The sequence below is a fragment of the Cetorhinus maximus genome, chromosome 25 (assembly GCF_964194155.1).
Source record: "Cetorhinus maximus chromosome 25, sCetMax3.hap1.1, whole genome shotgun sequence".
In the NCBI taxonomy this organism is placed as follows: Eukaryota; Metazoa; Chordata; class Chondrichthyes; order Lamniformes; family Cetorhinidae; genus Cetorhinus; species Cetorhinus maximus.
Window position 1 is genome coordinate 19,888,368 of NC_135903.1, and position 67,473 is coordinate 19,955,840.

The following is a 67,473-nucleotide window of genomic DNA, read 5'->3' on the forward strand; positions in this document are numbered from 1 at the left end:
CAATAGCCTGCTCCCGCTTTCTTCCCATACCCTTTGATCCCTTTCACCCCAAGAGCTATATCTATCTCCTTCTTGAAAGCATACAGTGTTTTGGTCTCAACTACTTTCTGTGGTAGCGAATTCCACACCTCACCACTCTCTGGGTGAAGAAATTTCTCCTCATCTCAGTCCTAAATTGTCTATCCCGTATCCTCAGGCTGTGACCGCTGGTTCTGGACTCCCCCACCATCGGGAACATGTACTCTGTCTAGCCCTGTTAGAACTTTATAGGTTTCTATGAGATGCCCCCTCATTCTTCTGAACTCCAGTGAATATAATCCTAATCGACTCAATCTCTCCTCATATGTCAGTCCTGCCATCCCAGGAATCAGTCGGGTAAACCTTCGCTGCACTCTCTCTATAGCAAGTACATCCTTCCTCAGATAAGGAGACCAAAACTGCATACAGTATTCCAGGTGTGGTCTCACCAAGGCCCTGTACAATTGCAGCAAGACATCCCTGTTCCTGTACTCGAATCCTCTGGCCATGAAGGCCACCATACCATTTGCCTTCTTTAGCGCCTGGTGCACCTGCATGCTTACCTTCAGCGACTGGTGTACATGGACACCCAGGTCTCGTTGTACATTCCCCTCTCTCAATTTATAACCATTCAGATAATAATCTGCCTTCCTGTTTTTGCTATCAAAATGGATAACCTCACATTTACCCACATTATACTGCATCTGCCATGCATTTGCCCACTCACTTAGCTTGTCCAAATCACACTGAAGTCATCTGAGACTAATTTTAATGTCCATAACCACTCCATCAGCTAAGATCAACTAACTCAGCACATTGATCATTGATCCAGCCTGGGAACTCAACAACTCACCATGTTAACTTACTGAGCCATCAAAAGACCCTCCATGGAAGTATTCCAGAAACAGTTACAGGAGCATGTGCAGCCACAATATGTGAAGGTCACTTTGACCTATGAGTCAAGTTCGAAAGTATACCTGGAGCAAGAAGAGACCATTGGAGACATAAAACGCACCACTAGAAAAAAAGCGAATATTTGAAAAAAGAATTGAAAAGTAAAAGATGATTAAATGTCATTCTCTCCAGCATAATCTGAAGTGCTTTGTTCAATTGGATGGTGTTATGTACAAGCCAGTAAGTATATCTCACACAATGTCCGCTAGTGCAACTTAATGCAGTGTAAAAAATATGTGCAAAAGATAAACAGTGCTAATCAAACGATGATATCTTCGTATTGGTGTTTTGCATAAATCTGCATAATGACATAACTGTAAAAATGATTCCAAAAGTTAAAACAAAGCAGAATCTGGGAAGGTTTTTCTGTCCAAGGATGTTCCACAGGGTGGTATCCTGAAAGAGGGGAAGCAAAATCATCTCAGTCACAGGATGAGTGGTTACTGGGCCCAAAAATGTCCTTTAAAAATTTCAGCTGGCTCAAGGCTCAGAACAGCTAACTCCTGCTGCAATGTGGAGGCAGATTGTTGCTTTCACACCAACATGGTGAGGAGACAGACAAGAGCCTGTCTGCTTTGGCAACTGGTAACATTCTATATTATGCAGGCAAATTATTGATGTTTCCTGATTGAGCAGTGGCATGGACATTGCCCATAGCTTACGTCAGTATGCATTGTCCACCTTAGCAAGGTTTCATGATGTTGAAGAGAGTGGGGAGGAGGCAAACGCTTTGTGTGGCTGATGTGTCCACTCAGGTCTGGCAGAAAATCTGTCACAAGCGACAGATCTTCCCACTACTTCGCAACAGATTTTGGTTCCTCTCTTTCCTGGCCAATATCTTCAATTTGCTTCAATCACATGTCCATGCTTCCACAATCATCCCTCCACTTAAAACCAAGCCATTAAATATCACAACAGTGTACGATGAAAAATCTTTTCGTTGCACGAGAATTGCGTAACAGACCCGCCGTCCTTTACAACTTCCCAAACCCATGATGCAACATCACACAAAACTAAAATTTCCAACCACTGGGCAGATCCTGTTCAGTGGCCAGGTACAACTGTTTTTCATTAATGGATTGTTTGGCCTCTCGTACATCAGCAGTATCCTCATAGTTGATTACAGCTACTCAAAAGGATAGAGTGGGGGCAGATGAAGCCAACTGCTCTGTGCAAATATAAAGGATGAAAAGCAAAATATTACATGTGAACACACATGCGCTGGAACATGGGCACTGCTACTTAGCTCATTACTGGTACAACTGCATCTTTAAATTGACATACTGTTTAATTAAAATTGGCTTCAGAGAACTATGGTTGTCTCTTCTGCACTTTACTGCCCATACAATAAGGTGCCGTATCTGTTCACATTCATTAATACATATAAACTGAATTGTTGAGGTAGTAGATCAACAGAATGAGAGCTAGTTTCTGATTGTTTAAAACAAATTTCTGCTTGGACAGCAGCTGAAGATATTTAGAGCCCTACATAACTCTGTAAAGGGCCTTAACTTTGCCAAATTGAAAAAAAAACTCCTATAATTCTGGGGAAATTTGCAGCCACCTTTGACCGCTGAGGCTGGAAATGGATTATGATGTTGACATGACCAGTAAGTTAGATTATGAACACAGCAGGATAGCGTTGGCTGCATCACAAGTAATAAGCTATCAATTTGGACAATGGTCCTGTGGATGCTCTGTCAATTTAGTAACCACAAGAAGAAAAGACTACTGGTGTGACAATGCACTGAAATACTAACATTTCTTTATCTGCACTGACTGTTGTTTGGGGGCTGTGAACTGCCTGATAGGATGTCAGATGTTTGCTGAAACAAAGATAGTGAGAGAAACAATTCAATATCCTGATACAAGATGAATTCAATCTTGCACATTCCAGGCAGTATTATAAAAATATAGCTGTACATTTAGGCAGTAGGAAATGTTCATAATCATTAATCAATAGAAAGTATTTATAATCTCTTGTACAAGAGATTGATAATCCAATAAAGTAAAGTCAGTTGTACAAATTTCCTCGTGCTTTTGTTTCCACATAAGCAAATCCTAGGGTATTGCCCCTTAGGCGATTAATGTAAGAGTGTGGCCTTTACAAAACTCTTGCTGGGTGATGCATTGTAATATGCCTTTAAAGGATAGCAGCATGCCATCACTAGAAGGGAAGTGTGTCATGTGATCCAGTCTCAGTTTCACTTCAGCCTGTGAGAAAAACACGGCGCACACAGCCCTGCTGCTGATGTCTTCTAGCTTTCTATCCATGTATATATGTTCTGATGTGCCTAGTCTTAATAAGTGAGCCAACAACGTGTTTACACCATTCCTTATGAGTGACAGGTGCCTTTAAGTCATTGTAAGAACAGGACAGGCTGGTTCATGCACTCCAGATAGCTTCTTGCACCTTGCTGAAATAGCCATTTCTCTAATATGAACTTAGGCAGTTAGAGTTGAATCTTCATCCTAAGGCAGAGGTGGGTAAGGCAAGGCATGCCTGGAAGGTCAGGGTGCCGAGCCACATGCCACTTTGCCGGCATCATTCCACCTCCCAGCGATTTTGGAGGAGGCACTTTGTCGGTGGCCACGGCACTCGGCCGAAAATGGTGGGCCATCGGTTGAGGCAGTTAACAAACCACTTAAGAGCTCAAAGCAAGGCTGATTTAGATTTTCAATGTGAAACGCAGGAAACACGTTGGGTCTGCAGCACGTCCAAGGAGAGGAGGTGGCTGCACTGAGGGGACTCAGTCAGAGAAGCGGGAGACGTTCTTGAATGCTACATAAATGATAGAAGGAGCAGAGATGAGCTCATGCATCGCCACACAGTGATCATCATAAGCAGAGCTGGCAACGTGCTTCAGGTGGAAACACTCAGGCAATTGCAGGGAGGTGCACCTGCTGGGATCAGTGGGGCTCAGGGGGAGGATGCAATTTCTGTGTAGCTGGTGGTATCAAGTAAGCCTATCCCTGGATGTGGGACTCAACTGCCCTGAGTTGGCAATGAGTAATGATGAGGAGCAGTTGTGCCTTAGAACCCCTTAGGAGGTGATGCCCGAGGGACAGAGAGGGCAAGAAAGTGCTTTGTCAGGCTGGCTAGCCTCCCCTTGCCACCGTCCAGACACAGAACCATCCTCTGGGCTTCTACAACCTCCAACAGCACCGCCAGGGAAAACCATGGGACTACCGTTCCATGGGTCCCTGCCACGCTTCTGCTCCACTGCATTCCAACCTCTGCCATCATCCAGGATGCTGGCATCCACAATCATGGCTGCTGGGTGCCCTTTAAATCTGCCACGTCATGTCTACATCCTGCTTCCTTAACATGCCCACCGCACCTAATTGGACACACCAGCAGACCAGTGATTAGCTGCCTCCTTCAAAATACCATCGGACTTCCGATAGTAACAGCAAGTGGGGTTCAGGCCAGGAAATAGTCCCAAGATCAGGGTCCTGGCCTGGGAATGAAAATTCAGCCCTTGGAGTCAACAGGCTAGTCCTCCATAGGGTTTTTACATGTGATGATTCAATGGAGCAGACAAGTTTCGTAAAGAAACAGTGAAACTTTATTATGGAAACATCTAGGAGTGCTTGCACCTAGACCCAGTCTCTCATCCAAAAGACTCTGTACCACCTCCCCCGCCGACCCCCACCAATTGCGCACAATAAGAGCTCACTAGTCGAAGCCTCTGCAATATATCACATGACCCACAACTGACAGGAGGGAGGGACAATGCATCCAGTTACCATATTTCCTCCCCCTTTAATTTTTTACAATTAGTCCTTACAAAACACATTTGAACATCCAACAAACATATAAACAACTTCAGGTGATTATAAATCAAGTATTTGAGGCGCTCTTCTTATACGGCTAGAGCGGCATAGCTTTACGATTGGAAGATACTGAACAGGATCGACAGGATCTAGAGCTGCATTGAGACATCATCGGAACTGGGCAGTTCAGGATTTGTCAACTCCTTTGAAACATCTGGAATGTCTGTTCTAGGTCGATCACACACCCCAGAAGTCAACAGTTCAAAGTTAATCACAGGTTGATCAGTTAATTGTTGGAATGTTTCTCTGGCATGGATGTGTTCTACATGCTTATGGATGATTCTATCTTCCACTTGTACTTGGAAAGATAATGGACCAGTCCCTGAAACAATGGGTCCCAGAGCCCAACAGGGTCCACTGCTGAAAATTTGCATGTATATCGTGTCACCTACACTGAATGTGTATGTCATGGTTAAATTTCTGATTACCCTGGTTCTGTGCTACCTTCCCCTCTAAATTCGGAAACACCAAGTGTAAACATGTACATAGGTGACGTTTCATTAATAACTCCAATGGTGTTGAACCCATGGTTGACTGCGGTGTTGCGCGATAACAAGAGAAACCGGGAAAGTCAAGATTCCAGAGTGCCTTCCAACAACATTTTCATACTAGACTTATAGGTTTGTACAGCCCTCTCGACTAGACCATTCATTGAGGGATGCCAAGGAGCTCTTTATATGGTGGATTCCATTCATTTCCATAAATTTCTGAAACTCGGTGCTGGTAAGTCTGTACCAAACAACAGTTTCAGGTAGGCCATGAATGCTGAAACAATGATGTAGCTTCTCGATAGTTGCGTTCGACATTGGTGATTTGACTTCGTGAACATCCATCCATTTTGAATGTGCATCTATAATTAACAAGAACATGGTACCTAAGAATGGTCCTACATAATCGATATATAGTTGAAACCAGAGTCGACCAGGCATTCCCAAAGATGCAGGGGAGCTGAACAACTTCTGTTGTTGTTGACAGTGGAGACAGTGCTTGACCATGCTTTCAATGTCACTGTCAATGCCTGGCCACTATACATAGCTTCGCACAAGCTCTTTCATCTTCAAAATGCCTGGGTGTGCACTGTGAGCTCTGTCAAGAGTGGGGTTCTCTTCCTTGAGATGGGACCACAACTCTTGAACCCCACAACACAATTCCGTCTTGACAGCTTAATTCCATGTTTCTGACATGGAATGGCCTCAATTCTTCAGATACAGCCGAGTTTGGCCATCCTTGCAAAACAAAGTCTCTGACTTGTAACAATATTGGATCTCTATTTGTCCAGTTTCTAATTTGATTTGCACACACAGGCGAAGAATCTAAGAAATTCAGTAATAGCACTAGTTCTTGTGGAACGGGAGTATTTACAATACTATCTGGTAACGGGAGATGACTGAGTGCATCTGCATTTGCAATGTATAAGCCAGGACGGTACATAAAAGTATACTCATACACAGATAATATCAGAGCCCAGCATTGTATTCTTGCTGATGCTATTGGCGGAATGGTCTTGTCCTCGTTGAATAAACCCATTAATGGTTCACGGTCCGACATAATGGTAAAATGTCACGCATGTAGATACTGGTGAAACTTTTTTACACTGAATACTGCTGATAATCCTCCTTTTTCTAACTGAGAATAGCTCTTTTCAGCTTGGGAAAGGATTCTCAAGACATAGCCAATGGGCCTTTCTGATCCATTTTCCATTTTATGTGATAAAACGGCTTCTACACCATAAGGAGAAGCATCACATGCTAACACCAGCTCTTTCAATGGGTTGTAACGTACCAGTAAACACAACGAATGTAGCAATTTCTTTGCTGTCACAAAGGCTTCTTCCTGTTGTGGACCCTATGACCAATGGTGGTTCTTTTTTAGCAGCAATTTTAATGGTGCCAAAACAGTTGATAGGTTAGGTAGGAAGTGGCTATAGTAGTTGATCATACCCAGGAAGGGCTTGAGTTCTGTTACATTGGATGGTGATGGTGCATCTTTTATTGCCTGAACTTTATGTTCCATAGGATGCAAACCCCTTTTGTCCACTCTGTGACCTAGATAAGTTACTTCTGATACTTGAAATGTGCATTTTGCCCTCTTTAACCTTATGCCGGCTTCCATGAACCTTCTCAGTGTCTCCTCCAGGTTGGCTAAGTGTTCAGCCTCAGTTAACCCAGTAATGAGAACATCACCCAAATATACAATCACTCATGGAAGGCCTTGCAGTAGACTCTCCATTGTTCTCTGAAAAATAGTGCATGCTGACGAGACTCCAAAATGTAGATGAGTGTACTGATAGGGACCCTTGTGTGCGTTAATAGTCACATATTCTCTCGACATGCTATCTAATTCTAATTGTTGATAGGCGTGGCTCATATCTAATTTCAAATATGACTGGCCTGCTGCCAGCTTGGCATATAAGTCATCTATCCTCGGAACGGGGTACTTCAACCCAATCAAGCGAGCTGCTTTGTCCTGGACATTGTCAAGCTTCTTGAGTGTTGTGGGAACTGCTCTTATCCAGACAAGTGGGGAATATTCCATCACACTCCTGACTTGTGCCTTGTAGATGGTAGACAGACTTTGGGGAGTCAGGAGGTGACTTACTTATCGCAAGACCCCTAGCCTGTGACCTGCTCTTATCCACAGTATTTATATGGCTAGTCCAGTTCAGTTTCTGGTCAATGGTAACCCCCAGGATGTTGATAGTGGGGGATTCAGTGATGGTAATGCCATTCAATGTCAAGGGGCGATGGTTAGATTCTCTCTTGGTGAAGATGGTCATTGCCTGGCACTTATGTGGCGCGAATGTTACTTGCCACTTGTCAGCCCAAGTCTGGATATTGTCCAGGTCTTGCTGCAGTTGGAAGTGGACTGCTCCAGTATCTGAGGAGTTGCAAATGATGCTGAGCATTGTGCACTCATCAGTGAACAACCCCAATTCTGGCCTTATGATGGAAGGAAGGTCATTGGTGAAGCAGCTGAAGATGGTTGGGCCTAGGTCACTACCCTGAGGGACTCCTGCAGTGATGTCCTGGAGCTGAGATCACTGACCTCCAATAACCATAACGATCTTCCTTTGTGCTAGGTACGACTCCAACCAGAGGAGATGTTTCCCCCTGATTCCCATTGACTCCGGTTTTGCTAGGGCTCCTTGATGCAACACTTGGTCAAATGCAGCCTTGATGTCACTCTCACCTCACCTTGGGAGTTCAGCTCTATTGTCCATGTTTGACCCAAGGCTGTAATGAGGTCAGGAGCTGAGTGACCCTGGCGGAACCCAAACTGGGCGTCAGTGAGCAGACACCTAGGAGTGCTTGCACCTAGACCCAATCTCTCATCCAAAAGATTCTGCCTCCCAGATTGCCCATGCTAAGAGCTCACTGGTCAAAGCCCCCTCAATACATCACATGACCCATGATTGACAGGAGGGAGGGACATTTCATGCAGTTAGCACATTACAGATAATTGTGAACAAGTTCTCATCCACACTCATGCATTTTCCAGCAGAGGTTAATACACACTGATGACAAATTGGATCCCTGCCAGGTATTGTTCCCCTTCTAAGCCCAGGAGGTATGGAAGGCCATTGTCACAGCCTCACTGCTCCCCAGCCTGAGATCAGCCAACCCACAAACCCACAGACAAGGAATTGAACTGCAACACTGCACTCCTTAGCCAGCTTATTCCTGCTTAGCTCTTGCACAATGAAACCAAACTGTTAGTCAAATCTCAGGAAGAAGCTCAAAAATAAAATATTTCATGCAATATGCAACAACCAGCATTCCAGTCAGCAAAGTTCCTAATCCAAACAATTAAACTCTAATTTACTTGAATCAGTGTTTACATGTTCAAGTCCCACCCAGGTCTTGAGCGCAATGATCAAGGCTGACACTCCAATGCAGTACTGAGGGAGCGCTGCACTGTCCGAGGTGCCAATTTTTAAGATGAGACGTTAAACTGAGATGTCTGGCCTCTCAAGAGGCTGTAAAAGATCCCACTGAACTATTTTGAAGAACAAGAGGGGAATTAGCCCCATGGAAACATAGGAGCAGGAGTAGCCTATTCAGCCCATGAAGGCTGTTCCACCATTCAATACGATCGTGGCTGACCATCCACTTCAATGCCTTTTTTCCACACTATCCCCATATTCCTTTAAGTCATTGGAATTTAGAAATCTGTCAATCTCTGCATTAAACATACTCAATGACTGATCATCCACAGCCCCTCTGGAGTAGAGAAATTCCAAAGATTCACAATCCATTGTCCTGGCCAATATTTGTCCCTCAGGTTATCTGGTCATTATCACATTGCCATTTGTAGGAGTTTGCTGTGTGCAAATCGGCTGAAATGTTTCCTATATTACAACAGTGACTATGCTTCAAAGAAGTGCTTCACTGGCTGTAAAGCTCTTAGAGACGTCCAGTGGTTGTGGAAGGTGCTATACGTAAATCTTTGTTTTACTTTGCAACTATTAGTCTTTGTCAACTTGAAGATCCACCTTAGGAGAATGATACATTTTCCATTACATAATTTAATACTCTACATTTTATAAAACAACATATCATCCAATTGACCATATACAGCCAATTTATTTTTTTTTTAAGTATATTTACTGTTATGATGTAGTCAAATGTGTTGGCAGTTTTTTGCACAGCAAGATCCCAGAATTAACAATAAGATAGATGACCAACTAATAGTGTCATGATATCTTTAGAGTCCACATACAGCAGACATAGCTTCAGCTTAATATTTCATCCGAAACTCAGCACACCCAATAATGTAGCATTCCCTCAGCATTGCAGTAAAATATTGGTCTAGGAAGTGCCAAGCAAAACATATACAACATCACTTAAACAGCATTTTTAGATTACCTCAACAGCAATAGATTGCTTTTGCTGATACAGTATTTTATAGAATGGACACATGGGAGGGAATTGCAAGATTTTTTTGGGGAGGTTTCTAGCATGGTGGATAGGGGATTACCTATGGATGTTATCTATACAGACTTACAGAAGGCATTTGATAAGGTTCTGCACAAGTGATTATTAACAAAAATTAGAGCACACAGTATTGGAGTTAACCTTGTGATACAGATCAGTAATTGGTTGGGAGAGAGAAGACAGGAGAAGTAGGATAAAGGGAATGTTGTCTGATGAGCAGGATGTGGTGAGTGGTGATCCTCAGTGATCTGAACTGGGGCCTCAGCTATTCACTATACTGTACATTTTAATGACTTAGATGAGGGAGTATAGATTTATATATCCAAGTTTGCAGATGACACTAAGCTAGAAGGCACAATAAATCAATAGGAGCAGAAAGCCATAAAGAGTCATAGATAGTGGGCAAAATCCTGGAAGATGAAGTTCAATGTGGAGAAGTGTGATGTCATCCACTTTGGATTGGCGAAACACGAATCAGAATATTTTCTTAATGGTGACAGATTAGGAGCTATGGAGGAGCAAAGATTACACAGCACAGTGACGGACCATTTGGCCCAATCAGTCCATGCTGATGTTTATGCCCAACTTGAGCCTAAGGTGCAAACCCCTAAACGTTGGTGCACATGTACGAAACATAGGGCAGAATTTTACAGCCCTGTTTCGGTGGGGACGGGGCCATAAAATGCGGCAAAACATTCTAAACCTCATTGGCTTCGGTGGGAACTTAAAATCCCACTGCCGTAAAATTTTGCCCATAATCTGGATGGCTAATGAAATGTTGGATGGAATATAAAAGAAAATAAGTCCTTAAATTAAACTGAGCCTTGGTCAGGTTGCATAAACTTTGATTGTAGTGCTTTGTCTGCACTGGAGTGCTGCTTTGGGCTGCAATAGAGTGTTTAAGTTGGAGTTAGTGACTGAGGGAGTCGATGAGGAGGGAATGGGGTGATCCTTTGAGTATGGTCGGGTAAGTATTTACTACTTTCATCGCTTATAGTTTTTAAGGTCTTATTTTGTGGTTCATCGTTTGTAAGGGATATCTTCTGTAACAACGAGGAGCAGGGAAGAAGGGCCCTAGAGTAATTGATATTATTTGATATTAAGTATCTTCCAAAAGGTTTAATTTAATTTAAAGAGGTAAGTCATAGCAGGAGAGCTCAAAGCCTTGGTGTGCTCCTCCTGCTCTATGTGGGAAACCAGGAACATTTCCAGTGCCCGGGGCCAGCATGTGTGTGGGAAGTGTCTCCAGCTGCAGCTCCTGGAAGCCCGGGTTTCGGAGCTGGAGCGGCAGCTGGGGACACTGTGGAGCATCCGCGAGATGGAGAGTATCGTGGATAGCACATATAGAGAGGTGGTCACACTGCAGGCTAAGAGTCCACAGGCAGGAAGGGAATGGGTGACCACCAGGCAGAGCAAGAGGACTAGGCAGGCTGTGCAGGAATCTCCAGTGGCTATTCCCCTGCAAAACAGGTATATCGCTTTGGATACTGTTGGGGTGAATGGACTCTCAGGGGAAAGCAGCAACAGCCAAATTCGTTGCACCACGGTTGGCTCTGCTGCACAGGGTAGGAGTAAAAAGTGTGGGAATGCAATAGTTATAGGGGGTTCAATTGTTAGGGGAATAGATAGGTGTTTCTGTGGCCGCGAATGAAACTCCAGGATGGTATGTTGCCTCCCTGGTGCTAGGGTCAATGATGTCTTGGAGCGGCTACAGGACATTTTGAAGGGGGAGGGCGAACAGCCAGTGGTCGTGGTACACATTGGTACAAACAACATAGGGAAAAAAAGGGATTAGGTCCTAAAAGCAGAATATAGGGAGTTAGGAAGCAAGTTGATAAGTAGGACATCAAAAGTAGTGATCTCAGGATTACTACCAGTGCCACATGCTAGTCAGAGTAGAAATAACAGGATATATCGGATGAATACGTGGCTGAAGAGATGGTGTGAGGGGGAGGGTTTCAGATTCCTGGGGCATTGGGACCGGTTCTGGAGGAGGTGGGATCAGTACAAACTGGACGGGTTACATCTGGGCAGGACTGGGACTGATGTCCTAGGGGGAATATTTGCTAGAGTGGTTGGGGGGGGGGTTAAACTAAAATGTCAGAGGGTGAGAACCTATGCAAGGAGTCAGAAGAGGGGGAATCAAGGACAAGAACAAAAGACAGAAAGAGGAATAAGAAAAGTAATAAGCAAAGAAATCAAGGGCCAGAATCAAACAAGGTCTCAGTGAAAAATAGTGGGAATGGGACAAGTAACGTTAAAAAGACAAGTCTTAAGGCTTTGTGCCTTAACGCGAGGAGCAATCACAATAAAGTGGATGAATTAACCATGCAAATAGATGTGAACAGATATGATATAGTCGGGATTGCGGAGACATGGCTGCACAGTGACCAGGGATGGGAACTGAACATCCGGGGGTATTCAATATTTAGGAAGGACAGACAAAAAGGAAAAAGTGGTGGAGTTGCATTGCTGGTTAAAGAGGAAATTAACACAATAGTGAGGAAAGATATTAGCTCCGACAATGTGGAATTTGTATGGGTAGAGCTGAGAAACACTAAGGGGCAAAAAATGTTAGTGGGGGTTGTATATAGACCCCCAAACTGTAGTGGTGATGTTGGGAATGGCAGTAAACAGGAAATTAGAGTTGCATGCAATAAAGGAACATCTGTAATTATGGGTGACTTTAATCTGCATATAGATTGGGCAAATCAAATTAGTAACGATACTGTAGAGGAGGAATTCCTGGAGTGTATACGGGATGGTTTTCTGGACCAATACGTTGAGGAACCAACTAGAGAACAGGCCATCCTAGACTGGGTATTGTGTAATGAAGAAGGAATAATTGGCAATCTAGTTGTGCGAGGCCCCTTGGGGATGAGCGACCATAGTTTGATATAATTCTTCATCAAGTTGGAGAGTGACGTAGTTGATTCTGAGACTAGGGTTCTGAATCTTAATAAAGGAAACTACGATGGTATGAGGCGCGAGTTGGCTATGATGGATTGGGAAATATTACTTAAAGGGATGATGGTGGATAGGCAATGGCAAACATTCAAAGAGCGCATGGGTGAACTGCAACAATTGTTTATTCCTGTCTGGAGCAAAAGTAAAACAGGTAAGTTAGCGAAACCAAGGCTTACAAGGGAAATTAGAGATAGTATTAGATCCAAGGAAGAGGCATACAAATTGGCCAGATAAAACAACAGACCTGAGGATTGGGAGCAGTTTAGAATTCAGCAAAGGAGGACCAAAGGATTGATTAAGAAGGGGAAAATAGAGTACGAGAGTAAGCTTGCGGGGAACATAAAAACTGACTGTAAAAGTTTCTGTAAGTATGTGAAGAGAAAAAGATTGGTGAAGACAAATGTAGGTCCCTTACAGTCAGAAACAGGGAAATTTATAATGGGGAACAAAGAAATGGCTGACCAACTAAATACATACTTTGGTACTGCCTTCACAAAGGAGGACACGAATAACATATCAGAAATGTTGGGGAACACAGGGTTCAGTGAGAGGGAGGAGCTGAAAGAAATCAGTATTAGTAGGGAAATGGTGTTGGAGAAATTGATGGGATTGAAGGCTGATAAATCCCCAGGGCCTGATGATCTACATCCCAGAGTACTTAAGAAAGTGGCCCTAGAAATAGTGGATGCATTGGTGGTCATCTTCCGAGATTCTATAGACTCTAGAACAGTTCCTACAGATTGGAGGATAGCTAATGTAACCCCACTATTTAAAAAGGGAGGTAGAGAAAAAACTTTTTGACTAGTTTATTGACCAGTCAGCCTGACGTCGGTAGTGGGGAAAATTTTAGAGTCCATTATAAAAGATTTAATAGCTGAGCACTTGGAAAACAGTGGCAGAATCAGACAGAGTCAGCATGGATTTACGAAAGGGAAATCATGCTTGACAAATCTACTGGAATTTTTCGAAGATGTAACTAGTAGAGTTGATGAGGGGGAGCCAGTGGATGTGGTTTATTTGGACTTTCAGAAGGCTTTCAACAAAGTCCCACATATGAGATTAGCATATAAAATTAAAGCGCATGAGATTGGGGGTAGTGTATTGAGATGGATAGAAAACTGGGTGGCAGACAGGAAACAAACAGTAGGAATAAATGGGTCTTTTTCCGAATGGCAGGCAGTGACTAGTGGGGTACCGGAGGGATCGGTGCTGGGACCCCAGCTATTCACATTATATATTAATGATTAAATGAGGGAACTAAATGTAATATCTCCAAATTTGCAGATGACACAAAGCTGGCTGGGAGGATGAGATTTGAGGAGGATGCAGAAATGCTTCAGTGTGATTTGGTCAAGCTGAGTGAGTGGGTAAATGCATAGCAGATGCATTATAATGTGGATAAATGTGAGGTTATTCACTTTGGTAGCAAAAACAGGAAGGCAGATTATTATCTGAATGGCTATAAATTGAGAGAGGGGAATGTGCAACGAGACCTGGATGTCCTCGTACACCAGTTGCTGAAGATAAGCATGCAGGTGCAGCAGGCGGTAAAGAAGGCAACTGGTATGTTGGCCTTCATAGCAAGAGGATTTGAGTACAGAAGCAGAGATGTCTTGCTGCAATCATACAGAGCCTTGGTGAGACCACACCTGGAATATTGTGTGCAGTTTTGGTCTCCTTATATTCACTGGAGTTCAGAAGAATGAGGGGGGGATCTCATAGAAACCTATAAAATTCTAACAGGTCTAGATAGGCTAGAGGCAGGAAGGATGTTTCCAGTGGTGGGGGAGTCCAGAACCAGAGGTCACGGTCTGAGGATATGGTGTAGACCATTTAGGACTGAGATGAGGAGAAATTTCTTCATCCAGAGAGTGGTGAGCCTGTGGAATTCGCTACCACTGAAAGTAGTTGAGGCCAAAACATTGTATGTTTTCAAGAAGGTGTTAGATATAGCTTTTGGGGCGAAAGAGATCAAAGGATATGGGGAGAAAGCAGGAGCAGACTATTGAGTTGGATGATCAGCCATGATCATAATGAATGGCAGAGCAGGCTCAAAGGGCTGAATAGCCTACTCCTGCTCCTATTTTCTATGTTTCTATGTAGAAGGTGAGGAATGGTCTTACTGATGAAATGTAAAATGAACACAAGGGCATAATCTTAAAATTAGAACTGGGTAATGTTGGATAGAAAGCAGGAGCAATTCTCAATGCAACGGGTAATGGGAATCTGGAATTCTCTCATCCAAAGGCTGTGAATGGTAGATCATTAGAACTTTCAAGGGTGAGATTTATATATTTTTGTTGGGCAAGGATATCATAGGATCTAGAGCAACAACAGGTGTTGGAGTTAAGAGGATCCATTTGAGACAAAGCTAGATAAGTACATGAAGGAGAAAGGAATAGAAGGTTAAGCTGATTGAGTTAGATGAAGTAGGGTGGGAGGAAATTACTTTGGAGCTTAAGCACCAACATAAGCAAGTTGAGACAAATGGCCTGATCTGCACTGTAAATTCTATGTAGTTCTATGTACAGATCAGCCACAATCTACGTGAATGACAGAAAAGGTTCAAGAGACTGAATGGACTACTACTGTTCCTATTCATGCATTTAATAATGCTTGTAGGGAGAAAAATCCAGAATCTAGAAATAACTTTTTTTTAAAAACGTTTTGGAAGTGAGAACAGCTGGCTGTCAGAATGCACTGTGATGAAACATGGCATCTGGTAACAGTTGTGCTTATAGAGATTATAAATTATGATCATAATTTTCTTCTAATAGGGAAAATTAAACATGCAAGTTAATGGAAAAATAACCCTGGGAATGTCTGTAAAAGGAAAGGTTCTTATAAGTGAATCTCACCATAGTAAGGTCACTCTGCCTCACTGAACAGAACTCTCAAAGGCTGCAAAGAACCACTGTAGTTGTCATTTTCAGTGTTGATTTTATGAGATGTTTCCCAGCATGTGTGGGGCTGAGCGTGTACTACAGAAGTGTGACCATCTGTGAAATATATTCCCATCCTCCCAGCCCAGCCTTGCCTTATTGCACTGTCTAATTATCATTAATTATTTCTCTTCATGCAGAATGTCCACTGAAGTTAATATGCTGGAAATTCATAGGGCTTTCAAGCCGCAGCAAAAAAAAAAGTTTATTTTAAAAAGTGTTAATTTTTCATGCATAATTGGGGAGGAGGAGAAATGGTTTCACCAAAGTTTCTCAAGCTCCCTCAAAATCTATGTTTCTAGCAGAAGGTCCCACATTTGATGCAGATTATAGAGATCTCTGTCAGGGCTTCAGTAGAGTCATTACATTGGCCTGAGCGCTAATGAACTGCAGAGAGTTAGGAAACCAAACAAGGTTCCTGATTTCTTTCCTGTGACTCTCTGCTGGAAACGGCTTGCCGGATGAGAGCAGAATTAGACTGACTCTGTGATGCCCTCTTCTCCAGCCACTTTCCCACACAACACCAACTTGGTGAAATAGCTGTGAACACTCGCTATTTAGGTTTGCAATAGTTAATTGAAAAGGGTACCACAAGTGTCAGTGGAACTATAGTCAACATCATGAGAAGAGGGGAGAAAACAAAACAATGACTTATATTTATCTCACACTTTAATGTGATAAAATGTCCTAAGGCACTTTACTGAGGCATTATAAAACAAAGTGTGACACTGAGCCATATATGGAGATATTAGGTCAGATGACCAAAGGTTTGGTCAAAGAGGTAGGTTTTAAGGAGTGTCCTAAAGGAGGAAAGTGAGGTGGAGAGGCAGGGAGCTGTTGGATGGGTATTCCAGGGCTTGGGGCCTAGGCAACAGAAGGCACAGCCACAAATGATGGTGAAGTTAAATCTGAGATGAACAAGAGGCTATAATTAGTGGAGCGCAGATACCTCAGAGGGTTGTGGGGCTGAAGGAGATTATAGAGATAAGGTGGGGACAGGCCATGGAGGGATTTCAAAACAAGGATGAGAATTTTAAACCAAGCCTTGCTTGATTGGGAGCCAATGTAGGTCAGCAAGCACAGAAATGAAAGGGGAACCGGACTTGGTATGAGGTAAGACATAGGCAGCAGTGTTTTGGATGACCTCAAGTTTACAGAGGGTAGAATGTAGGAGACAAGCCAGGACCATAATGGGATAATCAAGTCTAGAGGTGACAAAAGGATGAAAATCAGCAAAAAAAAAGTTTTGTTGTCTTATTTTACCTTTTAAAACTTTACCCACACTCATATCCAGTGGGTATTGCATATGGGCAGAACAATTAGAGTTAATTGCACACTTAAGCAAAAGGCTCCGTCACCATTTGAATTAGATGCATAATACGACTATTGTACTTGTTCCATGTAGTTGAACACCAGACTTTATTGGCTGTGTGACAGCAACATCTGTGTAATCTTCATACTGTTAAACTATTCACTGTAAAGCTACTGTACTTTTTTTTTCCCATTTGAAAACACACAAATTCAGAGAATAAAAGTTTTCTTTAAATTCACAGCAAAACAAAAATGTTAAGGTAACAAATAGGCTCTCTCCCGAAGGTGCCGTTCTGTACTTAGGTATGGTTCCATGGGTGATGGTCTTCCAGGTGACCATTTTTCATGTTTGGACAGTGTTGTGAGATGTTGGGGGTTATCACAGCTTTGCCTGAAACTGTTCTCACTAGATATCCCCACATATGCACATTCCAGCAGGGGTCAATTGAACAGTAATTTGGAGCCAGGGCCATGACTGGTTTTCACCTTATCTAGTCTGGGTTCACTGACACTAATTGTGAGTCAGAACTCCAACTGTTGTCCATGCTGAGGTCTACTGTCTCGGCACATTCTGGGACCTTTAAATCTGTAAAGCTTGGTACTACATCAGGTATGAATGGGAGCATAATCAGGCTCACTGCAATTCATTACAAAACAAAAAGATACCAAACTAGCTGATGTCCTGTAGCATTACTTGCTGTGAGTCAAAGGTTTCATGAGAATAGAGATGTTGTGCTAAGTGGTATATTAGGAATGCTGATTTATCATCATTGAGGTTGAACCGGAGATCTGGAATCTTGGAATAAAGATCCAGGGTCTAGTCATATTGCAAATGTTGAATCCAGCAATCTTGAATACATCAAGTGGAAAACAGGCTCATGGAACACTATCCAGACCACCATCAAACAGGTTTCATCTGTAAGCAGTAAATCCACTAATAGCGTCTGCCAATTTAAAAAAGTCTTGAATAAACACCAATTTCCATAAATGGACAAAAATCGCTGCATAAAAGTTCATCAGTAATGCAGATTTTTAATACAAAAAAATTACCTTTTGACTCCAGAAACGATCCTGATTTTTCTCAGAAGTGAAAGATTTTTTTACACATTTGCAGTCTGGGGGCTGGTTCAATAATTGTTATGAACAGCAGCCAATTAAGAGGAACCTAATAATTCAAATTCACCTTCAGCTAGACTCATACCTTTTTTAACAAAGTAAAATACCATTCTGCTTTTCTATTCGTCTCAAGAAATGCATTTTTAATAAGCAATCTTTGTTTTACTTTCTAAATGTTAGCAAAAGAAATTACAAGTGCTGTTGATTAAAGGTGTTGTCCAACTGTAGATAGGTGCTTTATTGACAAGGGAGTCAAAGGGTATAGGGGGTAGGAAGGAAAGTGGAGTTGAAGCCACAATCAGATCAGCCATGATCTTATTCAGTGGTGCAGCAGTCAAGAGGCTGAATGGCCTACTCCTGCTCCTAATTCATATATATGTTCAAATAATCGTGAAGCAAAGACCAAGCATGTCATAATTAAAAAGGGGTGGTTGTTAATCATTTCTATGTAAAATTTAATGTAAATAAAGTTTTGCGTAGCTAATCTCAAGTTTGTTTCAAATGCTTTTGGAAAGTTAAAAAATCTCAGATCCTCCTAGGATGAGAGACACCCTTCTTCTTCAAATGAAAAAAATATACCAATGTGTGTTGGAAAATTTTACAGATTGCACAGCTATGTTTGGCAACTCTCCAACTCTTTTGAAGAAAATATCCAGTGGAAGCTTGGGCTTTTGAAACAGAATGACCTTCAAGTAAAAACCTTAATGAAGGTATTAAAAAACAATTCAATGAGTAAATGTGACCACATTGATGTGAAATATGTAAGTTTTGAGGTTTTCTTAATATTTTAATTAAAAGTTATTTTGAATATTCGGTTCAGTTACTAAGCAAAAAGTATTTTTCAACACATGATTCTGAACGATTTGATTGTTTCCCTGGCTGCTCATCCGAGATTGCATGATTTCAAAAGCCCTTAATAGTGTTGTTGACAGTGTTCCAGCCACTTTCTTCACTTCCGATTCCTATGTTCCCTACTTCTTCAGGCCTGATTGCTGCTAGTTTTCTTTGAACCAATTAATAAAGTGATAGTGAAGTGTGATGCTGAAAGTGTGGCTGCAGCAGAGAAATGTGAGCCACAGGAAGTGCTATTGAAAGGATGTGACTTTATTATATAATAGATGTTATAAGTTTATCATCTCTGATATATGCAATGCTCTAAAAATAATCAGTTTCTGATATCCAACGAGCCCACTGTATAAATTCAGTTCCCTCCTCTTTCCTCTAACTCTATAACATCAATCTCGACTATCCTTCCTTTTGCTTTGACTTTGCCTTCCTCTCTCATAACAATATATCTCTTTTCACTGCTTCTCTTACTTATACTGAATTCTGTTATAAACCACTCTCTCTCTCTCTTTGCAGGTACCATGTCCTGAAAGGCTTTGGCAACCATGTGATTGGCCCATGTGGACCAATGGCAAGGTACTGCAATGTTGTTTACCACTACGTAACTTTTATGTGCTGCTGTTATCATTTTCATGAGAACCAGATCTCAGAAATACGCTCATCCACTCTTTTAAACAGTAGCTGTATCAAAATTCAATACTGAAGCTATCTGCTGTCAGAATCACCAATGAAAATAGCCATTTTTTCAACCCTGACAAGAAATCTGATTGACTTCATGTAGAAATTAATTTAGGTTGAAACTCTAGTCTGCGTTATCTTTAACATACAGCCAGATTACAGCCAAACACAGGTTGTGAACCATGAGGAGGAGAGTGCAGAACTTCAAAGGGACGTAGACAAGTTGGTGGAATGGAAAGACAGGTGGCAGATGAGGTTCAATGCAGAGAAGTGTGAGGTGACTCATTTTGGTAGGAAGAAGATGGAGATACAATATAAATTAAGGGGTATAATTCTAAAGCGGGTGGAGGAGCAGATGGTCCTGGGTGTATGTGTGCATAAATCATTGAAGGTGACAGGGTAGATTGAGAGAGCAGTTAATAAAGCATACAGTATTTTGGGCTTTATTAATAGGGGCACAGAATATAAGAACAAGGAGGTTATGTTGAATTTGTATAAGTCACTAGTAGGGCCTCAGCTGGAGTATTGCGTCCAGTTCTGGACTTTAGGAAGGATGTGAAGTGATTAGAGAGAGTGCAGAAAAGATTCATGAGAATGGTCCCAGGGATGAGGAACTTCAGTATTAAAGATAGGGTGAAGAAGTTAAGACTGTTTTCCTTCGAGAAAAGAAGATTGAGAGGAGATTTGACAGAAGATTTCAAAATAATGAGGGGTCTGGACAGAGTAGATAGGAAGAAACTGTTCCCACTCATGAAAGGGTTGAGAATGAGAGGGCACAGATTTAAAGTAATTAGTAAAAGAAGCAAAAGTGATATGAGCGGAATCTTTTTTTATGCAGTGCGTGTTTAGGGTTTGGAATGCACTGCCTGAGAGCGTGGTGGACGCAGGTTCAACTGAAGATGTCAAAAGGGAATTATACTGTTATCGGAAAAGGGGGAATATGCAGGGTTACGGGGAGAAGGTGGGGGAATGGTACTAGGTGAGTTGCTCAGACATGATGGTTCAAATGGCCTCCTTCTGTGCTGTAACAATTCTGTGATTCTCAGTGATTCTGTGATTCTCTTTGCATCCAGCATGTACTAATTCAACAAAGTTATTAAAATGTTTATTTGGGTTCACAAAGTATAGCAGTTTCAAACAACTACATTAGTCACTGTATTAAAAATAGATCAAAAAGAAATGTCAACTCTTCTGTTTCTCTCCCGTAACATTGCATTATACATTTGTGAAATAACAGTCAGATTACTATTCCCTTCCGCCTCGCTCCATGTATTCAATTACATCTTACCCAAGTATGTGTTATAAAATTCTAGCATTTAGTTTACACACAGGATCATCGGATTTTATTAAATGCAATTATAAATAGGACATTGAAAAGAATCAGCAGCAAATTATTTATCTTCTTTTCTCCATTTTCTGCTCAGGTTGGCCATTTGCTAATAGACATCTTCCTCCACAAGGGAAGAAGAACAGCACAAGACACAATCTACACCATCAACATTACTTCTAGCCAGTCAGTAAAATATGTAATTCTAACAGATTGACAGAAAGTGTCCTGATATGTGATCCTTCTTTCACCTCTATCCGCGAAACCCTGTTTCCATTACAATCTTTCATGTTTCTCTTTATTTTAGCAATATTACTGTGGTCCTTGTTGTTCCAAATATGCCACTCTGCTTCTTCCTGAATCTTCAATGTGTGGAAATGAATACTCATTGCACTGTTTGCTGTTCTAACTTACCCCTTTACTGAACTTTAATATTGTGGAACTTGTTACTGCCCTCAGTCTGCCAACAGTCTTCCAACAGTTTGCTGGATTTTTAGACCCAAGCAGTACATCACCTTTTCATACCTGATTTACCAGGTCCTCTCTCCTGCTTTTTTACAATTTACTCCAGTGTCAAATTATGGTGCGGACCTAGGGCTAGAAATTCCTCTTGAGCAGTAATGCAAAATGGGCAGTATCGCATGGTCCACTTATTATACACCCTGCCCGATATTCATAACTATTGACTTCAATGGATTGGTTATGAGGTGGGGCATATAACAAACAACCAATGCAACGCTGCCTGTTTTGCAATACTGTCCAACACAACTCTGCCCCGATGTTTCCTAAACAAGTCATCATAATGCGGTCTCCTCTACATTGGAGAGACCAAACGTAAACTGGGCGACCGCTTTGCAGAACACCTGCGGTCTGTCCGCAAGAAAGACCCAAACCTCCCTGTTGCTTGCCATTTTAACACTCCACCCTGCTCTCTTGCCCACATGTCTGTCCTTGGCTTGCTGCATTGTTCCAGTGAAGCCCAACTCAAACTGGAGGAACAGCACCTCATCTTCCAACTAGGCACTTTACAGCCTTCCGGACTGAATATTGAATTCAACAACTTTAGATCTTGAACTCCCTCCTCCATCCCCACCCCCTTTCCGTTTCTTCCCCCTCCCTTTTGTTTTTTCCAATAATTTACATAGATTTTTCTTTTCCCACCTATTTCCATTATTTTTAAATCTATACCTGTAATGCCCTGTCAGTCTTTCCACCCCACCCCCACTAGAGCTGTACCTTGAGTGTCCTGCCATCCATTCTTAATTAGCACATTCTCTTAGATAATATCACCACCTTCAACACCTCTTTGTGCCTTTGTCTGTGACATCTTTTGATTATCTGCTCCTATCACTGCTTGCTTGTCCCTACAACCAGCCACCCCCCCCAACTTCTCTCCCCCCACCCCTCCACCTTAAACCAGCTTATATTTCACCCCTCTCCTAATATTACTCAGTTCTGTTGAAGGGTCATGAGGACTCAAAACATCAACTCTTTTCTTCTCCGCCGATGCTGCCAGACCTGCTGAGTTTTTCCAGGTAATTCTGTTTTTGTTTTGGATTTCCAGCATCCGCAGTAGTTTTTTGTTTTTATCATAATGTTATCACCAATTCTCATTCTTTAATTACATTAGAGAATTTTGCAGCCTTTCTGCATTACAATATGAAGTGTAGTAATTTCCATTATTATTGAAAATATCAGGATATTAATAACACAATAATGAAAATTTATAGCAAAATTAAAACTAAAGGTCATAATTCTGTAGGTAAGTAATATGAGTTACACAGCAGCAGAATACTTGGCATCTTTAGTGAGGAAATTATTTTAACGGCAGAGTTTTGCTATGGAACCATGCATTTGTCAATATGTTTTGTTGCAAACTGTGATGACGTAAAGCATTAGTTCATGCCTAGTCAAAGTTGAAAAAGCATAGAAGTATAGATCATCCATAAGTTACTTCCTCCTTTGGTTTTGACTGTTTCTAAAGTCATAATTATCTTTCCTCTCAATTGATTAGCAGTAATTTGACAAAGTGAGTCAGCATGCTGACCTACCAGTGCTCAACTGCATTTTCAATTTGTGCCTGTAATTACATCAGGATGAGGCATCGAACAACAGTCAGACACTTCAATACTGAGCAGCAGGGAAAATTTGGAAATCTAAGCTGCCTCAGGCCATTGACTTCCTAGTGGTTTATCATGGAGCATCAATGGACTGAAAGGAATGGGAGGAGGAGAGCAAAAGCAAATACAATGATGTGAAAAGGGAACAGAACATAGCCAGCAGATAATCACTGGCAATCATGTTGTTGTGGCGTGGAGTCACATATCACAGAATCACAGAATTGTTACAGTGCAGAAGTAGGCTATTCAGCCCATCGTGTCTGCACCAGCTCACTGAGCATTTTAACTTAGTGCCAATCTCCTGCCTTTCCCCGTAACCCAATTTTGTATCCACATTGCTACAGTCCCTTTTATTCCACGACCTATAACTTTCCTCACAAGTCTGTTGTGCGGCACTGTATCGAACACCTTTTGGAAGTCCATATACACCACATCAATGGCCTTGCCCTCATCAACTATTTCTGTTACCACTTCGAAAAACTCCAGCAAGTTAGTTAGTCATGAATTTCCATTAACAAATCCATGCTGACTCTTCTGAATCAATCCACATTTTTCCATAGGCCAGACTGGCTAAAGACAGCAGGCTTCCTTTCCTAAAGGTTATCTTTATTAAGGTTATCTTTATCACAAACCAACAACTTCATTATCAATTTTTTGGTAGTTATTAAACATCACATACCATACGGAATTAGAAAAAGAGCAAAGTTTCTTTAAATCTACGATGAGTTATTCATAAATGGGTGAATGTACAAAACTACATAATACATTGGACCCATGCTGCTCACCGAATGGTATACAGCCATCCAGTGTTTTGCTAGCACATCATTTAAATGTGATTTACTTTCATTCCGAGGAGTAAATTAAACTAAATTAAATATGAAGTGGCAGATATCTAATTGCATACAAATAAAGCACAAGAACCTGAAGGCAATTAACTTTTGCTTATACTGTAATTGCAGCAATCAGTGCAAAGGGAAAAAATAGAACATACGATCACCAAAGGATGCCTTGTCTTGGCAGGTGGAACAATTCAAAATTTACCAGGGGCTTTTATTTCTTTCTAATTATCAGCTTCTTTAAATTCCTCTCACTAAGTCTGAACACTGCCAAGAATTGCACAGATCTTGGGTTTTCCTTTGATTTGAAGAGAAGTTGATATAAGAGGGATTATTAACTTTAAAAAGTTATTTTGCGACTTGGTGTTGTGCCACTGGCAGATTCTATTAAAGTTGTTTATAAAAGTTGTTTTATGGCTGGTGTTAAAGTTGTTTATAAAAAGTTGTTTTGGTGTTAAAGTTGTTTATAAAAAGTTGTTTCGGTGTTAAAGTTGTTTATAAAAAGTTGTTTATCAAGTTGTTTGTGACTGGTGTTAAAGTTGTTTATAAACGTGGTTTTGTGACTGGTGTTGAGCCACTGGCAGATTCTATTGAATTCAATTCTCAGGACACGGGAGTCACTGGAAAGTCCGGCATTTTATTGTCCATCCCTAGATGCCTTGAAATAATGGCTTGTTACAACTGTGTAGCTTGTTAACCAACTTTCAAGTGTTAGGATCTAATGATACTTTAAGTACGATATCTTTATATTTGTGGGTGTTAGGAATGAGTTTTAGCTTTAAGTTTAAGTTTGATTTGTAGTTCTGTATTTGTATGTTAAGAAAGGGAGAACTTGATTTTTAGTTTCACTTTAAAAGATGCCTGCATTTTAATAAGAACATAAGAAATAGGAACAGGAGTGGACCATTCAGCCCCTCGAACCTGCTCAGCCATTCAATAAAATCATAGCTGATCTTCTTGTGTTTCGATTTCCACATTCCCATCTAAGCCCGATAAGCTTTGATTCCCTTGCCTAACAAGAATCTATCTACCTTTGCCTTAAAAATATTCAATGACTCCGCCTCCACCACCTTCTGAGGCAGAGAATTCCAAAGTCGCACAACCCTCTGAGAGAAAAAATTTCTCCTCATCTCTGTCCTAAAAGGGTGACCCCTAATTTTAAAACAGTGCCCCCTAGTTCTGGACTCGCCCATAAGAGGAAACATCCTTTCGACATCCACCTTGTCAAGGTCGTTCAGGATCTCATATACTTCAATCAATTCACCCCTCACTTTTCTAAACTCCAGTGGAAACAAGCCCACTCTATCCAGTCGTTCCTCATAAGACAACCCACTCATTCCAGGTATCAATCCAATAAACCTCCTTTGAACCTCCTCCAATGCATTTACATCCTTCCTTAAATAAGGAGACTAAAACTGCACACAGTATTCAAGGTATTCACCAATACCCTGTATAACTGAAGCATAACATCCTTACTTTTATGTTCAATCCCTCGTAATAACTTTTTGTGACTCATGTACTAGAACACCTAGATCCCTATGCACCTCAGAATTATGCAGCCATTCTCCATTTAAGTAATATTCTGCTTTTTTGTTCTTCCTGCCAAAGTGAACAACTTCACATTTTCCCACATTAAACTCCATTTGCCAGGCTTTTGCCCATTCACTCAACCTATCAATATCCATCTGCAACCCCCTCAATTCCTCTTCACAACATATTTTCCTACCAATCTTTGTATCATCTGCAAATTTAGCTACCATTTCTTCACTCCCCTCATCTAAGTCATTGATGTAAATTGTAAAAAGTTGAGGCCCCAGTACAGATCCCTGTGGGACTCCACTCGTCACATCCTGCCAATCAGAAAAAGACACAATTATGCATACTCTCTGATTTCTGCCAGCCACCCAATCTTCTATCCATGCTAATATGTTACTCCCTACACCATGCACTTTTATTTTCCATAATGACCTTTGATGCGACACCTTATCAAATGCCTTCTGGAAATCCAAGTACAGCATGTCTACAGGATTCCCTTTATCCACTGCGCATGTTACTCCTTCAAAAAACTCCTATGAATTGGCTAAACATGATTTTCCTTTCACAAAGCCATGCTGATTCATCCTGATTACCTTGAGCTCTTCTAAGTGTCCAGCTATAACTTCCTTAATGATCGATTCTAATAACTTCCCCATGACAGATGCCAAGCTAACTAGCCTATAGTTTCCTGTTTTCTGCCTCCCTCCCTTCTTGAATAGAGGGGTTATATTTGCTACTTTTGGAAAATTAACACCAGCGCATCAACTGCCTCATTAGCCACCTCTTGTAAGACCCTAGGCTGTAGTCCATCAGGAATCAGAGACTTGTCAGCCCACAGTTCCATCAATTTGCTCAGTATCGTTTCCCTAGTGATTTCAATTTCACCAAGTTGCTTTCTCCCATTCACTTCCTGATTTGCAGCTATTATGGAATGTTTTTTGTATCCTCTATAGTGAACGCAGAAGCAAAATATTTGTTCATTTCTTCTGCCATTTCCTTATTATCTACTATTAACTCCCCACTGTCACTCTGTAGAGGACCAACACTCACTTTACTTACTCTTTTCCTTTTTAAGTACCTGTGGAAACTCTTGCTATTGTTTTTACATTTCTAGCTAGCTTTGTCTCATATTCAAATTTCTTTCTTCTGATTAACCTTTTAGCTGTTCTCTGCCATTCTTTATTTCCTGTCCAATCATCTGTCCTGCCACTCATCATTGCAGAGTTGTATGCTTTTTCCTCAAGTTTGATGCTTTCCTTAATTTCTTTAGTTAACCACAGATGGTGGGTCCTCCCTTAGAATTTTTCTTTATAGTAGGAATGTACTTATTCTGAATACTCTGAAATATCCCCTTAAATGTCTGCCACTGCTTCCCTATTGATCTATCCTCTAGCTTAGTTTCCCAGTTCACTTCAGCTAGCTCAGATTTCATCCCCACATAGTTGTCCTTATTTAAGTTTAGGATTCTAGTCTTAAACCCACTCTTCTCCCTTTCAAACTGGATGTAAAATTCAATCATATTGTGGTTGCTGCTACCTAGTGGTGTCTTTACTCTGAGATCATTAGTTAATCCTGTCATGTTACACAATACCAAGTCTAATATAACCTGCTCCCCGGTTGGTTCCAGAACATGCTGCTCTAAGAAACTATTTCGAAAACATTGTAAGAACTCCCCATTCAGGCTATTACTGCTAATCTGATTTTTCCAGTTTATATGTAGATTAAAATCACCCAAGATTATTGCCATCCCTTTATCACAAGCACACACGCAATCTTGAAGGGGACTTAAAACATACATGGTACAAAAAAACTGTGCTGTTGGCTAGCAAAAGAAGTTTAGAGAGAGAGACCCCACACAGACACAAAGTAACCAAAAGCAATTTGAGTTCAGCTGGATTATGCTTTAAGGTTGGAAGCAACTGCCAGCAAAAGCAGCAGAGAAGAGGGACAGATAGCAAGTCCCAAACTAAAGTTGGAAGACAGTCACCAGGAGAAGCAGGACGCAGGAGTGGGAACTGCAGGAAGCAGGTTCCAAAAACTAAAGAAGAAAGTCCCCAAAACCAGGCCGTGGAACAGGAGGAAGTCCCAAAAAGACCTTCTCATCAAAGGGAAAGAACAAGAATCTGGGAAAGGTTCTATTAAGTGAAGTTAAGAGTGAGGAGCAGATAAAAGCTCCAAGCTTAAAGGTAGAAAGCAGCAGGATGCAGAGTTAAAGCTAAATAGGCTTGTGAGCAGCCAGAACATCCAAGGAGACAGCCGCAGGTCTATAACTCTTTACGATGGGCATGTGAAGCAGTGGCATTCTGTCGGCATGGCTGAGTCTGAGAGAGAGTGTGTGGAAGGAAGCTTGAATGCACGTGGCGATCCAGGGGAGAAAAACATCACAAGGAGAGTTTTAGACCCTGGAGGTGGACCCTTGTGGAAGGCGTCCAAGGGAAAGCATCATTTGGGAGAAGATTCCAAAGCAGGTTCTTCGAGAATGGAGATTGGAAACCCGCATATGAAAGATGGAGTTCAGTGAAACTGGTTGGCTTACTGTGTGACAAATGTCTGGGGGGAGTTGATGAGAGATCCATTGCATCTGTTTGGGGTGGCATCTGTCACTTGGTTTCAGAGCGTGGTGTGCTTGACCACAGGTCGCCTATTGGTTTACGTGGACCGTACTTACTGTGAACATTAGAGTATAAGATAACTTCTGTAACTTGTGTTATCTTTACAAATCTGTATATATCTGTAAAAGTATAGTTGTGGGCGAAAGAGTATTGTAACATAGTTTATCTTTTCTTGTTTAATAAATGTTTTATTCTTTTGTTAGAAGTTCATCAGCTGACTCCTGTGACTTTGTCCAGTAGCCGTTTCTAAACAAAAAATAAAAGTTAGGATGTAACAAGCCGGGTCCCACCCCACGATCTGGCTTGTCCAGTGGTAACATCAGCTGGGATCATAGCACAAGCATAGTTTAAACTAAACCATATTGTTGTGGGTTAGAGTCAGAAAGAGACTAAACCAGGAACCACAGGCTTCCTTTCCTATAAAAGTATCAGTGGATTTTCATGATTCTTTTAAAAATACATTTAAATGTTCTAACTACCATGGTGGGATTTGAACTCATGATTTGAGATCTCGCCAGGCAGAAGTAAACTTCAAATTTACAAGTTATGAAATCTATGCCATAGCAAGTTATAAACATAAAACGGGAGCTGGCCCGGAGATGTATTTTCCATTCATTTGCTTTTGACACACTCGTTTCCAGGCCTGTCTAATTTTGGACATTGAGAGCTGAGGCTCAGCACTGTTCCCACTCCACTTGGGCCCAATGAGATATCATTATTAGGAGGCTAGGTAAGGCCAGCATCAATACAGCAATTGATTCAATATTCATCCTTCAATTAACATTGAAGAAAAATTATCTGGTCATTATCACATTGCTCTTTGTGGGAGCTTGCTGTGTGCAAAATTGCTGCTGCTTTTCCTACATAACAGCGACTTAACTTCAAAAGCACTGTATTTGCTGTAAAACATTTTGGGCCATCCTGAGGTCATAAAGGGACCACATGAATGCGAGCTCTTCTTTCTCAAAATGACTGGACTTTGACAGTACTAAAAGCAGGAGTTGGCAGTAGGGTGAACAGGTATGTGCAGAACCACATCCAGCATTCTATAAAAGCTGTTGAGAGGATTCATGAGCATGACCCTTAAGTTAGACAACGCTTGAGATTATGGCCCTAAACTAAAAGATTAGTAACATTGGTACTAAGTAAATCAAGGATGCTGGCTTCAGATCCAAAAGGCAAGCAATTCTTTGTTCAGATTCCTTAAGGGTTCAATAGGCAAGAATGTAGCAAATTTATTGCCACACTTTCATTTATTTATATAGTTCAAGGTTGTGAAAACAAATATAGGAAAATTCATGAATTATTCCAAAAAAAACCCCAGAAGTTTCATCCATAGGCTTGTTTACTGAGCATTTCAGGAAATAATTACAGATATTTATATAGATTTACAGATATCTACTATGTAGTGTCAACACTGAAGTAGAGAAGTTTAGTTGTAATGATTATTGAATTAGCAGAGTTGAAGAAATACAGAGCCTCTGATGCCAATAGCATCAAACTTTCATAGTTTATTTTCTTCATAATCACAGATAATCATATATTTACTCACTATAATCCAAAACCTTGAGTTCTTTTTTTAATGCGTGGAAAATTGGAACTATTTTCACATATATTCAGTAATATCAACAATTGTTACTAGAATGTATAATTCAATACAGCAAATTTTAATAAATCAGCTCACATGCCTTACATTTTCCTAAACTTTTAGCCATGGCATGTCCTCCATTACTTTTCAGTTATGCCATACCTATTTTTAATTAAACTTCCAAAGACTATTGTGAAAGGATTATTCTGAAAAATTCAGATTAGAAACCAGCCAAGAGTCAATATGTGGTTGAATGTGTGCCAGGAGTATTGTTTTCCTTTGCCGCACCATGTCCCATACCTTTAAGGACCATGTTGTACATTTTAAAAACTTTGGCCTATCTGGCTGCTTCAAAATTTAACTAAGATTATAGAAGATGTTAGCCAGCAAAACTGTACGATAAATTGAGCTGAAAGCTTGTCACAAATCATATCTAAGTCAAAGGTGCCAAAATTAGATTAGAATTAATGTTTAAAATGCTGATTAAGTAATCAATAATTACCACAGCCTTTCAATTTATACTAGTAACATACAAGGAAGAAGGTTCCTTAGGCAGTTATCAGCTTAAGGGAACAGGCAGTTGCGTTGTGTCAACTGTCTTTCCACCACCCCCACCAACCCCCCACCACCCCCACCAACGCCCCACCACCCCCAATCCCCCCCGCCGCCCCCCCCATCCCCCCGTCCCCACCAACACAGCAAGGCAACAGACCAGTGCTGGAAAAGCTTCAACAACTTGACTTTAACAGAACCGACATTCCCCTTTTCAACATTGGTACCAAGGGACCACTTCATTCAATCATAATGGTTCTATTGCTCCTTCTCTGAGACACCAATATTTGGAGCTCACCTCAAGCTATTTTTCGCGTGGTTGCTTATAACTTCAATCCTTCATATCACAGGGGGTCCCCATCTAATAATCATCCTGTTACATCAGTTGTCAGCTACCACAAGGCACATATCCCTTGAGCTGCTTATCTTCATCTCCAATATCCTTCTAGGAGAAATGTGTACACAATACTCAGGAGGCAGGTCACTTAAATAGAAGCCCCAAATAAGATAGATCACAGCTTTACAATCAGGCAAACTACTTTGGCAGCTGGCAATAGAGCACTCAGCAAGTCATTGCCTGCTGCTGCAAGACTGTGTTGCAAGGAGAAGCTGCACCTGCAATATTTTTTTTAAGAAGTGCACTAAAGCTTCCTGGAACTCGAGTTTTGTCTTTCCCCTCTTATGCAGATCCAAAATAGCTAAAGGGCATGTGGAAGCAAGGTAACAATGAGGGAATAGAGATCAGTCGTTTCTGTATGACAATGATCATTTCCCTCCCACGTACCACCTACCAATTCCCTCTTTTCCCACTTGTCACCCATCTTCTTTAACACATGTACCAGATGACAGACAATGCACTCATGAAGTGGGGTGGGGAATTGAAGTTAATATGGATGGAGATATTGCATCAATTGAGCCACAAAACATGGAGCTGGAGGAGCAGGAAATGGATGAGAAATTGGTTATTCCCCAGAAGAGGTTGCAGAGCTGATGGCCCAATACTTTAGACCAATCTCCCAGTTCCTGCCAAGAAAAGACAAGAACCAGTGAAAGGCTTTCCAATGAAAATCTCAGACTTCTGAAGCCACATTCCATCTTTAATCTAGATAAATCCAGTAGCTAAAAGCAGGAAAGATCTCTAATTCAGTTCAAAAATATCCTGATGAGACCATGTTCAATCAAATCTTTAGGGCTTTTGTCAGAAATCAGCCCATAAAAATTGCTTGCAGTGAATCCAAGGGTAAAGAAGCAAGGGTTGTAAGGAGACATCAGAACCTTGTGGCTCAGAACCTAATTACTATGTCTCATTTCCCAATTCTGATTAGCAGGCCCCAAACTTAACTCTAGATTGATTTCCTGCACCCCAGCTCAATGTTGGAGGGGCTAGTCAGCAAAGATCTAAATTAAAACCAAAATTTGTATAGGAAATATGCATCAGGGTTTACTGCTAAGAGATGCATGAAGTTGTTCACTTCAAATCATTCTGCAAATAAATTTGAATTTAACATACAATACTGAACCTTAGCCTACAGTATAGTGACAATTAAGGACCACAGGAATTAATTTTGCTAACAGCTACTTTTACTCTATGCAATATCCACAATTGCAAAGATAATGGTAAGTAGCAGTTTCACATTTTAATATACCTAACCAAGCTTAAACCAGCAGTTAAAGCTGCGCTATAGTAGGTTATGTAGTTTTGAAATTTTAGGATTTTGGACCATGCTGAATTTAATGTAGAATATTTGATCAAGTGGAAATGTGTGTCTGGAAACAGCACTTACTGCTAACTATTTCTTAGCAAGGCAACAGGTTTTTCCTTGTAGCAGCGCACTGCGTCCGGTTCTGGAAACCACACTTTAGGAAGAATGAGAGAACGTTGGCGAGAGTGCAGAAAAGGTTCACAAGAATGACTCCAGGGATGAGGGACTTCAGTTATGAAGACAGACTGGAGAAGTTAAGACTGTTTTCTTTGAAGAGGAGAAAGCCAAGAGGAAATTTGAAATGGGTATTCAAAAATCAGGAGTCTGGACAGATAGGGAGAAACTTCTCCCACTTATGAAAGGATAGAGAACAGGAGGGTACCAATTTAAAGCAACTGGCAAAAGCAAAAACTTTCATCAAGCAGTGGTTAAGGTCTGGATGGTGCTGCCCATGAGTGTGTAGTGGAGGCTGGTTTAATCAAAGCATTCAAAAGGAAATTAGACTTAACTGAAAAAGGAAGAATGTGCAGGGTTATGGTGAAAGGGTGGGAGAATAGCACTAAGTGAACTGCATATTGCTCCATTTACTTTTGAATTACACCAGGTTTGTTCTTTTATAACCAGAGTCAGAAAAATAAGTGAATTTGTGTTTTGTTTAATATCTCAAAAGAACACTGCCATAGTGAACTTGTATTTTTTGCTAACTACAGATATTACCTACATACAACAGCAACAAGCAGACAAATGAAATAGGTAGCACACTCCAGATTTATTCATGTCAACATTTCATATATACACAAGTACAATGTATTTAATTTCTGAATGTGCACTAAAACTCATTTAACAGTAGTATTATAGGCATCATTGTGCATCAAGCTTCATGGCCCAACAAAGCCACCTGGACAAGATGTTCTGTCTTCAACATTTAGAAGTCTGGTCGATCCTTCTTCAGTTTACTGTAGTCCATGTTCACAGTAAAGAACTAATGAAAAGGAAAAGATAATCAAAGGACTTTTACACTACTAATTCCAGTTTAAAATTGGAAAATTTTCCAATAAGTAAAAATGCAATACTGGCATTTGCTGAAAGTTTTTTCCCCAACATAAATGCTACTGTGCAATAAAATTTATGTTTAGAAGAGAAATTACCAGAGAAATGAAAATTAAAGCTGCATCATTCCACAGCAAAACCAACAGCATGCATTAAAAGCCAAAGACTTAGCTCAGTTTGGCTAAGTGAACAAGCAAATTTAGGGTAACATTCAGCATCACTTTAAATTTGTACCTGATCTATTTTAGCGCAAAGTTTGCAGTTAATTTCTTTTTTTTCAAATGTCAACAGAATGATGTGTCATTATGGGAAAGTAGGCAAGGAATTTTGCTCCTGAAAACAAGAAGTTCCAGCAAATTTTAATGCAATTGGGGATGGACAAAGGAGAAGAACGCTAATTTGCTGAGGAGGTGCAGGTGGAAATCTATTCAGTTATCAGTGCCCCAAGATTTGATAAACACAACTAACTACTGACTAACAACTAAGCAGCCTGGACATTTGGCCACTTAGTCAATCTGAACAGAGTCCTGCCGAAGAACACCAGAGGGTGAGGACCTGCCCCCAACTTAGCACATGCCAATTTTAACCATAAGACAGACAGTAGCTTTTGAATTTGGTTACTGTAGTCAAGAGAGAACTGATCCAGTCAACCACTGAAGCTACAATCAGCACAGACCAGACATGAATGGTTTGGAGGTATAAACTTCTAGTAACTTCATATTTGTGTTTTAGCACTTTAATAGTGTATAAATAGGTTTGCATCTAGAGTAGTGAAGTTATTTGATGGTTGATTGAAGCATTTGAGTGTGGTCTCATTACTTCTGCAATTCTCAGACCAGAACTCCAAAACATGTTGAGGCCTTTTCTGGTCTATATTCAATAAGCGCTGTTAGAAAGTGCAGGGCGATACTCTGGTACAAAGTGCTCTCAATCAAACAGCACCAACACTTTTTTTCCCTAGCATACATATGATTGCTTGAGAAAGCATAAAAAATAAAGATTATCAACGTCTGAACAGGAATAGCCATTTAGAATTTGAGCCTATCGCACCCACGATTCTATGAGATCATGGTTGATCTGGAACCTAACTCCACATGCCCATCCTTGCCCCACATCCTTAATATCTTTGGCTAACAAAAATCTTATCAAGCTCAGATTTAAAATGAACTACCAATTTTAGAAGAGCATTCCAAACTTCTACCACCCTTTGCACATAGAAGTGTTTTCTAGCTTCACTCCCGAAACAACTGGTTCTAACTTAAGACTACATCACCAGTCCCAGACTCAACAGAACTGGCTTCTCTCAACCCTATCCCCTGCACTTTATCTGAAAAACTTAGATCACAACACCCTTTAACTGTATAAATGACAGAATACAACCAATACAACCTCAGTTTGTGTAATCTCTCCTCATCTGGACTACAATGTTTAAATTAGATTGTTCTGGCAGAAACCTATGCTGCACTCCCTCCAAGATCATAATATCCTTCCTATGATGTTGCACCCAGTACTGCTCACAGTACTCCAGGTGTGGTCTAACCAGGGCTTTGTACAGCTGAATTATGAAATTTAACCCTCTGTATTCTAGTCTTCTAGATATAAAGAGGAATGGTGATCTTATTAAAGAACAGTTTCAAAGTAAGGAATCTCCCATTGAAGAGGGAGGAAGAAGAATTTCTTCTGAAGGTCATTAATCATTGGAATTCTCTACCCCAGAGAGCATTGGAGGCTCAGACATTAATACTATTCAAGGCTAAGTTAGACAGATTTTTGATCCACAAGGCAGGCAGTAAAGTGCAGTTTAAGGTCACAATCAGATCAGCCATGATATTATTGAATGACAGTGAAGGCTCGAGGGCCCAAATGACCTCCTGCTGCTTTTATTTCTTAGGTTAATTATATTCTTTCCTGTCCAGAATAGTTTAATGATCCATGTACATGGATTGCCAAGACTCTTCAGGCCACCAGTTCCTTTTTTTCCAGGAAGAACTTTTCAATCTTTTTTTTTGGAAAAAGGTCCAAAGTGGGTGGCCTTGCATTTGCCTCTATTGAAACCACTTGAGTTTTTCCCATTCACTTAATCTTTTAACACCTCTAATATTATGCTTCCATCTAAATTTACAATGGCACCTTTGTAACTTTCAAACCTCTGTGGAATCACTGTACATATTTACTATTAATCATTGCCTTCAGGTAATAAAGGAGATATTGGGGGGGTAGTGGGGGGAAGAGGAGGAGAGCAGCAGTGAATTTCATCTCAGAACATTTCAATCATGCTTGTAAAGTGTTTATAACACGATCCACAAGACGTCCTCTGGGAAATTGATTCCATGTTGCTACTGTCCAGTTTCATGTGTTATGGCAACAGCTTGGTTTCAGCTCTCTGGAAGAATTATTCCACAATTTTTAAAGCAGTACATACAACCACAGGTTCAGGATGAAAGAATAATAAATGAAGCTCTCATGCAGCAATAAAATCAGCTCTTCCATGGTTATCAAGCATGAACAAAAAAATTGTATATTACCTTATATTGCTCAGTGGGTGCTATCTTATTCCAAGGCTCAGGGTTGTTCTTGCGATTCCAGCTAAATGGGCAATTGTACAGTCAGGAATTAAAGAAAAACATGCCGCTTTAATTGAGGGATCTTGAAATATTAAAAAAAACTTTGCTTCAGCAAATTGCTGATTAAAAACTTAAATGTTCTATCCTTCAATACTCCTGAACATAAATTCGCTGAGAACATATTCAAATCAAAATCCTTAAAACTTTATCTAAAAGCAAGTGTTCAGGGACACATCTGGATAATGGATTAACAACATTGGCTATTACTTTTTTTTTTAAAAATCAAAACCACTTCAACCCAATACATTAAAATAGTTTATTTTAAGTTTAATTTCAGTTGCTGGAAAATTGGGATTTTAATCAGAGTTCAGTGACTCACTTATACACCTGTAATTTTGGCTCAATGCTAAAATGTTACGACAACTTATTTTTATAGCACCTTTAACACCGCACTTCACAGAAGCATTATAAAACAAAACACCATATAAACAGATATTAGGTCAAATACTTGACCAAAGAAGTAGGTTTTAAGGAATGTCTTAGGAGAGGGAAAGCAGGGTAGAGGGGTGCAGAGGGGAAATTCAAGAGCTTAGGCCCTAGGTAACTGAAAACATAGCCCCAGTAATGGAGCAATTAAAATTCAGAGTTGCTCAAGATGCCAAACTTAGATGAACACATATGAGGGGTGTGCGGCTGAAAGAGATTACCAAAATAGGGAGGGACAAGGCTGTGGAGGGATTTCAAAACAAGGACGAGAATATATATATTTTTTAAATCAAGGTATTGCTTGATCCGGAGCTATTGTAGGATAGGAATGAGAGATGAACGAGGCTTACTGCAAGTTGAGACACAGGTAGTAAAGTTTAGGATGACCTCAAGTTATGGGGAGTAGAATGTAGGAGACCAGCCAGGAGTGCATCGAAATCATCAAGTCCAGAGCTATCAAAGGCACGATTGAGTGTTTCAGTAGATGAGCTGAGACAGGGGTGAAGTTAAGCAGCTGGAAATAGCAGTCTCAGTAATCACATGAATACATAGTCGGAAGCCCATCACTGGGTCAAATAAGACATCAAGGTGCAAGCAGACTGGCTTAATCTCAGACAGTTACCAGGTCATACATAACCCACTGTTGCCTTGAGCATCCAGATTTTAATCACTCCACCACTGTTGGCTACACCTCCATTTGCCTCGGCCCCAAGTTCAAATTCCCTCCCTATACCTCTCCACCTCCCTTTCCTCCTTTAAGACTGTCCTTAAAATAGAACTCTTTGACCAAGCTTATGACATACAATTTAACGACAAAAACTTTGGTTACCACAGCATATTCTATTACATTTGAATACAGGCTCCCATCTACTTTGATGTAATCTGTCATGTGATAAAATAGTAAGATAAATAAATATACAGATCAAGGGCAAGGTAAATAGTTTTATACTCTAACGGATTTAGTATAACGTTACAGCTCAATTACCACCCACCTCACATCAGGGTTACGGACAGCAAGCCGCAGGAGGTACATGCTTGCTCCAAAACTTCCAACGCCAATGAAGGCAAACAATGGAATTAACTAGAAAGGAGAAAAGTGGATTATATACAGCAATACATTCTCAAACAGAACTCATACAATAGGCAGAAAACTTTGCCTGTAGAATTAATTCAAACAAAGCTGGTCATGGTCAGTGACTGAACTTGAAACTTCTGCAGGTATTCAATGCGGCTTCTACCTGCAGGTAGATTGATCGTAATAGCAAGATTGCTGAATGCTTTCATTCTCCAGGAATCCATCAAAAACAAAATAAGCAGCATAACTCATAAGCTTAAGTAAATAGTGCTTGAATATTTACACCACTGTAGGTGGCAAGTTAATTTGATAACCTCCAAGTTGTCTTCACAAGGTCACTGAATGCTGCCTCAATGTTTACTGATTTAGTGCTTGTTAAAAAAGAAACTGGTACAGGAAATGTTAAAATTTACTATTTTAGTTGCAAATTTTCTATGTTATGCCCATTTTAAGTAAAGCCTAATGCAATTGTTAAATGTTGCATGTTCCTGCATAATGGATAACAATTTAGACTGAACTGACTTGTTCCATGCAAATTAAATAAAGGAAACAAATATTAACATTTTGTACAAACACCCTTAACATCCAAATAAGCAAATGCATGGCAAACCACAGGGAGGGGAAAAAGGCTCACAGTTCACAACAAAGTGACCTTGAATGCAAAGAGTTTAAAATGCAGAGAGCATGCTCAGGTCCATCACCAAGATATTACCACAAGGTCCACAGGTCAAAACTTTAGTACATATGAATTCTGTGGAATCTACTCTTCCCCTCCCCAGTGAATTTGTATCTACAAAACAAAATTATATAACAAGGAACCCCCACCCAAGTTATAGTTTATCCATATGCAATCAGTTCTCAACCACACTCCCAAAACAGCATGCAAAATTCTTTCCAGAATTGATCATGTGTAACAGAAATCTCAAATAAACAAGCATTCACAGCCCAGGCTTCCTAAAATTGTCTTGACTTTCATTCATGCTCTTGTAGGCTTAAGGACAGAAGACTCATTTCAGGCCACTATTCAAAATTTTCTCAACAGCAACTTAAAAGGATTAGCAAAGGCCTAGAAAAGGAAAAAAATGTCCCATTGAACTTTTTGACTGCTTTAATCTGTGTTGTATAATCAGGTGTTTTACAAAACTCTGGTTCAACTGAGGCTATAGTTGGGTGAGAACCAACATTAGTGAAGCCAGCAGATTTACTTCAGATCAGAAATCAGTTAGGGCACACATGGCCAAATGAATGCCAACATCAATGTAGATAAACACTAATGCACACAAATCTCAAGAGACCAATAAGCATTTGAACTTCAATTCAATTACAGGCTATTAAGAAACTGCCCATAATTGGTACTAAATAAAATTAAAGTTGTAGAACAAACATGCCAAAATAACCTGATTGAAAACAGAAACTGTCATCACTGCAGTCCACATTATGAGCAGGATGCAACAGCACCCAACCAACAAATCTCTACAGGCTTGGAACATTCCAGAATACTGCAGTTCTAAAGTTACACCCCGCTACACCAGCCACCCCACCCCTAAACCCCACAACCACTTATGTAAATGGTGTTTCTTAAAGGTACAGGCAGCCCTACACCATCACTGAAATTGAGACTCAAACTGGAAGCTCAACATGAAAAATGTTACTTAAGTAAAAATTAAAAGCTGGGAAGAATTTAAAAACCTTCCCTTCAAATATATTAGACAGAAGTGAATTATAAAGTTTAGCTGCAAAAAATGAGGAAAGCAGCTGTCAGGGGTTACCTCCTGTATTAGGATAGCAAAGCTTTCACTGGCAGCTCGATTTGGTGAAAATAGGGGTTCACTTAATGGCCAAATTGCAGAGCTTATTGCTCAAGTGGAGATGATCAGTTAACTCTGAAAAAAATGTAATTAATTCAAAGACGTTCTTTATGCTTAAATCATTAAAAGGGTCTGAGGCTGGAGCTGGAAAGGTGAGTAAATGCGGCCTACAGAGCATGGAAGCAGCCCCAGAGCATGTTTCGGGGCCCTCCCTCCGCCAGAGGCTGCCGGCTGAGGCTGCCGGCTGAGGCCGCGGCCCTCGCCTCCCTCCCTCCCTCCATACTCACACTCGGGTGGCTCTTGGCCTGGCGGAACATCAAACCCAACATGATAGCACCTTTCCCCCCTGTCCTCTCTCCACCGCTCCCACCCTCCGTCTGAGCTGTTCCAGCCGCGCCCGCCAAAGTCACCGCAGGGGCCTGCCAATCAAGCAGCCCGCACCTACGCCTGAGCAGAAAACCCCCTTGACATGAGTTTAAGCGCTCACATTTTTCCGAACAAAATGAAAATGTGCATGCATTGCTACACATCAACAGTAACAATTATATTTGGACTGTGTTTTTTTTTTCCGATCCTGAAAATGTGGCAGGCGACCTCGGCACCTAAATACTGAGAAGGCCCCCCCCCACCCCCCAACAGCCCAGGAGCTGTGACGTGATGAGTGTCTGGAAGCTGCAAATGTGGGCACTTGACAATCCAGCATTGAGAACAGGCAGTCAGGCAGCATTGGTTTACACACCTAAAACTTAGAGCAATTGCAGTCTTAAACTTCCTTACAGTTGCTTAGTTATTGCATACAGATAATATAAAGAAATACTTGCATTTATATAGTGCCTTGCGCAACATCAGGACCATCCTGTAGAATGACAACTGGCTGGCAGGGGCCAGGAATACCACATCATGCCACCCACTCCCAGCCTGCCCACCTCCATACACACACACACACACATGCACACACACATGCACACACAAGCGCAAAATAGCTACAAGCTAAGGCTTAACTGGTCTGCCAATATAATTAATTAAGCTGAATATGAAGCACTGTTGCTGCTGCAATTGCATTAATCACTTTATTGATTAAGTTTAAGTAATAATTAACAATAACTGTACAGCTAATATATGTAGTATAACTAATATATATTAACTAATATATATTATAACTGGTAACAATATCAACAATTTAAAGCCAATCTACCTACCTTAAGGAATAGCTAGTGTTTATGCTTATATGCATTCCTGGCGGTATTCAGGAGTTTCTTGTTCCCAGAGAACTCAGGGTACATGTCTTTGTGTTCTTCTGAAAATTGATACAGATCTGGAGCTCTGCTTTCCCACCCTCCGTCTGAGCTGTTCCTGCCGCGCCCAGTTTCCAGTCTGTTTCTCTCGTTTCTCCAAACAGTGGTCAACATGGAGAAAACACATTCTGTATGAACTAAGGGGAAACGCTTTGGATGAAATCGCCCCAGATTTGCACTAAGTGCAGTAGCGGGCATGTAAAACAATGTTTTACCTGCTGACCATGATGGCAGGTTTTCACGCTGTATCATCCCAAACCCACCACATTATGCACTCCCGGGAAACACACCGTTTCAATGGCTGGTGGGCTCTCATTTTCCTGCCCACCATCACCTCGCTACTACTGGGTGCCATATTTAAAGTCCAGTCACACGCACACATCTCAGTGCTTCCAGCCCATGACTGATGTAGGGGAAGATGTCCACGAAATGCAGCCCCAAGGTTTAGTGACGTGTCACTGGAACGGATTTTGGATGCTGTGGAGGCCCACTGGGATGTCCTTTACCCCCGCACTGGCTGCAGATGGGCAGCGGTGTGACCAACCAGGCTTGGGAGGTGGTAGCAGCGGTGACCAGCACCAACTCCCTTCAAAAGAAGACAGCCACTCAAAGCCACAAGAGAATGAATGATCTCCTCCATTCTGCCAGGGTAAGTCACTCTTCTCATCACTTTTAACTCACACATTCACAAACCCATCACACATTCACAGGGATCTCACCCGCTGCCAGTTCAAGGGACATCACCATTTACTCTCTCACACTCGTGGTCATTGTCCTCATCCCGTCCATGGGACCAATCACCACTCCCACATGCCAGGCATCATCTGGCCTGGCAGGCGTCCTGCTTACACTTTCTCCATCTCTATTCACGTCTGGGAAACAACAGTGTCCATGACAAAGGGCCTCCAATCAAACCCCGAAGAAACCTCTGAAGAGGAATCTGGAGGTACCCTCCTTAAAGTCCCATCACAGCGCCCATCCACACCCTCCACCAGTGCAGAGACACACACCTTGGTGGGAACTAGCTTTAGAATATCCTCGGGATCACAATCTGGTGAGCACATCGGACTGTCTGATCCACAGCAGGCAGCAGCGGGGATTTCCCTGGTGTCTAGCACTCAGAGGACTGCTGGAGGCCAGAAATTTGCTGAGCCCGAGTCAAATGACAAGCCTCTGGACTCGGTCATGTCACATTTGCTGGAACTGCAAAGGCAAGCTCGGGAACATCAGGAAGGGATGTCCACTACACTCCTCAGATTGCAAGGCACGATGGAGGAGTCCATCCACCTGTACTGTGAGGTGATAGCGCCAGCATACCAATGCATCGAGTTCAACACTGATAGGATGGTGGTCACCATGGAGACCTTGGCCCAGGACATCACTCCTGCACTGCTGTGCATCCTTCAGACCAAAATGATGGTCCGGCCTCACACTCCCTGGACACATTACTGATGCCCGTACCTTGACGGTGCTTGTCATTGCTGCCAGAATGTTGTGGGCAGGCATCACAGAGTTCTGTCATTCACTCTGTGTACTCTCAGCACCTTTAAGTTGAGGCTGGCCCCTCATCTCTTCAGCATCTGCAACCAGTGATGCTGTGCTCCTGAGGGGCTCAAGTGCTGAAGGCAGACAAAGGATCAGATGCTTCTGAACTTTCATGGCTGCAGCTCTATGATATGACCCTGATCACAGAGCGCAAGCGAGCTGCCCTCGAGGAGTCAGACATTCTCAGAGGCTATGTGAAGATCTATGGAATGTCCTCAATGCATGTCATCATTATCCTCCTGCAATCGAGCAATTATTAGGGGCGGCACTGCATCTCCATGACAAGAGCATTCTCACAGAGGGTATGCGTGCTGCCATAAGCCAGACTGGAGTCAAACATTCACAAACGCGATGTGAGGATCTATGGGTCTCCTCTCACAGGTCATCATCAACCTCCACAAATCTAGCAGCTGTGAGGGCCTCCCGAGTTTGCCTGCCTCATCTATCCAGTGCAAGGGCCTCATCCCTATCATCGTCGCCTTCAAGTACCTCCTCACCCTCATTCCCGTCGACATCCTGCTCATTGGAGGAGACCTCCAGCTCCTCCTCAGCCAGCTCCTCTCCCCATTGCAGCGCCAGGTTGTAAAGGTCACATCAGGTGACAACGATGCATGATACCCTCTGTGGACTGTATTGCAGGGCTCCACCAGACCAGTCCAGGCACCGGAACCTCATTTTCAGCATCCTGATGGTCTGCTCCACCAAGTTGAGGGTTGCAGCATGAGCCTCATTATACCTCTGCTCTGCTGCAGTCTGAGGCCGCCTCACGAGCGTCATCAGCCACGGCCTCTGTGGGTAGCCTTTGTCCCCAAGGAGCCATCTCTGCAGCTTCTGTGGACTCTGGAAGACTTCAGGGATCTGTGACCGACTGAGGATGTCGCAGTCGTGCACACTCCCTGGAAATCTTGCACACACCTGCAGGATGCATTTGTGGTGGTCACACACCAGCTGCACATTCAGCGAATGGAATCCCTTGCAGCTGATATTGTTGACCATGTGTTGCGACAGTGACCTGAGCCAATAAGTGAGTCAATGGCACCCTGCACCTGTGGGAAACCCGAGATCCGGGTAAATCTAATCGCTCTTGGTCCAGGGCAAAATGCACAAAGTTGTGTGCCCTCGCAAAGATGGCATCTGTGACCTCATGGATGCATTTGTGGGTGGAGTCTTCTGAGATCCCACAGACGTCACCTGTCGAGCCCTGAAAGGTGCCACTGGTGTAGAAATTGAGCACCACTGTCACTTTCATGGCCACTGGCAGTGGATGTCTTCATGGCATCAAATCCTACAGCATGTGGCAGATGTGACCAACCAGTTCCTTAGACATGCGCAGTCTTCAATGACACTGGTTCTCAGTCATCTGCAGGAATGAAATGTGGCGCCTATAGGCCCTGGGTGTCGCTAGGCGCTGACCAGCAACGCTCGTTGCGCACGAGCTCCAGCCACCCTTTCTTCCAGAGGGTGTTGCTCCTTTTTCAATCGCGCTCTCTCTCCTCTGTCATCTTTGCTCTCTGTAGGCTATCAGGCATACAGCTAGTTCACCAGGCTCCATGCTACTGATGTACTCCTCCTGTAGGAAGAAAGAGAGAAACACGTGGTTAGCATGGGTGTACTAAGAACCTGTCCTGGTTAAGTCTGAAGGCCTCTTAACTCTTCCCGGAGAGTGTTGGCCACCACTTGGATGGCCAGAGATTAGTGTATTGCATGGCTGCCCAAGACCCCACCCACCTCTGCCCCACTCCACCTAACCAATTGGCTGCAGCTTTGCCCATTGGACTGCATGCTGTGATCTCAGCTCAGACGCAGGCATTCTCCTAACCCGCACTGCAAGGTTGCACTGTTAGCTTGAACCAGGGGGGAGACCAAACCAGGATGATGGCATTGCAAGGGGCTGTGAGCGTCTCCACCAGTGACTACTCCATGGCCAGCTTTAGCAAGGAGATTGTACAACATGACAATTGTCCAACTGTTCTGCAGTCCACCAAAAGTCTCCTGACTTTTCAGCCTGTGCTGCAGGTGGTGAAAAGCTCTGGAGCACTTGGTGGCACTTTGATGCCTCTGTGTTGCTTGAGTGGACGGATAAGCTGTGCCTGAACTGTCTCAGTTCCAGAGAAATGGTAACTTTATATAAGGTGTCCCTAATGCGTGGTTACTTCCGTTGCCCACCCTACCCCCCCACCCTGAATGCTAGTGTGCTATATTCAACTGAAAGGCAGCCCTTGCACCGCCCCCATCCCCCCACAAGTCACCTCAATGGCAGGGCTGCCCTTGCCCACCCCCACAAGTCACCTCAATGGCAGGGTGAGCCCTTGCACCCCCGCCAATGGACCTCAAGCTTGAAATCCAACAGGCAACCCTGGAAAGTGCTGCACATCATTACTGTGCACTCACCTCCGAGTTCCCCTCAAAGTGCAGCCCTCCGAGTGCACAGCTTTTATGTGCTGTTATGAAACACACCGGTGTGCTTTCCCGCCGACATGGATGGATGGGATGATTCTGGCGGGCTGGCCTAACAATGATATGCAGGTGGATTACAATGAGGTTCCTGAAGTCCGATGGCGGGAAACGCGGCCCACCATCAACGGGCTGAGCGGACAATCGCAAACTGCTTTCATGCCGTTGTGAAACCGATTGCGCCACCAAACATGCCCGACGCCAGCGGGCACAGAAAACCCCAGCCTTTGTTGCACCCCTGTTTGAGGCATCGGTTGCCAAAAACAAAAACAAAAATAGATAATTTGGTTTAATTTATTCTAAGTGCTTCTATACAGAATATGGCACTAGAACATTCTGGTCCAGTGTTTTTGCCTTTATTTTCCCAAACTTCAGGTCTCTTGCCATGGAGTAGTCAAACGGACTTCCTTATCTTTTATTCTTTATCTTCCTTTCTTTATCACCTTTTACCCTACAGTCGGTCCTCCTGTAATATAAAAGCAAAATACTGCGGATGCTGGAAATCTGAAACAAAAACAAAAATTGCTGGAAAAACTCAGCAGGTCTGACAGCATCTGTGGAGAGAAAGACAGAGTTAACGTTTCGAGTCCATATGACTCTTCTCCAGAACTAAAGAGAAGTAAATGTACTCCTGTAAGACTGGTAGTCCTTCACGGCCTGGTAGACCTTACATAGTTCAGCAGCAATCACTTTATCTTTTTGAGGCAACACAGGTAATTTAAAGAAGAGTCACAATGATGATGTACCTACATTTTAAGAAAAGCACAAATGTTACATTGGAAGTGCAGGTACTTGCACCTCCCTTTCTTCGGTGCTGACATCGATACCACATCAGCACAAAGCGCAGAATGCATGATGCTCTTCCTCCCTGCCTTTTGCTATGAAATCACTTTCTTTTCACCATTCCTGATTGAACAACATCTTTCATTAATGCATTTGGAATTGGTGTATGGTGTTGACGTCAGTTTGTGAGTATGATGAGAACAATGCTAGGATCTTTAGTTGCAGGTACTCACCAACCTCAAAATGATTTTGAATGACTGACATTGATAGTAGTCGAGGAGTCTGGAAAGACAACATTGAGTAATGTTGAGGGAGGAGCCTTAAGGATACAGGACAAGTCTGATGGGACCTCTTCTCCCTGGCATGCTCACTGACCTGGAAATGGTCATGGTCCACATTTAACCAATGAGGCTTCGAGGCTCACCTTTTGGAACCTCGAATTGGTTGATTTTGTTATTATTCATTTGTGAATCATCACCACTTGGCCAGCGAGTGCCTGCGAATGAACAGACCTTCCTCAGGCTGAGCTGCGGTGTTGCAAACAGCACAAGCTTCTAAATACTGGACCTAAGGTCGTCCATAACAGAATGGGCTCCGTTACACTGAAATTTGGACTGCACAAAACCAGACATCTGACCGCCTTCGGATATCCCCACAAGTACTTTACCAACAATAAAGGACTTTTGAAGTATAGTTCCAGTTGTAATGTAGGACGGCAGTCAGTTTGTGCACAGGAAGCTCCCACAAACAGCATTACAACCGCCTGAAAGGGCAGACAGTCCCTCACTTTAAAATCTCATCCAAAGGGCGGCACCTCCAATAGCACAGCATTCCCTCAGTACTGCAATGGAGTGTGAGCCTGGATTTTTGAGTTCAAATCTCTGTAGCGGGATGTGAACCCACAAATTTCTGACTCAGTTACTAACTGAGCTCTGGCTGACATACCCGTGTATAGTGAATGTTTTAAAAAATAAATCTATTTCCTAGTTTTGTCAATAGTTGGGTGAGATAAGCCAGAGGTTTGAGAGAGACAACAAACCGATATTAAGATAATACCTAGATGTGTTTGCCTATAAAAACAGGTGACGTATTGTAGTTTATGAGTTTGTTTTGTCTTAATGAGCAGCAGATTGCTACATAAAGAAACTAATTGGCCCTCATTATAAAATCATATTGTGTGAATTATTACTGGTGAGATTTATGTGTAAGCGCAGAACAAACTTTACAAGTCTCCAAACAAAAAAAGCTACAAAGTGGAAATTCTTTGGCATCCAATTAGTACTGCATACACAAGGCCCCTTTAAAGGAACAAATGTTTACAACAACAACTTGCATTTTTATAGTGCCTTCAGCAAAGTCAAAAAGCCCCATGGCACTTCACAAGATTGTCATCAAACAAAATTTAACACCAAGCTACAGAGATGATTTTAGTACAGGTGACAAAAAGCTTGGTTAAAGAAGTAAGTTTCAAGGGCTGTCTTAAAGAAGGAATGAGAGGCAGAGAGTTAGGGGGTAACTCCAGAGCTGAGGACTGAGGCAGCTGAAGGCACAGCTGCCAATGGTGGAGTGATAAAAATTGGGGATGCGCAAGAGGCCAGAATTTGGAGAGGTTGCAGAAATCCTGGAGGATTGTAAGGCTGGAGAAGATTACAGAGATTGGGAGAGGCAAGGTGATGGATGGATTTGAAAACAAGGATGAGATTTCACAATCAAGGCATTGCAGAACCAGAACCCAATGTCAGTCAGTGAGCACAGAGACGATAGATGAATGTGACTTGGTGTGTTTAGAGCATGGTAAAGTTTTGCAGGAGTTTATGGAGCGTGCAAGGGTGGAAGATGATGGCCAGGAGAGCATTAAAACAGCGAAATCTAGAGGTAACAAAGCCATGGTTGGAAGGTTTCAGTAACAGATGAGCTGAAGTGGCAGTGGGGGCACTGGTCAGGTGATGTGTGGGAGTGGAAGTAAAAGTGGAAAAAGAAAATCAAACCATTACTCCACTTGTTTTTCTTCAATTTTCTCACTGTTTTTCTGTCTTTACCCTTGCTTTCTGAATTGGTTAACTTATATTGCAGTATGGTTTTGTAGCTGCCATTTCCCACATCTTTCTACTAGCAGCCACTCTTCATGTGTGATCTGAAGTTACACTTTTAGCCAGGTCTCTTGGTACTGAGAATCGTTTCTGATTTCCTTTATATTCTCCAATTCAGTCTCGACCTCTCCCCCATCCCTCGCACGATGGGGTTCTGAGGCCAGTTTTAATTTTCCCCTTGCCATGTTGAGTGAGTTCAAGTAGCAAAAATTGAGCCTAGGATCTTCTTGGACTGTACGACTTAGCACACTAGGTGATGCATCCTTTTTCAAACCAACATTCTGGGTTAAGTGACTGCCTTTTCATTCTCTGAAACCAATATCCAACCTACCGCAAATAGATCAAAAGAAAGTCTTCTCTCTTGGCAGTTGTAACAGCTCTAAGTGTAGTAATAAGTTCAACTGAATTCCTAGTAGGCACAAACCCACAGTCCAGAGCTGTCCACAATCTGGAATTTAGTTGGTAGCTTCAACAAGGCTACATATGTAGATGATGTGGGAAGCATAAATATCACACTAATAAAGTAGGAAATTTTATTATGTGGTCGAGGGTTAACAGGTTTTTTCCATGTAAGCATATGAAGAACTTTATTAGACCTATGCTACATGTGACCTAGGAGCAATTGATGCAAACACAGCAAAATAGTCCCTATCTATCATCAATGACCCTTTACCTAGATAAGTACAATTTCGTTAAATGTAGCTTTAAGAAGTATTGCCAAATATTCTTGCCTCCTCTTGTCTATCAGTTGTTTTCTTGCACAGATCTATGAGGGCAGCCATTTCATCCCATTCTGCTCTTCTTGTCTGACAGGTCGCTGCTGTTCCCTACTGTCCTCACTAATAACATAATATTGAACCACGAATGACAACATCGGATAAGCTGAAACCAGTTCTGCCTCTCACAAGGAAACTTCAAAACAAACACTCGTAAAACATTAAATGCAACTGTATTAGAATGCAATAACAAACAAACCAACATCAGAATTTTACAGACACTTTGACCTCAGTAAAGATAACAGGACATTTAATTACCCAAGGCTGGTTCAAAGGTGGTAGCTGCTTTTCTGATCATCAAGCATTACCAGTTCTCCTCAGGGTCTCTAACAAAGTCACAGCTTCCTTCCACATTAAATTGCAATTTTAATGAAAAATTACAATCCCATATTCCGGGCCACTAGATCCGCTTGAGATCCTTTGTAGTAATCTCCCCCGTTGACTCAGAAAGTCCATCCAGTGAAAATTGCAGTTTCGAGTCAAGACATGGTAACTTTTTAGCAAATACCTTGCAATTGTAAATGCCTTTTCAAGATATAATCAAAATACCATTCAACTTTCTTCAGAATTAGATGGTGTTTTTGGTTTGCTGTGAAGTGATCTCAGGGTCAAGCCTAATCAAGTTCTCCCCTCATAGCCACACCCATACTTCTGCAGCAGAGGTCACTGGCCAATCATTATGAGCAAAATGGTGGCTGATTCTTTTTTCTCTTCTCCCTTTCCTCAGGTCAGTGACATCACATTTAGCATCCCTATTATTCCTCTCCAGCTGAGATCAAGTAACTCAAACCATTTATTGCACCTTCCTGGTTCTGAATGTTTCAGAATCACACTGACTGTCGCATTTACCAAGGAACACCATTTTCATTTTAAAAGCTGTGAGGAACCATCAGTAAAAACTTTAGCAGTGGATTTATAATAAAAATTATGTGAAGAACGCCATGCTGGAGCAGCACCATAGCGCTCCAGCATTGTCTGTTAAGGAGTAGGGGAAACATTGATTCACATCCCAGGTTATTCACAGTCTCAGCTGCTGTATTGTGGCAATACGCCAAGTGGAAACCACTTCCTGATAGAGAGCAGGACAAAACTGGACAAAGAGTCACCTTGGGCTGTGCATGTGTCCGCTCATCCAGAGAGTAACACAGGAAGACCCTCTGAAGGGGGAAGGTAGCAAAAATGAATTACTTTGAATGTGAGAAAGCAGTAACTTAATACAAAGCAGTTTGCGAGGAAGGTTGAATTTTCATTCAAAACCAGCTGTGCTTGTCATATGAATGGCATTTTTTTCATCCCTTATTCTAAAGTGAGCTCTGTACCTGAAAGCTGTGCAATTCTTGTTGGAAATGAGGTGCAAAGTTATTAATTTCTATTTGATTAGGAATCCCTGCTGTAACCTATGCATCTATTAGTTGGCCCAGTCCCCTGTGAAGACGTTAATGATGGCAAATTGCTTCTTCAGTGCTAAAGGATGTGCCACCAACATGACATCAAATGGTAGTTGCAGTCCTGAACAAATTTTGTGATTCAAATGATGACACTTAGCTAAAGCTGGGTGGCATGTGAGAGGGATATTACTTATGCTTCAATTGAATATTAATGTTATGAAGACAGCTAAAGCTTCAAAAGACCCCTTTAATTGACAGTATTATTATTTAAGTACGTGTTATGAAAGCAAACCTTGTTCGGCCAACTTAATCAGAATTCTGCACTAAAAAGCACAAATATTGATCAATTTCATTTTTATGACAATTTAATAAATGTTTCTAGATGTATTTACTTAATAGGGTTAGGGTAATGGTTAGGGCTAGGGTTAGGGTTAGGGTTAGGGTTAGGGTTAATTGGCCAGCGTGAAGTCGCAGCAGGGGGCCAATTGTGGGCGGTGGACCGTTTCCCGGCTGCTCCTGGGCCCGCCCACCGCGCACACCCACCACGCCCACCCGATGACCTCAAAATCCTGCTCATTGAGTCGATAACCAATGTTCAAACACATTGGGTGGCATTTTCCGTGCCCGCTGGCATCGGGCATCATGGCGGGCGTGAGCAAACAATATGGCGGGAAGGCCAAACATTGGTTCCACAACATCATGAAACCAGTTTGCAAATGTCCACTCTGCCGGTCAATGGTGAGCCGCGTTTCCTGCCGTCGGACGTCGGGAAGTTCATTGTAATACATTTGCGTATCATTATATGTCCAGCACGCACGGGTCAACCCCCATGCTGGATCATCTGAGCACATCGGCAGGAAAACATGACGGCGCGGAACACATCTTGACAAGTGTGATGTGCAGAAGTCAGACTTACCAACAGGGCCTTGCTCATATCGCAGACTCCGAGGACCAGAAGAAGCTAGAGCCCGACAGCAACGGAGTGCACAGGCTGTGTGGATTCTCATGGACATGGCTCCACTGAGAAGCAGCTCACGGAAGTTGGAAAATCACCGTTGAGGGTCTGCTTTGGGACTTCAGTGTCTTGGCCACGGTCTGTTACGGATGATCGTCGAGGAGGCGGAGAGAAAGGTCCAGCTGTGAGTGGGAAAGGAAGATATACCAGGGAATGGGAGAGGAAGGTCAAGGTTCGACTGGGAGAGGAAGGTGTGTTGGGGGTGGTGGGAGGGGTGAGTTTGGGAGGGGGGAGGGAGTACGGGGAGGAGGGAGTATGGGGAGGAGAGGGTAACGGGGAGAATACGGCAACTGAGGAGGTAGGTGTAAGGGTGGAGGAAGGTGTAAAGGAGGGAGATCGGAGTGGGGAAGGAATCCGGAGAGGGGAAGGAGTCCGGGGGAGGAAGAAATCTGGAGAGGGGAAGTAGGCTGGGGAAGGAAGGAGTGCGGTGGGAGGGGGGAAGGAGTCCAGGGGAGGAAGGAATCCGGGGGAGGAAGGAACCCAGAGAGGGGAAGGAGTAAGGGTGGAGGAAAAAGTACGGGTGGAGGAAGGAGTCAGGAAGGGAGAAGGAGTAAATGGGGGTAAGGATTCCCGGGGGAGGGCTCTGGAGGGGAAAGGAGTTACACGGGGGGAAGGAGTACGGAGGGGGGAAGAAGTCCAGAGGAGAGGATGTCCAGGTGAACATGCAAGGGAGAGGCCTGTGGAGTCGCTGACTGCATCCTGTGGAGAAAAATAAGGGTGGGTGTGGTAGGAGGCAATAGTGAGTATGAGAGAGGTCAGAGTGAGGGAGTAGTCTGTGAGGGTGTGATGGTATCAATAGAAAGGATGACAAAGGTGGTTTGTGGGGACTTGGAGGCAGACACAGACCCTGGGGGTGGGAAGGAGGAGGTTGGGGAGGTCAACGTGGATGGGGGTGGGATTTTCAGGAAGAAATGGAATGTGTACGTTCAACTGGGCATCCCCAAAAGAAAAGGGTTGTGGCTGGGAGGTGATAGTGGGGAGGTGGCAGGTGATGCCAGGGGGTCGACAGGGATGGGGGAAGGGACATGGGTGCCTGGGGGAGGAGAAAGAACAGGGACCTCAAGAAGAATGTCAAATGTGCCATGCTTGCAAATCCAAAAGTGAAAGGAGTCTTGTGTTGAGCAAGAACAGATGCTGCATGGGAGTGTGGTCAGCAGGTGGGCGGAGATGCAGGTCAGCTCAGATGCACAACTGAAAGCGAACCATAGCAGGCAGCATTGAAAGTGCTCAGGATATTGAGATCAGTGTGATTGGGGAAGGATCCGCGTGTGTGGGAGAGTGCTTGCACAAGGCCCCAAAAGGCTCCGCCACATATACACTTCTCCCTCCAGAATCACTCATGGGCTGGCTGTGTCCTGCTGGGTTGCTAGTGGGAGGGAGGGTGCCGGGGAAGACTCACGAAGCCTGTAAATGAAGCTGAGAAACCCCATTACACATTATTCAGTGTAAGTGAATATATTTTCAGATTATAAAGTGACAAAATATGTTCACCCATGCAACCAACTATGATTAGAATTTCTTAACTTTTCTAGGCCTTACACTTCTGAGTGTTGCCCTGACATCCGCAGCAAGGGTGGAGACAGCCTGTGCAATGGTTGGCCCTGTTGCCTCTGATGACTTCAACGTGGGTCCTCTGGAGAGCCGAGGCCTTGGGGACCCCGGCTTGCTTTGGTTGTTCTCCAGTGGGTCGGCTGCTCCCTCTGCAGTGACAGAGGATGAGGTTGAGGGGGTAATAGGCAAAGGAGACTCAGAGGGAGCGGATAGCCTCTTGAGATTCCTGAGTGGATGACCCAGGGGTGTCCAGCTGCCGCTTCTCCTCCCTTTGCGTGCCCAAGGGCCCCAGCCTCACTCCTTGAGGGGAAGGAGCACCTGGAGGGATATTGAGAGACATTTCCCTCTTGCGCTGCCACTGTAGGAACTCACCCTTGGCTATCGCGACGCAGTGCAGGCCTGTGCACATCTCCGTGTTCTGCTGGACTAGGGTGTCCATGGCATCTGCCATCCTCCCCATGGAGACCTCCACACACACACATATGGGCACCACTTCATCAGAGACAAAGCAGATGCACACCTCCGACTCACGTGCCACTCTGTTGAGGACTTCTGACAGCTCTGCGTGAGGTTCCCCCACCTTCTGCTGACTGTCCAAAATAAGTTGGAAGGCCAAATTCAGAGGCTCATATTCTGACTTGGACCTTACAGATACCTCTTGCCCAGCAGTCCACCATGTGCCGGGAGCTCGGCTGAATCTGCCTCCTGCTGCTGCGAACCTGTGTCCATGCGGTAATCACCAGATTGTGAACCCAAGCCTGCTCTAGATCTAGGTTCCATCTAGCTGTGTATCTCTGCACTGGTGCAGGGTGTGGATAAGCGCTGTGTCAGGTCTTCCAGGCTGCTTATTTCCAGCTCTTCAATGGAGAAGGTGTCCTCTTGGCTGGAGATGAGGTCCTGGATGGAGTTGAGGAACTGGCTGGCTGAGGGTGACGGTCACTTGGCAGAGCTCCCTGTGAACCAACGTAAAGATAATTAGTGCATGGCAGCAGAGTCAAAAGCAGGAGAGAGTTGCGTTGAGAGAGGGACGATATGATGCAGGATCTTCATGTGGGTTTTCGCCACTGACTTCACCGTTGCCACAGGCACGGTCCACGTCCTCACCAGTCAGCGCGATGGCACACTCCTCAAAATGGGTGAGGGGCCTAATATGGGCCACTGCAGCCCCGGTCTGGGGACCTCTCCCTGCTGATGTGAACAGGCTTCTCCTGCATGAAAACAGATGGACAGAATGTGAGCAGGACCCATGGCACTGCGTGGAATGTTTGTGTGGTGAGCAGAGCCATGGACAGGATGAGGATGCGAGTTCCAGAGGATATGAACCTGATGGAGATGTGAGAGTGTGTGTGAGAGTTAGTGGTGTTGTTCCTTAATGTGTGAGATCCCTGCGGATGTGTGATGGGTTTGTGAGTGGGTGAGGTGAGAGTGATGAGAAGAGTCTGCCTTTAAGAAGTGCAGGCAGGCTGCACCACATGGTTTGTGAACAATGCTCCCCTGCTGAGTGCAGAGCAGCCAGCCACATTTGGAAGAAGGCAGCAGTAGGTACTTTTTTTTTTGAAAAATATACTTTATTCATAAAATATAGAAGAAGAAGAACATTACAAAACATTTCAAAATCACCATCACAAAAGTACAATCAGGTCAATACAACCAATGAATATTACAATCATTTCAATATGGTCAATGCAGACAATCAGACAATGGGATTGGAGTTATCAATGTACATCATGTTGCACTCTGAGGTGCTTCAATACATTTATAATACAATTAGCATTCAATGCAGACATTCATTTTGAGCTGTACAGCCCAGGGGTATCTCAACAGTTCCCAGCAACATGATGTATGTTGATAACTCCAATCCCATTGTCTGATTGTCTGCATTGACCATATTGAAATGATTGTAATATTCATTGATTGTATTGAGGCACCTCGTGATCCATGTGTAAAAGTTGAATCTGATTGTAGTTTTGTGAGGGTGATTTTGAAATGGTTTGGAATATTCTGCCAGATATTTTATGAATAAAGTATATTTTTCCAAAAAAAAAATCTGTTATTGGATTGTGCCTTTGCAAAGCAGGTCTGGAGAGAGATGCAGGGGTTTCTGTCGAGGTTCACCTCGAGCAGTTCTGTGACACAGGACTCTGTGCTCTGTTTCTCTTTCCACAGATGCTTCCAGACCTGCTGAGCATTTCCAGCATTTTCTGTTTTTATTATTATTGGACTGTTTGCATGTTAGGCTTGAGTTATGAGTGCCAGGGGCTGCTGATAGGTGAGTGATGGGGGTGTGGTGTATTGAACTATTGGTTATTAAGTCAGATTACCAAAAGCTTGGTCAAAGAGGTATGTATTGAGGAGTGTTTTAAAAGGGAAAATCAAGGTGGAGAGGCAGAGAGGTGTAGGGAGGATGATCCAGGGCTTGATGTCTAGACAACTGAAAGCACAGCCACCAATAGTAGAGCAATTAAAATCCTGGATTCTCAAGAGGCTCGGAATCAGAGGAGCACAGTTATGTCTGAGGGTTGTGGAGCTGGAGGAGATTGCAGAGCTGGAGATGGGTGAAGCCAAGGAAGGATTTGAAAACAAGGATGTGAATTTTAAAATCAAGATGTCGTTCGACCAGGAGCCAATGTAGGTGACTGACCAGGTACATCCTGTGGGCCAGTGGCCAGTTAGAAGCCAATTATTGCTGCTGCTAGTTTTTTTGAGTTGGTTGCTACTTGGCTCCTCTCTGGTGTCTTAACTTATTTGGGTTAAAAGGGTCAGAAGAAAAGTAGCGGAGAAGTTTCTTTTGCTTTTGGTACAGTAATTTTCTAATTGCTTAGCAGTGATTTGCTGGTGTTTTATCTAAAAAGTGTAACATCTGGAGTCTGACTAACAAATGCAGAAGTTTTATAGGTAGACTTGAGAACCATCCATGGCATTGCTGGCAGTAAATTGGATACAATGCAATACAGTGTATTATTCTGCTGCTAAGTTTGAACCGCGTCTAATTAAACACAGCATCAAGGAAACTTTTTTTATTCTTTTCACGAGGCGTGGGCCTCACTGGCTAGGCCAGCATTTTTTATTGCAATCCCTAATTGCCCTTAAGAAGGTGGTGGTGAGCCACCTTCTTGAACCGCTGCAGTCCACGTAGTGTAGGTACACCCAGAGTGCTATTAGGAAGGGAGTTCCAGGATTTTGACCCAGCAACAGTGAAGGAACGGCGATATATTTCCAAGTCAGAATGGGCTGATGGGTCTATAATTCTTTAGCTTCCCTCCTTCTCCACTGTAGCCATTCCATGACTCTATGGAGCAGTGAATAGGAGATGTCATGTGAACATGTGTTCACTGCATGTCCTTGATCACCCACTTGAAGTCATTAGACTTCTTGTTACCCTGCTGCCTGACCTATGGATTCGGACTCTGGGAAGTGACCTCCATGGTCACTTGCTCCCATTCCCTTCTGGGGGTGGGCCTTCAGCGTTTTCTGGCTCTTGCATAATCATGGCAACTTTCTTCCTGTGCAGTTGCATTTCCAGCTTTTTCTGTTTTTATTATTATTGGACTCGGCCATCACTCTAGAACCCTCTCTCTGCCTCAGCATTCAATTTTCTATGTGTTTATTTTGGATTAATTATCTTCAGTGCAGCTTCCCTTTAAGAGGGACAGTCTGCCTTTAAGAAGTGCAGGCTGGCTGCACCACATGGTTTGTGAACAATGCTACTTTGCTCCCCTGCTGAGTGCAGAGCAGCCAGCCACATTCGGAAGAAGGCAGCAGTAGGTACACCAAGTTTGCATGTTGCCCGCCTCATTGTAATTGCAAACCCGCACCCAAAAAATGGGGCGACCGAATTTCTAGCCATCACTTTCTATTAAGTGTGACTGAAATGCGTATCATTGTTACAAAAGTATAATAATTTTCATAATATTTTTCTGGTTTATTGTAAAATAGGTTTATGAGAGCCACGTTTTCTGTTGTGTGTGATTTAATTACACTTTGTAGCCAAGCAGACTGTAAGTTGAAGTTATCAAAAGAAGTAAGGTGTAGAAGTGTACTTGAAATGCTAAGTAGGTAAACATGGTTGGGGCCTTAGCATGTAAGGTGTGACATGAATTTGCATTTTTTGGATAAGTCCGGGCCGTTTGAATTTCAAAGAGGTTAATATTAGTAACATGAAAGTTTATACATTATGAGAAAGGTAAAGTTCCAAAGACATATGGAAACAATGGAATTTACATATTAGAAAGAGAGAAACATATACAAAGTAGAATGAGGCTGTGTGTCAGGGAAGTCATTGTGAGATCTAACAGAAGTGTGTGAAGTAGCTTTCATGAAGCCTCCAGCATTTCTGCTGTCTACAGAAACTGAAGTTGGAGAAAGTCATTTGGAATTCCACTGTCCATGGTATTGTGTTAATTTGCTGGATCTGCTTAAAATCTAAAAATCTATTTTTGGACCATTGCCTTAAGTGGGGTGTAACTGGGAATCAGGTTACTTAGGAATGTTAGGAGTTATTATAGTAGTAATTTGTAATTTGAAATCTTTTCTTTAGTTTTAATTTAGTTTAATTTAATTTATTTTTCTTTAAAAAATCTCTAAAAGTCTTGGTGGTCTTATTGCTTCTGAATTCAGGGCATGCACCATGAAATAAATACAAATTGCAAAACCATTGTGATAGCATGGCCAAGTTTCCCTCATGGATTTGATCCGCCTGGCACACATCATCTGCTGCATCATTACAATCCTACTCATATCATATTCATATCTACATTATGGCACAGAAGGCCATTCAACCCATCAAGTCCATGCTGATTCTCTGTAGAGCAACCCAGTCAGTCCCATTGCTCTATCCCTGTAGTCCTGCAAGCTTATTTCCCTCGAGTGCCCCATCCAATTCATGCACCTATACCCCTACCAGGAATTGACACCCTCAAGATAAGCAGGGAGGGTAGAAAATGCATTCAAAGTATTATATGGTTGGCTTAGTTGTCATTTATGTAATAATTTCTGATCCCATCACCACCATTTTTGGCTTAATATACATTCCCCCACATCCCCAATTTATTTTAAGGGTTTCCAAACTATTTTCTGTTGTAGGGTTGTTTGGTATTTCATTGAGAGGTCTGGTGACTTGTATGGTTGAACATAAACCATTCGTTGGTAACTCATAACTGTATACGTATCCAAAGTACTGGCATGCATGAGTGCTGTCCTCATGCTGGCTCCTTCCAAACTCTACTACAGACAGTCTACTATCATGTGACTCTATGCATCATACCATGGTCGGTACTGTTCTCCAGTCCCACATTAACCCTTGCTCTGCCGAACACCCTTATACTACATTCTCCAGTTAAAAAATGGAACAAGCAACCTACTCCTGGACGTTGGGCGGAATTGTCCGTGCCCACTGGCGTTGGGCATGCTCGGCAGCATGAGCGGACAATATGGCAAGAAGGCCAAACCAGTTTGCGATCATCCACTCAGCCCGTCGATGGTGGGCCATGTTACCCGCCATTGGACATCGGGAACCTCATTGTAATACATCAGCATATCATTATTAGGCTAGCCCGCCGGACCCATCTCCCCACGCTGGATTGTATGCCCCGCAAACGTGTTTCACAACAGCACATAGGCGACGTGCACCTGGCGAGCTGCACTTTGCTTGGGATTTTGAAGTTTATTTACCTACCTTGCTTCGGCCAGCACTCGCAGTCATCAGCATCAGGCTTCGTAGACAACACCACAGCACTTTTAAGGAGCTCACAGGCAGGTCTCTACCTACCAGTCCAGCCATAAGGTGCGGGTGGCTTTGTACAGCTGCAGGTCTAGGGCTTGCTTGGGGAAGGGGGAGAAATGGCCTCAGGCAAGGAAAGAGGCTGCAAGGTGAGAGCTGTACTGAGGAAGGGGCTACCCCAGGGTTTGTGTGGGGGCACAAGTTGATCTGTGAATATAGCCTCAAGATGGTGTGGGCTGAGGAGGCAGTCTCCAGAGGAGATGAGGCCAGATGGACATGTGAGGGTGTGTGTGAGAATGGGTGGTGATGTCCCTTGAGCTGGCAATGAGTGAGATGCCAGTGAACGTGTGATGGCTTGAGTTTGTGAATTTAGAGTGATGAGATGGTTGCCTTACCCTGGTGGCACAGATGAGATCATTCGTCCTCTATCTGCATTGGATGGCCAACTCCTTCTGTGCAGCATTGACACTGATCACCACTGCCATCATCTATCAAGCTGGGGTGGTAATGAAGCTGCCCCTCCTGCAGCCAGAGAGGGGGTAGAGGACATCACAGCGGGCCTCCACAACGTCCAAAAGGCACTCGAGGGACGCGTCACTAAACCTGGGGGCTGCAGTCTTCTTGCCTTTTGGGCCACGTCTTATTTGCAGCAGTCCTGGGCTGGAAGCACCGAGAGGTGTTCACATGGCTATACTTCAAATGTGGCGTCAGGCATGATGAAGCGGCGAGGTGACATCGTGGTGGGCAAATCAGAGCCCGCCCACCATATTTCCCAGAAATGCATAATTAATGCAGTGGGTTTGGGACGATACGGTCTGAGAAGCCGCCATTGCGGCCGATGGGTAAAATGAGCATTTTACCCATCCGCTACAGCACTTAGTGCAAATCGGGGACGATTCTGCCCATTGTTTCTGACATCTGTTTGAAGGGATATGACAACAACTGATGTTATCCACACTATCATTTCCTTCCAGTAGCCTCACCAAGAAATGTGGGGGGGTCCAAACAGAAATTTGAATTCTTCCAATGCACTGAAAATGCATTTGCAGATCAATATTGCAAGCTAAAAGAAAAACGCAGGGCAAGGAAACTTAAATTAATCAAAATTGAAGTAAATGTTAAGATTCCATAAAGCACAAAGTTTGCCGTTTTGAAGGTTTTCATTTAAAACACAAATTCTGTTTACAAATTAATTATTTGTGAGAGATGGTATGTCTTTTTTTAATGATCCGTTGTGGCATTATTGGCAAAGGAGAAATGAATGAAATTCATGCATAACTTGCATAAAATCAGCCTTAAAAAGGGAATGGAGGAAGTTGCTAATCCGAAGGGAGATAATAGTCCCATCTGTTGAGTTTAGAAGCCAATGTGCAAACAGATGGAATACAAAGTAATACATCTGTCTGAATGTGCTTTAATGTGCAAAGTTTGATCTTCTGAGAATTTCAGTGTCGGACTTAAAAGGGATCATTATATTAATTAAAATATTCTGTGGCTCTAGGAAGTAAAGGTTTCTTCTTCAAGAAATTTAGAATGCATAAAAAAGAACAAATTAATTAAACTATTCTTAGAAACGGGGAACAGCCTTCAAACGACTTCAGGATAGATTGTAAGCCTTATCTTTTGAAGCACATTAAGTTTCTACTGAGAGGATTGTAATGACTTGACGGAGTGGACAGGTTTCAACAAGAAACAGATAAACTTTATTACCGAGAGCTTTTCAGGTGCTCCATGCTCGATCGGTACTCTCGTCAGGAAGCCCCACCCCCTGGATTGCCCGTGCTTAGGACTCATTGGGCGGACCCTCCAAGAACATCACGTGACCCCAATAGACAGGAGGAGAGGCTATGCCTTCAGTTACTGCATTTCCTCCCTCTTTAGTATTTTTTACAGTTTTGATTTACAGGGAACATTTAAATATCCAACAACATATACATATATACAACTTCAGGTGATTAAAGATTAAACCCCTCAGGTGACTTCCTTATATGGCTAGAATGGCATAGCTCTACCACCTGAGGTTCCCCAACAGGATCAACACGATCTGGAACTGCAGCACGAGACACATCGTTAGAAAGTGGCAGTTCAGGGTTTGGCAACTCTACAGAGACATCAGGCATGTTTATTCTGGGTCAATCTGTCACCTCAGGAATTGATGGTTCGACATTAATCACAGGCGGAATAGGTGGTTTTTGGAATGCCTCTCTCTCATTAATATGGTCCACGTGCTTTCGAACGATCCTATCTTCCACTTGCGCTTGGAAGGATAAGGGACCAGTCTCTGAGACAACAATTCCAGGAAACCAACGAGGTCCACTTCCAAAATTTTGCACGAATACTGTGTCCCCTACAGTGAATGTGTAAGCTTTGCTGTGAATATCATGATACAATTTTTGATTACTCTGATTCCTTTCTAACTTCCTCGCTAAATTTGAAAATACCAGACTTAACCTTGTACAGAGGTGGCATTTCGTCAATAATTCAGATGGTGTTGAACCTGTAGTCAAATGTGGTGTTGTACAATAACTGAGGAGAAAGCAGGAAGGTCAAGTTTCTAGAGTACCTTCCGATAACCTCTTCATACCAGACTTGAAAGTTTGCACAACTCTCTCTCGGCTAAACCATTTGATGAGGGATAGTAAAAGGCTGTTTTAATATGTCTGATTCCATTCAGTTGCATGAATCTCTGAAACACTGTACAGGTAAAGACTGCACCATTATCAGAAATGAGGTAGGCCATGTATGCTAAAACAGAGACGCAGCTTCTTGATAGTTGCGCTTGATGTTGGTGATTTGACTTTGTATACATCCGTCCATTTAGAATGTGCATCTACGAACAACAGAAATATGGTACCTAAGAATGGTCCTACATAATCACTATATAGTCTAACCCAGGGCCGGCCAGGCCACTCCCATGGTTGCAGTGGAGCTGAAACAGGCAACTTCTGTTGTTGTTGATAGTGAGACAGTGCTTGACCATGCTTTCAATGTCACTGCCAATGCCTGGCCACCAGACATAGCTTTGTGCAAGCATTTTCACCTTTGATATGCCTGGATGCACCCTGTGGAGCTCTGTCAAGAGTGGTTCTCTATCTTGCAAAGGGACAATTCTTGATCCCCACTACAAAATTCCATCTTGACAACTTAACTCTGTTTTTCTGGCATGGAATGGTCTCATCTCTTCAGATACAGGTGAATTTGACCATCCTGGCAAAACAAGGTTTCTGACTTTCGACAATATTGGATCTCTATTCATCCAATTTCTAATTTGCTTTGCACACACAGAAGAAGAATTTGAGAAATTCAGTGATAACACAACTTCTTGTGGCACTGGAGCATGTACAATGCTATCTGGTAACAGGAGACGACTGAGTGCATCCGCATTTGCAATATGTAAGCCAGGGTGGTACATAAAAGTATACTCATACACAGACAATATCAGAGCCCAATGTTGTATTATTGCTGATGCTATTGGCGGAATGGCCTTATCCTCACTGAATAAACCCATTAATGGTTTATGGTCTGACACAATGGTGAAATGTCATCCATGCAGGTACTGGTGGAATTTCTTCACTCCAACTACCACCAATAACCCTTCTTTTTCTTGCTAGGATTAATCCTTCTCGGCTGTGGAGACATAGCCAATGGGCCTTCTCGAGACATAGCCAATGGGCCTTTCTGATCCATTTTCCATTCTGTTGTCATGAAACTAACATATCTTTTCATTATATTATTGTGGTTTATTGTAAAGTAGGTTTATGGGTGTGAGAGTAGATGGTTTTGTTTGTGTGATTTGATTGAATTAGAGTCAGATAGACTGAAAGCTTGAAATTATCAAAATAAATTAAGGGTAAAAGACATTTGAAATTCTAATGAATAAACATGGATGAGGATTTAGCATGTAGGGTGTGAAGGAAATTTGTATTTTTAGATAATTGAAGGTGTTGTTTGGGTTTCTAAGGGATGATAGGATGCTTACAACTAACAAGACAAGCAAGGCCCAGTAGTATGTTTATTTTTACCAAAGGCACTGACCATATAGGCAACATGAAAGATTTTTATATTATGGGAAAAGTAAATTTCCAAAGACATATAGAATTTACAGATTAAAGAGAGAGAGACATATATAAAGAAGGGTGGAAGGTGATGTTGGGGGATCATGCAAGATCTAACAGGAGTGTGTAAAACAGCCTTGGGGAAACTTCCAGCCACTTTTGCAGAAGTCTGCTGTGTTCAGTAACCAAAAGCGGAGGAAAGCCTTTGGAATTCCACTGTTGAGTGGGTGCTGTGGTAAACTTGCTGGCCTACCTATTTAAATTTAAAATCTATTTTGGATTGTTGCCTTAAATGGGCTGTGTAGTTGGGAGTCAGGTTAATTAGGAATTTTGGGAGGTGTTATAGTATTAAGTAACTGTAATCTTATGTATGTGCTTGAAATCTTTTCTTTTGCTAATGAATGTTTTAATTTAGTTCTTAAAATCTCTAATGGTGTTAGCAGACTCATTAATTCTGAATTCAGTGCACAAATCTTCTCATAATAAATGTAAATTGCAAAACCATGTGATAGCATGGCCAAGTTCCCCTTGTCGATTTGGTCCACCTGGCACACATCACCTGCCACGTCATAACACTATGTGATAACATGGCTCCTCCGCCATAAGGAGAAGCATAACATGTTAATTCTTTTGATATGTCGCAGTGTACCAATAAACACGACGAATGCAACAGTTTCTTTACTTTCACAAAGGCTTCCTCCTGTTGTGAATTCCATGACCAACAGTGATTCTTTTTTAACAAGTATAATTGTGCCAACACAGTTGACAAGTAGGCAAGAAGTGGCTCTAGTAATTGATCATACCCAGGAAAGACTTGAGTTCGGCTACATTGGACTGTGAGGGTGCATCTTTTATTGCCCGAACTTTCTCTTTTACCAGATGCAAACCCATGGCGTCCATCCTGTGACCCACGTAAGTAACTTCTGGTGCTTGAAATGTGCATTTTTCCTCTTTCAATCGTACTCCGGCTTCCATGAACCTTCTTAGCACCTCCTCCAGGTTGGCCAAGTGTTTGGTCTCGGTTGACCCCATGATCAGAACATCAACTTAGGTATACTACCACTCTGGGAAGTCCTTGTGAAAGACTTTCCATTGTCCTTTGGAAGATAGCGCATGCAGATGATACTTCAAGGGGTAGATGAGTGTACCGATAAATACCCTTGTGTGTGTTTATAGTCATCATTCTCTCCATGTGCTATCCAGTTCTCATTGTTGGTTGGCATGGCTCACATCCAATTTTGTATAGGATTTGCCTCCAGCCAGCTTTGCGTATAAGTCGTCTATGCTTGGAATGGGTTACTTATCTAGTTTTTCTGCTTTGTTTATGGTCAATTTATAGTCCCCACAAATGTGTATGGTTTGGTCAGGCTTAACCAGTGCAACTACAGGTACTGCCCATTTTGAGAATTGGAATGGTTGAATGATGCTTAGCTTTTCTAAGAGGCACAGTTCCACATCCACTTTCTCCTTCAACACATAAGGCACGGGTCTGGCCTTAAAGAAGTGTAGTGTCGACTGAGGATCCACATATGTTTTTGGCTTGCAAGCCTTTTAAATTCCCTAATTCGTCCTGAAATACACTGTCATATTTCTTTAGCAGTGCAGAAACTCCTTTTTCAGTTGAAATACCTCAGACCAGGCAAGTTTGATTTTCGGTAACCAGTTTCGGCCTAGAAGACTAGGTCCTTCTCCCTTCACTACTATCATTGGAAGCTGGGCTGTCAGTTGCCTATAAGACACTGGTACTGTGGTGATGCCCTTTACCTGAATAGATTCTCCAGTGTATGTCTTTAATTTAGCAATTGTCCACTCCAGGTTTAGTGGCTGGGTACCTTCATTAAGGTATTCAAATGTGTGCTCTCCCACCACTGTAGTTGAGGCTCCTGTATCCACCTCCATTATTAGTGGCTTCCCATTAACTTGGATTGTGACTGTGATTGGTTCAGTTTTTACAGCAGTTACCTAATACAGGGAATAGATGTCAATGTCAACAGTTTCAGGTTCTGCTGTATATTTTAATTCAATTATGTTGGTTTGCTGCTTTACAGACTGTTTCGGCTTTGCCCTGCAAAGCCTTACCACGTGACCTTTCTAATGGCAGTAATGGCATTCTGCTTTGTTGAATCTACAAGTGTCCAGTCCATGGTCACCCCCACATTTATAACAAATTAACCTTGGAGTCGTTGCTGAAATGTTTCTACTCGGCCTCTTCATATTTCCTATAGCAGATATTGCCTCTCACTTCAATGCTGTGGGCCTGGTTCATTTTTAGATAAGTGAAGGGGTTGTTTGGGTTTCAAAGGGATGATAGGATGTTTACAACTAACAAGTTAAGCAAGGCCAAGCGGTATGTTTATTTTTACCAAAGGTACTGACCATATTGGCAACATGAAAGATTTTTACATTATGGGAAAAGTACATTTCCAAAGACATTTAGAACAATGGAATTTACAGATTAAAGAGAGAAAGAGAGATATATATATAAAGAAGGATGGAAGGTGATGTTGGGGGGTCATGCAAGATCTAACAAGAGTGTGTAAAACAGTTTATGCACCATGCCCTGCGGTAGGTTTCCACCCCACATGAAGAACAGCGCCATGTTGTAGGTGTTGCAAAGCCTGCGAGTCTCTCGCAGCACTCTCCATGGAGAGGGAGATTTCTAGGATGCGCTTAAAGTCAATGTTGACCTCAGTAAGTAAACGGTGCTGAATGGTGTCATCCTGAACTCCACAAACTAATCAGTCCAGCAGCATATCATTTAATGAATCCCCAAATTCGCAGTGTTCTGTTGATTGCTTTGGGCTCTCTACCTGGGTTGCGATGGACTCTCCCAGGGCCCTAACTCTGGAATTATTTTAAATGCTGCATCATTACGGATGGCTTCGGCTGAAAATGCATTTTCACGAGGTCCACTAATTTATTAAAGGACTTAGAATTGGGCGGGTTTGGAGCCATCAGGCTATGAGTGACGTTGTATGTCTTGCTACCACATATACTCAAAAGGATGGCTTTCTGTTTTTCCGCTGCAGTAATTTCGTTCATTACGAAATAAAAAGCAAGGCACTCTACATACTGGTTCTAGTCTTTCATAGTCACATCATAAGGGTCGATTCTGCTGAAGAGTGGCATGACTGGTGAGTAGTCTTTTCTTTTTCTTAAGATTCGATGTACCCACAGTTACCAGACAAGGTGCAGTGTCGGAGCTATTTCACACTTGTCGCCAAATGTAATGGCTTGACGGAGTAGACAGGTTTCAACAAGAAACAGATAAATTTTATCGCAGACAGCTTTTCGGGTGCTGCATGCTCAATCAGGACTCTCATCAGGAAGCCCCAGCCCCCAGATTGCCTGCACTTAGGACTCATTGGTCGGAGCCTCCAAGAACATCATGTGATCCCTGATAGACAGCAGGAGAGGCTGTACCTTCAGTTACTACAACAGTTACGGTGTAGCAAGATATAAATTCATGTTTGTTTCTTGATTAGGCTGAAGAGGAGTATGAAACAGAAAAGTTACACAAAATACTTATTTGAATAAAATGAAAGTATTCTAATTGTACTGGGATGTAAGTTTCAACAACTTTTTGCTCTGCATTAAACACACAAAGAACAGGAACTGATGGGCTTATGCATGAATGCTTATTTGTTTTTAATGTACAGATTTTCATGACTTAAGCATGGTTTATGCAACAAAATGTTAAAACTACCTGTTTCAGTGCTCCATCTTACAAAGTTAAATGCTTTTTCAAGAAAATAAAACAACAGACTAAAGTAAAAATAGGAATGCAATTGCAGTATTCTTAAAGAGTAAAGGCAAATTAATGTTATAACTAGATCCTTCTTCAGAAGCCCTTACATAAGTATTAATAAGTGATTTCCTTTAATACATTTGATATTTGCACCCAAAAAAACATTATGGCTTATCATTCTCAATAAATGCATTAATTGGGTTTCTTAAAACCATCACCGAATGATGTATGGAATCTTCAGGTTGTTACAATAAACCTTCACTCTGTGAAGGAAGATTTAACGAGGTTGAAGGATCCATCAGGCTGCAAAACCACCTTCCAAATCCAAAGAAAATGATAGTTTATATGAACCAGCATTGTGACATCCCCATGTAACACGAGAGAAGCTAAAAGAGAAAGGAAGGATTAATTTTCCTGTAATCAATACAGAAAGAAAGGAAAGGTGCAGAGGATCATATTTCATTAATCGAGATCAGCCATGATTTGATTCAATGGTGGAACATTGAGGGTCTGAATGGCCTGCTCCTGTTCCTATGTTCCTAATAAGTATGACAGAAGTGCAGTATGAACATAAATGTTAGCAAATTATGACATCCAGCTCAATGAGCACTTGCAGCAATGTCTTCATTTTGCTTTCATTTGTTACACAGCAATATTTATGATGAGGGTTTTGATTCAGAACTATTATCCATAGATAATGCCAAAGAATGGCTTGCCATACCAACAGCCTGCATTCTCGTAATCTGCTTAAGCATGAGTTTCTCTGCTAGCAATTGCCTGTGGTGTTAAATTAACCAAAGGATTTAACTGAAAGTTTTTGATACAAAACCAGCTTTTTCCATCATTTTGTTATTTTCTGTTGTTCACTGACATGCTAATGAGGCGATGTCCGATGTGAAGGGTTGGGATGGTGCTTTGCAATCTTCATAGCTGGGATGGTTGTGAGATGATTGCTTGCATACTGTAAGTATTATTTCCTTTCAATGAGCATGTTTTATTCAAGCCTATCTTAGAAATCTTTCTCAATCTGAGAATTTAGTCATTGGCTCCCATAACCTCTGGAAGTGAGAAATTGAATTGACTCTTATTTTTCACCTCCTGCCATGCCTGAGGTGTAGTGGTTCACTTAGGAGAATTCCCAAAACTCAAGAATGCCAACTTTCCTCATTGTCACCTTCTCCAGCAGGTTCTCCAAGGTTACTTCAGTGAAGGGAAACTTCTTGGTTTCCTTCCAGCCAATTTTAGCGCCAGCAGTCAACCTCCAGGGGGGAAAAAAATCCTTCTCATTGTAAGTGCTGCAGCCCTTTAACAGCTGCAGCACTCTGGGTTTCCTGCCTGACTGTCTCTCAGGAGGGCATATTCCAATTATTTACACAAGCTGACCCTGCTGAATCTGATTGGGCTGCCCTGCCGCATATGAGGGTGCTTCCAAGAACACAGCTTGTCATCCCCACCCGTCGCCCCCGGCTCTGTTGTCAATGAATTAGCAGGTTGCTTATTCATTTAATAACAGGATTGGATTCTCCCTTAAAAATCAGAGCAAAGTGACATTCTGTAAATTTTAAAATTCTAAAGGTATTAATGTGGAAATAAAACCAAGTAGAAGCATAGGGCTGGATTTTACTGGGGGGTGGGCAGACTGCTTGAGACTCCGGAAGAAGAGTCAGCCATCAGCTGGAAAGAAGCCCACTCTGCAGTCACAACACGCTAAACAAGGTAAGAGTGAGACATCCACGCCTCAGTGGGATCAATCTGACTGGCTAGCAGCCCTAGCAGTCCCTTCACTGCCAGAGCTCAGTATGGGCTGTTGGCTGGCCTTTTGGAGCGGTGAGGGATTCAAGAGCCCATGGAGGAACAGGGCAGTGGGGGGAGGTGGCTGGGTTTTGGAAGGTAGGCAGCGAAGAAGGAAGTGGGGGGTGACATCTTGAGTGTTGCCCCCGATGCACACATGGTATTCCCCAAATGAGGTGCCCTCACATGCTTCAGGCCTTTTCTTCATCTAGGCCATAAAAAAATGGCCTGCCCACTCCCATCTGCCTACCCATGCCAACTGTATTATGGCATGGGCAGCACATCATCCTGGTCAATTGGCTTGCTAACAAGCCTAATTGACCTTTGATTATTTATTTACATATGGTGGGCGGGCTGCCGATTTCGGCATCCGCCCACCTAGTGTATTTTGGGGGTCAGCTTG

At 42.5% G+C, this 67,473-nt stretch overlaps 1 protein-coding gene across 1 annotated transcript; it reads right to left on the reverse strand.

Moving 5' to 3' along the window:
* Window positions 1-32,627: 32,627 nt before the first annotated feature.
* On the reverse strand, window positions 32,628-39,275 carry LOC144667950 (cytochrome c oxidase subunit NDUFA4-like). Its single transcript, XM_078529589.1, has 4 exons — window positions 39,148-39,275; window positions 36,970-37,058; window positions 35,453-35,513; window positions 32,628-32,859 (listed from the first exon to the last, which is right to left on the reverse strand). Exons 1-4 carry the CDS (start codon window positions 39,187-39,189, stop codon window positions 32,803-32,805), a joined length of 249 nt encoding a protein of 82 aa, XP_078385715.1. The 5' UTR covers window positions 39,190-39,275; the 3' UTR covers window positions 32,628-32,802.
* Between the last annotated feature and the right edge of the window lie 28,198 nt (window positions 39,276-67,473).

Excerpts from the sequence above, each read along its gene's own strand:
- LOC144667950 (XM_078529589.1), bottom strand. The coding sequence starts at position 39,189 with ATGTTGGGTTTGATGTTCCGCCAGGCCAAGAGCCACCCGAGT. Across the intron at positions 35,514-36,969 it reads GTCCGTAACCCTGATGTGAG|CTGGAATCGCAAGAACAACC; the intron begins GTGGGTGGTAAT and ends TTGCCCATTTAG. Across the intron at positions 32,860-35,452 it reads CACCCACTGAGCAATATAAG|TTCTTTACTGTGAACATGGA; the intron begins GTAATATACAAT and ends CCTTTTCATTAG.